This window comes from Gossypium arboreum, chromosome 6 (assembly GCF_025698485.1).
Source record: "Gossypium arboreum isolate Shixiya-1 chromosome 6, ASM2569848v2, whole genome shotgun sequence".
NCBI lineage: Eukaryota > Viridiplantae > Streptophyta > Magnoliopsida > Malvales > Malvaceae > Gossypium > Gossypium arboreum.
Window position 1 is genome coordinate 74,570,805 of NC_069075.1, and position 72,089 is coordinate 74,642,893.

The 72,089-nt window shown below is 35.8% G+C and overlaps 1 long non-coding RNA gene across 1 annotated transcript; it reads left to right on the forward strand.

Moving 5' to 3' along the window:
* Positions 1-28,775: 28,775 nt before the first annotated feature.
* LOC128293978 (uncharacterized) lies at positions 28,776-31,099 on the forward strand. The gene is made up of 2 exons (XR_008284143.1): positions 28,776-28,808; positions 30,856-31,099. It is a non-coding gene; the product is annotated as an uncharacterized LOC128293978 (long non-coding RNA).
* Positions 31,100-72,089: the final 40,990 nt, after the last annotated feature.

The window sequence follows — 72,089 nt, forward strand, 5'->3', positions numbered from 1 at the left end:
TGCGGGTATAAATGGACACGGTGACAAGATTGGCACTAAGTGTGCGGGTTTAAATTGTACAGCACTAAGTGTGCGAGTTTGATTCTATAGCACTAAGTGTGCGAGCTGAAAATATATAGCACTAAGTGTGCGGATTCACTATATGCTCTTGTATTACAATTGGCACTGAGTGTGCGACATTATCGAGTTAATCTCGGACAGCGAATCGGGTAAGTACCTTGAGCTCATGACGAATAGGCAATATGTTCATGCTCGGGGTTGAGCTTGGTAAGCTTTAAATCTATGTGATGATTGCAATTGTGTGATTGTGGTGAAAATGAGTTAGTGTGTGAAAATGCCTCAAATATCTTATCGTATAAATATGAAATGTGGATGTATGGCTTGATATGAGATTGAACCGAAAGGTCCGAGGAATTATGGTATAGTTTCGATATGGATGAAGTACCTAGCCTTGTTTCATTGTTTCACTTTGTGATGAATTTAGCTAATGGATAATTGTAAAGTGCTTATGACTTACTGAGTTATAAACTCACTCGGTGTTTTCTTGTCACCCATTTTAGGTCTCTTGGACTCGTATTGTTGCGTGCTCGGAACCGTCGTTGAAGTCATCACACCGGCTGAAATATTTTGGTATTGTCTTCGTTGTTGAAGAACATTTGGCATGTATAGGCTATTATATTTTGTTGAACTGTGGGTTGTAAACTTTAAGCCATGTGAAAATGGCCTATGTGGTCGTCGAGTGGGATGCTAGAACCTATAGCCACGAGTCTTAGAAACTTTAATTTTGATAAGGTGGCCATAATTTGTGTCATGTTTGATGGATGATTAAGGCCAAGGAAAGATTCATGAAATTGGCATAGTCTACTGCAGTAACTGTTGCGGACAGCAGCAGTGAGGTGAGATTGAAAAATCACTAAAAATAGTAGAAGTAGAATTAAATAGTGAATAAATTATGCAATTGAACCTTGATGAATCTAGTTTAATATGGATGGAACGAAACGACCATATGAGCAGTATATTGAGAGATATTAAAGTTCTCGTGAGACAGGGCCAGAACGGTTTCTGGGTCCCCTGTCGTGACTTTGAAAATTTACTATAAATTATCCAGAAAGAATTAGAAGTCATGCCTTATATTTTAAGATTCCATTTTGAGTCTAGTTTCATTAGAAATAAACGGCACCAGTATTAAATCCCTGTACAGAGAGATATTCAAGTTTTAACGTGCGAAGGTCAGTGTAGTCGACTTCTGTAACATTGGTGACTTTAACTAATAAACTGTACCAATTGGCCCAACCAAAATTCTAGAAATAAATCCATGGATAGATATATGAGTCTAAATTCAGGAAAATTTACGGAATCAGTTTCGAGTTTGAAACTCGAGATATGATTTTATAGCGACAGTGACGCAGTTTTCCAGCCTGTCTGGAAATGCCAAATTGGTTGGTACCTTGAGAAGATTTGGCCCATTAACCCCTCGTGTCCGACACCGGCGACGGTCACGGGTTCGGGGTGTTACATTTCATTGGTATCAGAGCTATGGTTTAGTCGGTTCTAGGACTATCATAGCGTGTGAGTCTAGCTATACATGCCAAATTGTTAGTGCTTAATAATGTGATGACTTGACGGTTGAAATTTTTGTTTTGATTAGCAATGGAACCCGGTAGAGAGACCCTTGGCGGATGACGTTGAAAGTGTAGCGGCTGCTCCTACGCAAGGGACACCGCCCGCTGAGCCTCAGTCATCCGCGAATAATCAAAATGAAGGCGAAACAAGCCTTCTTCACCATGATGAATGAGTGGGTCGCATAATATGCCCGAACCAACCCTACTGTCCAACCATTCCCGAATTTAAATACTCCACCCCAAGAGCCCGCAATGCCTCCGATTCATCGATCCCGTGAGGCTGAGTAAACCACCGTGGACTTGATTAGGAAGCGTGGGGCGAGGAGTTCAAGGCCATAGTTCTTGATGATGCCGAAAAGGCCGAAGTTCGCTCGATAACACCATTAGAGTGTTAGATGAACTGTCATGCACACCGATGAATGTCTTAAGTGTGCTATATCCTTGTTGAGACTCACTTACTATTGGTGGAGGACTTTAATTTCCATAGTCCCAAATGAACGAGTTACTTGGGATTTCTTTCAATCCAATTTGAAAGAAATACATTAGTCAACGGTTCATCGATCGAAGCGTAAGGAATTCTTGGAACTCAAGCAAGGCCGGATGATCAGATTCGAATACGAACATGAGTTCGTAAGACTTAGTCGGTATGCTCGGAGTGTGTGGCTGATGAGGTTGCAATGTGCAAAAGATTTGAACAAGGATTGAATGAAGAGTTAAAGTTACTAGTGGGAATTTTGGAGATAAAGGAGTTCGTGACACTAGTCGAACGAGCCTGCAAGGCGGAAGAACTTGGGAAGGAGAAGAAGAAGGCTGAATTTGAAGCAAGAGATTACCGTAAAAGATCGACGAGTAAAGCTCCGTTCTCGGCTGTAAAGAGGTTCAGGGAGGACACCAGTAAGTCGAGGACGACTGCGGGAATTTCCATTAGAGCCCGACCATTGACGGACTCCCGAGCTACTTCAGTAGCTAGTGTGGGCAATAATCGTCAAGAGAGACCGAATGCCCCCAATGTGGAAGACGACACCTAGGTGAATGTTGGGGTAAGTCATTAATAGGGCTGTTATGGATGCGGTTCAAGGACCACTTCATTAGAGATTGCACGGAGCTAGATGAGAGGAATAAGACGCAAGGTGCAAGACCTAGTGGAACGACGGTGGAGGTAGGCCCCGAGAATCTCTGGAGGTAGGGGTGGTAATCGAGAGGAGCCTCTAATACGGTTGTCCGATCCGAGACCCGTGCTCTGCTAGAGCATATGCCATCCGCGCACGAGAGGAGGCATCCTCCCTAACGTTATCACCGGTACTTTTACTCTCTTTGATACTATTGTGATTGCATTGATTGACCCGGCTCTACTCACTCATATGTATGTGAAACCTTAGCATCCAAAGAAGACTCTACCGTTGAGTCTATCGAGTTCGTAATTCGAGTGTCAAACCCTTTGGGTCAATACGTGCTCGTTGATAAAGTGTGCAAGAGATGCCCCTAATAATTCGAGAATCTGTTTTCCCGCCGATCGATGCTTCTACCATTTCATGAATTGATGTTATTCTTGGTATGGATTGGTGACCGTACATGATGCAATGGTGGACGCAAAAGGAAAACTATTGATTTGAGGAGTGCAAATAATGAGGTAGTCCGAGTCGAGTCTCATCGATTTAAAAGGAGCGCCGCGATAATATCTTCTATGACCGCCGGAGGTATGTGAAAAGGTGTGAAACATACCTTGCGTATGTGTTTGGAAGTAAAGAGACGGAAAGGAAACTCGAATCGGTACCGAGTGGTTTGTGAGTATTCAGATGTTTTTCCGAGGAGTTACCGGATTGCCACCGGTTCGAGAAGTGGAATTCGCATCGGTTGTACCGGTACTACGCCGATTTCAATAGCCCGTATCGTATGGCATTAACGAATTAAAGGAATTGAAGGTTCAATTGCAAGAATTGACGGATAGAGGTTTCGCCGACCGAGTTTTTCTCCATGGGCGCTTTGTATTGTTTGTGAAGAAGAAGGACGGAACCATGAGGTTGTGCATCGACTATCGTCAACTCAATAAAGTGACGATAAAGAATAAATATCCATTGCCACGAATTGACGATTTGTTTGATCAATTAAAGGGAGCCTCGGTGTTTTCAAAGATAGATTTGAGGTCGGGTACTATCGGTTGAGGGTCCGAGAATCGGACATACCCAAAACCGCTTTTAGAACGAGGTACGGTCACTACGAATTCTTGGTGATGCCGTTTGGGCTCACTAATGCCCTACGGTGTTTATGGATTTAATGAATAGAATTTTCAGGCCATACTTGGATCGGTTCGTAGTTGTATTTATCGATGACATTTTGGTCTATTCGAGAGATGAAACCGAACATGCTAAACACCGAGGCTAGTGTTGCAAATCTTACGAGATAAGCGATTATACGCAAAGTTCAATAAATGTGAATTTTGGTTGAAAGAGGTTAGCTTTTTGGGGCACGTGGTGTCCGTGATCGGTGTCGGTGGACCCGAACAAAATTCGCCATAGTCGATTGGAAACCACCAAGGAATGTTACCGAAGTTAGGAGCTTTTGGGGCTTGCGGTTATTACCGACGATTTGTAAAAGGTTTCTCGACGATAGCCACGCCAATGACGGCTACTCCAAAAGGATGTTAAGTTCGAATGGACGGAGAAATGTCGAAAAGTTTCGATCAACCGAAAGCTTATTTGATGAAGCCCCAATTCTAGTGCAACCCGAATCGGGCAAAGAGTTTGTCATTTATAGTGACGCATCCCTACTTGGGTTGGGTTGCGTATTGATGCAAGAAGGCGAGTTGTGGCCTATGCGCCGAGACAATTAAAGCCACATGAGAAAATTATCCGACCCATGATCTCGAATTGGTCGCCATCGTATTCCCTTAAAGATATGGCGACATTACTTATTTGGTGAGAAGTGCCATGTGTATTCGGATCACAAAAGTCTCAAATATTTGATGACCCAAAGAGACTTAAATCTACGACAATCCCTACTTGGGTTGGGTTGCGTATTGATGCAAGAAGGGCGAGTTGTGGCCTATGCGTCGAGACAATTAAAGCCACATGAGAAAAATTATCCGACCCATGATCTCGAATTGGTCGCCATCGATTCGCCTTTAAAGATATGGCGACATTACTTATTTGGTGAGAAGTGCCATGTGTATTCGGATCACAAAAGTCTCAAATATTTGATGACCCAAAGAGACTTAAATCTGCGACAAAGGCGATGGCTCGAGTTGTTAAAAGATTATGAGCTCGTCATTGATTATCACCGGGAAGGGCTAATGTGGTTGCGGATGCCTTAAGCGAAAATCACTTTGTTTGCTTTATGACGATGAATGTACACTTGTCTATCCTACCACCGACAATGTGTTAGTAGCTGAATTGAAAGCCAAACCATTATTGATACGTCAAATTCGTGAAGCTCGTAAAGTCGACGATGAGTTGGTTGCAAAACGGGATGAGTGTGTTCGAACAAGGACTCGGAATTTCAAATCGATGATGACGATTGTTTGAGGTTCGAAGTCGTCTGTGTGTTCCAAAGAATTGAACTTATTCCAATAATTTTGAACGAAGCCCATTGTAGCCGAATGGCAATCCACCCGGAGTACGAAGATGTACAACGATTTGAAACGTCGGTTTTGGTGGCATGGTATGAAACGAGACATCTCGATTTTGTTTGAGATGTTTAATATGTTAACAAGTGAAAGCGGAACATCAAGTGCCTTGAGATTACTTCACCGATCACGATACCCGAGTGGAAATGGGATCGAGTCACAATGGACTTTGTATCCGGACCGCCATTGTCAATGAGTAAGAAGGATGCGATTTGGGTCGTTGTCGATAGATCGACTAAGTCACTTCGGTTTATCCCGCACGCACGGATTTTTCAATGGACAAACTAGCCGAATTGTACGTTTCTCAGATTGTGAGATTACACGGGGTGCCTATTTCCATCGTGTCGGATAGAGATCCGAGATTTACCTCGCGATTTTGGAAGAAGTTGCAAGAAGCTTTGGGTACCAAGTTGCATTTCAGCACCGCCTTTCACCCCCAAACCGATGGTCAATCCGAACGGATAATTCAAATACTCGAGGATATGTTGAGATGTTGTATCCTTGAGTTTAGTGGTTCATGGGAGCAGTATCGCCTTTGATTGAATTCGCACAACAATAGCTTTCAATCAAGTATTAAGATGGCGCTTACGAGGATTTATACGGTCGTAAATGCCGTACCCCATTATTCGGTGAACTTAGTGAAGGTAAATTCTTGAGGTTGATTTGGTTAAGGATGCCGAGCAAAGAGTTCGAGTAATTCGTGAAAGTTTGAAAGTCGCCGGATCGCCAAAAGTCGTATGCGGATTTGAAAAGAAAAGATATTGAATATCGGGTTGGAGACAAGGTCTTTCTCAAAGTTTCACCTTGGAAGAAGGTGCTTAGATTTGGTCGTAAGGGCAAATTGAGTCCGAGGTTCATCGGGCCATATGAAGTATCCGAACGAGTTGGGCCAGTCGCATATCGATTAATTTTGCCCCCGAGCTCGAAAGGATTCACAACGCTTTTCATGTCTCGATGCTTCGATGATATAGGTCGATCCATCGCACGTAATTGCTCCATCCGAGATTGAGATTCACCTAATTTGAGCTATGAAGAGGAACAGGTTCGCATTATGAGGCGTGAAGTAAAAGAGTTGCTAATAGGAAAATCCCGTTAGTGAAGGTGTTGTGGCATAAACACGGAATGGAAGAAGCCACTTGGGAACTTGAGGACTCTATGAAAGAGCGATACCGAGCCTATTTACGGTAAGATTTTCGGGACGAAAATTTCTTAAGTGGGGAGAGTTGTGACATCCCTAAATTGACCCTAGTCGGAAAGTGGTTTCGGGACCACTAAACCGAGTCATAATAATAATTAACCATCATAATTGATGCTCATTATATGTATATATGCATGTGTGAAAATTTCATGTTTGGATTTTGTTAATTGTAAGTTAATTTTTATCAAATAGGACTTATGTGAGAAAATTTAGAAATGTGCTAGGCAAATGTATGGTGGCCTATTAATACATGTGGGAAAGTGTTGTCCTTGCATGTCAAATTAGCCAAAATGAAGCATGATGGCCGGCCATACTATGGGTGGAAACATGTCTCCAACATGTTAGACTAGTGATGCATGTAGGAAACAATAAATTAAGAAAGTTAGCATTAAAGAAATGGAAAAAGAAAATGATGATAACAAAAAAAAAAAAGAGTGTGGATGCTTTTCCCCCCCTGCCGTACATGAGAAAAAAAAAAAAAGAAAGAAAGAAAAAAAATGTTCATTCTCTCATTTTCTCCTTGCTTGGCCGAATGTACTAAGAAGAAAGGGGAAGCTTGAGAAAATCAGCCATGGGAGTTTGCTAGACTAAGGTATGTTGATGTTATCCATGAGATTTATGCATGTTTTAGTTGATAGTTTGAGTTCCACCTAACCCATGGTCTAAACCTTTACCATGAAATGGGGATGATATTCGCCATGGGTGTTGTCTTCTTGGTATCATTGATGTTTGATGTTTGATGTTGTGGTGGTGAGGCATGAAGATGAGTTAAGGTTCAACTAAGGTGGATTTGTGGATGTTATTTGCATGCTAAAGGTAAAGCTTGTAATGATGCATGGTATGGTGTTGTATGGCATTTGGCCATGGTAGGAAATAAAAGGAAACTATGTTCGTTGTTCATGTCATTTGAATGAGAAGTGCTAGTAAGGTGAAGTACAAATGTTAGTGTTTGATTTACTAGTGTATATATGCATACTAGCCTAGTTGTGAACTTGAATCAAATTGGTGTTAAGTCGATACAAGCGACCTTACTTGTTGAATGTATCAAGTGTGGAAATCGGCCTTAACATGAATGTGTATGTTCGGCCACATGAACGAATACATATGTTGATGTGTATATTCGGCCTTAGGTAGCCTATTGAGGGCCTTAGCTTTTCCTTGATGCTTGAATGAATTGTATTGAATTGCTTGATGTAATATAAAATGTGCATGACCAATGTGTATCCAAGCAAAAGGGTGGCCATATGACCATTTAAACTCCTTGTCATATTCGCCATAAGCTAGCATAATGAGGTTTTAATAAGTTAAATTTGTGTGAACTAGCTCAAGAACTCAAAGGATCAAAGTTGGACAAGGGAAAGACAAAGTAATTGAATAGCCATTGAAAACGTATGCGACAACATCCGAGGTAAGTCATTAAGCATATATTTGGTATTGATTTAAATGATCATAATATATATGCAATTGTGTTTAATGAATTGATGTGTAAATGAAAATGTATGTGTATGGAATGATGCCATTGTTGAATGTATAAAGGCAGCAAAATGCATAAGGTATTGGTCACGGCACTAAGTGTGCGGGTATAAATGGACACGGTGACAAGATTGGCACTAAGTGTGCGGGTTTAAAATTGTACAGCACTAAGTGTGCGAGTTTGATTCTATAGCACTAAGTGTGCGAGCTGAAAATATATAGCACTAAGTGTGCGGATTCACTATATGCTCTTGTATTACAATTGGCACTGAGTGTGCGACATTATCGAGTTAATCTCGGACAGCGAATCGGGTAAGTACCTTGAGCTCATGACGAATAGGCAATATGTTCATGCTCGGGGTTGAGCTTGGTAAGCTTTAAATCTATGTGATGATTGCAATTGTGTGATTGTGGTGAAAATGAGTTAGTGTGTGAAAATGCCTCAAATATCTTATCGTATAAATATGAAATGTGGATGTATGGCTTGATATGAGATTGAACCGAAAGGTCCGAGGAATTATGGTATAGTTTCGATATGGATGAAGTACCTAGCCTTGTTTCATTGTTTCACTTTGTGATGAATTTAGCTAATGGATAATTGTAAAGTGCTTATGACTTACTGAGTTATAAACTCACTCGGTGTTTTCTTGTCACCCATTTTAGGTCTCTTGGACTCGTATTGTTGCGTGCTCGGAACCGTCGTTGAAGTCATCACACCGGCTGAAATATTTTGGTATTGTCTTCGTTGTTGAAGAACATTTGGCATGTATAGGCTATTATATTTTGTTGAACTGTGGGTTGTAAACTTTAAGCCATGTGAAAATGGCCTATGTGGTCGTCGAGTGGGATGCTAGAACCTATAGCCACGAGTCTTAGAAACTTTAATTTTGATAAGGTGGCCATAATTTGTGTCATGTTTGATGGATGATTAAGGCCAAGGAAAGATTCATGAAATTGGCATAGTCTACTGCAGTAACTGTTGCGGACAGCAGCAGTGAGGTGAGATTGAAAAATCACTAAAAATAGTAGAAGTAGAATTAAATAGTGAATAAATTATGCAATTGAACCTTGATGAATCTAGTTTAATATGGATGGAACGAAACGACCATATGAGCAGTATATTGAGAGATATTAAAGTTCTCGTGAGACAGGGCCAGAACGGTTTCTGGGTCCCCTGTCGTGACTTTGAAAATTTACTATAAATTATCCAGAAAGAATTAGAAGTCATGCCTTATATTTTAAGATTCCATTTTGAGTCTAGTTTCATTAGAAATAAACGGCACCAGTATTAAATCCCTGTACAGAGAGATATTCAAGTTTTAACGTGCGAAGGTCAGTGTAGTCGACTTCTGTAACATTGGTGACTTTAACTAATAAACTGTACCAATTGGCCCAACCAAAAATTCTAGAAATAAATCCATGGATAGATATATGAGTCTAAATTCAGGGAAAATTTACGGAATCAGTTTCCGAGTTTCGAAACTCGAGATATGATTTTTATAGCGACAGTGACGCAGTTTTCCAGCCTGTCTGGAAATGCCAAATTGGTTGGTACCTTGAGAAGATTTGGCCCATTAACCCCTCGTGTCCGACACCGGCGACGGTCACGGGTTCGGGGTGTTACATAGACTTTTACACACACTATATTAGTCCGAGAACCGACTAAACCATAGCTCTGATACCACTAAATGTAACACCCCTTACCCGTATCCGATGCCGAAATAGGGTACGAGGTATTACCAAAACATAACACATACCATTATATACAACTGACACAAAAATATGGCATCTAATTAGATCATGAATCATTATAACATATGCCTTTAACAATATTAGCCAACTTCAATGGCTTTGTACAAAATAATCGGTCAAATACTATAACCAATATTTTAAACCTAGGCAATTATGACACGTAACAAAATAACTAAGCCTACTATACATGCTATAATTCAAACTGTTTAGTTCTAATACCAAAAGTACTGATAGTGCGGGCAGATCTTCAACGATCTCTAACTCCTGTGCTTGCTGGATGACACTATAAGACAGAAGAGAGAAAAGAAAGTAAGCTTATAGCTTAGTAAGTAAGTATATAAATAATAAATAAGGAATCTAATATGTTTACAAAATAAATCAAGTATATCTATTTTTAATTTTACTATTTACTCCAATTTGGTCAAGCTATCTCTCCTGCATTATGTTCACTGAATAAATCATAACTCAAGTTACGAAACTCGAAATTCAAATCCGTAAAATTTTCCTAAAACTAGACTCATATTACTTCTTACTAAAAGTTTTCTAGAATTTTTGGTCCTGCCAATTAGTATAGTTATTAGTTAAAGTTTCCCTTATTATACAGCTTGACTGATCTGACCTCTGTTCACTACAAATTGATTTTTTCCCAGTACAAAAGTCACATAGCCATACAATTTGTTTCTTTTAAAACTAGTCTCAATAAAGAATCTAGGCATATAAATTATATTTATTAATTTTTTTTGTAAAATTTTTAATTATTTTTCAAAGTCAAAATAGGGGATCACGTAGTCATTTTGAACAAATCTCACAAAAATATAAATATCTCAAAATATAGAATTCCTTTACTTGCTCTGTTTCTTTTACATGAAAATAGACTCATTAAGATTTAATTTCATATCTCATTCAGCCTCTAATTAAATTTCTAATAGTTTTGATGATTTTTCAAATTTATGTCATTGCAACTGTCTAAAACAGTTTTACTGCTAATTCACTCTTTCACACTTTCTTTGCATTAATCTCATTTTAACATGCATATCATACATCACAAGTATAGGTCCATGATTACAATGTCACCATAAAATTATCCCATTGAACACTTGGGACCAATCCTCGATACTTGGTGGTTTCAGCGCATAGCTCCACCCATCATATTTCATATAGTTCGACTCTCTTGTACACATGGTGAACACTTAGTATGACCCATGTGACCTAGCCAGTTTATCTCATCGCTCTCTTGTCTACATGGTGTCCCTCACTTGGAATCACACATGCGACCTAGCTACATTTATCCTATCCCGTAGCTTTCTTGTCTACATGGTATACATCCCGTATCACACATGTGACCTAGCTACCACATAGTACCTCGTAGCTCTCTTGTACACATGATGTGCACTCAGCACCATACATGTGACCTAGCTACGTACCATCTGTATTATCCAATTTTTCTGAAGGTTCAACAGGATTTCTCTCTCTATTACTTATTTCCATTCTTCCAATAGTCGATTATGATACAAAATCAGCTAAAATATATAAAATATGCTGAAATATATAAGCATAAATAAAGATAATGTATTATTTACATACAAACTTACCTCGGTGCAAAATATAAAAATTTTGCAATTTAGTCCAAAATCTTTTCCTTCCCTCGTTCGAGGTCGATTCCACGCCTTTCTTGATCGACAAAAACACATTTAACTCATTTAACACTCATACTATCTATTTCAATCCAAAAATCATATTATGGAAAAATTACATTTTTGCCCCCTAACTTTTACAAAATTATGATTTTGTCCCTAGGCTCGGGAATTTAATTTCAGCCCTTATTCTTATGTTTTATGACATGCTAAAAATTTTTCTCTTCTATGACAACATCAAATTCTCACTCTAACATGCACTTATGAACATTAGGTATTTTTACCGATTATACCGTTTTGCTCATTTTCGCTAAAAATCGCTTAGAAATGATCGTTGTCCTAACTTCAAACATTCATATTCTACCACCAAATATCAAAATACATGCATATCAATTATGGGTAAATTTTTAAACATAAACCCTAACTCGAAATAATGGTAGAAATAGGTAAACCGAGCTACGAGGATTTCAAAAATGTAAAGAACATTAAGAACAGGGCTTGAATGCACTTACTATTGAGCTTGAAAGCTTGGAAAAAACCCTAGCTATGGTGTTTATGAGAGTTTAGGCCAAGCTTGGTGAAGATGATACCAATTTTGGCTTTGTCTTCCCATTTTATTATTTTATTTACTAAATGACTAAATTGCCCTTCATTAAAAACTATGGTGTTTTATCTTCCTTTAGGTATTTTTGTCCAAAATAGTATAATGGTATAATTACTATCCAAGGACCTCCACTTTAAAAACCCATTACTCACAAGTACTTAGTACCTTTGTGAACTAGAACACACATTTTACAACTTTTGCAATTTAGTCCTAAATATCAAATTGGACCCTCTATCGATAAAATTTCCAAATAAAATTTTCACACAATCATGAAATCATGCCATAGACCTTAAAATGATAATAAAATAATTATTTCTATCTTAGATTTGTGGTTTCAAAACCACTGTTCCGTTTTGGCCCTAAATCGGGTTGTTACAAATAAGACGATGATGATTGAACATGAACGCTTAATGTTTAAATAAGGTCACTTGACAAGGTCAATGAATATGGATTATTGTGTCTAGAATAGATATTATATGAATATGTGAAACTTGTGAATGATAGCATGTTAAAGTTAAGAATACAACTTAGTGAAGTATGCTAAATCATTAAAATGATGCCATGATGTATAATTTTGATGTGTGTGAAGATGTGAGGGATTAATAGTAACAAAAGGCTTGGAAAATAGCCTAAGTGTTAGCCACATGGGTAGAGACACGGCCATGTGTCTCAGCCGTGTGAATGACACGACTCAGCACACGGTTGTATGGCTTGGCCATGTGCTTAAATTTTGTTTGCTGACGTCATAGTTAGAGAGTTACACGGCCTGAGGACATGGGCGTGTCCTGGGCACACGGGCGTGTCCCTATGCCCACACGGGCATGTGACTCTATTTCTTGAAAAATTTTCCTAATTTTTCCTGAATCCTTCTAAAGTATCTATTCTAGTTCCTATCCACTCTCAAAGTATGTTTTGGGCCTCATAGGCCCGTTTAGGGGACATCTTGCATATGTATGAACGTTTTTAAAACGAATAAAATTTTATGCTCGGATTTACATATTTGTTTACAGTTATGTCCGTAATGCCTCGTACCCAATTCTGACCTTGGATACGGGTAAGAGGTGTTACAGAATAATTGATTCATTGTGCCGTTTTCATACTCGAGGTAAATTCGTATGTGATAATTTCATTCTATACGGTTGAGTAAATATACTCGGGAGTATGTTTCTACCGAAGAGATTATGTGTAAGCGGTTTGTTGACGGGTTGAATGAAGATATTAAACTTCTGGTCGAGATTCTAGATTTGAAAGAATTTGTTGTTTTGGTTGACAGGGGTTGCAAAGCTGAAGATTTTAGCCAAGAAAAGAAGAAAGCTGATTCAGAGGCTAGAGATTCGAGAAAAAGACCGATGAATGAACCTTATCATTCTTCATCAAAGAAATTTTGAGATTTATATAGTCGACGAAATACATCAGTGGGATATCAGAATAGAGATCATGGAAATCAACATGTGAGTTCTAAAGCTCAAGCAACTTCCGTCTCAAGCGTTGGCAGTGTAAGGAACAACAAACCTGAGTGTCAACAGTGTGGGAGATGTCATTTTGGAGAGTGCTGGAATAAGAGTGTTAAAGCTTGTTTCAAATGTGGCATGTCAGATCACTTTATTCGAGATTGCCCAGAGTTATCCTATAAAGATAAATTTTAGAATGCAAAACCGAGTAATACGACTGCGAGAGGGAAATCATTGAGAAATACGAGGAATATGTCTAGTGGTAGAAGTGTGACTAGGGATTCACCTATGAGATCTGAAGCTAGAGCACCAGCCAGAGCTTACGCTATTTGTGCTCGAGAAGAAGCTCATCGCCAGATGTTATCACCGGTACATTTTCTCTTTATGACACTAATGCGATTGCTTTAATTGATCTTAGATCGACACATTCGTATGTTTGTGAGAATTTAGTGTCTAGTAAGAAATTGCTTGTTGAGTCTAAAGAATTTGTAATTAAAGTATCGAACCCCTTAAGCAAGTATGTTCTAGTTGAAAAAGTATGCAAGAATTGTCCTTTAATGACTCGGGGTTACTGTTTTCTGGCTGATTTGAGGATTTTACCATTTGATAAGTTTAATGTGATTCGTGGTATGGATTGGTTGACTCTGCATGATGCCATTGTAAATTGTAAAAGAAAGACTATCAAATTGAGATGTCAGAATAATGAAATTCTTTGGATTGAATTTGATGAGTTGGGTGTATTGTCTATAGTGATTTCATTGATGTCTGCTCAGAGATATGTGAAAAAAGGTTATGGCGTGTACCTAGCATATGTTTTAGATACCAAAGTGACTAAAAAAAAGATTGAATCAGTGCTTGTAGTTTGTGAGTATCAGAATGTATTTCCAGAAGATTTTCCTGGGTTACCACCGGTCAGATAGGTTGAGTTTGCTGTTGAATTGGTACTGGGAGCATCTTTGATATCTATATCTCCGTACAAAATGGCTCCGATAGAGTTGAAAGCTCAATTGCAAGAGTTAACAGATAGAGGTTTTGCACGACCGAGTTTTTTGCTCTAGGGTAAGCTAGTATTGTTTGTAAAGAAGAAAGACAGGTCAATGAGAATGTGTATCGACTATCGACAGTTCAACAAGGTTACAATAAAGAACAAGTATATGTTACCGAGAATAGATGATTTGTTTGATCAGTTGAAAGGAGCAACAGTGTTTTCAAAGATTAATTTGAGATCGGGTTATTATCAGTTGAGAGTTAAGGACTTAGATGCATCAAAAATTGCATTTAGAATGAGGTACGGAGATTATGAATTTCTTTTTATGCCTTTTGGATTAACTAATGCTCCTGCCATTTTTATGGCTTTGATGAATCGGATCTTTAGACCGTATTTAATAGATTTGTTGTTGCGCTCATCAATGACATTCTGATCTATTCACGAGATGAGTCTGAGCACGCCGAGCACTTGAGGATTGTGTTGCAAACCTTGAGAGATAAGCAATTGTATGCTAAGTTAAGTAAGTGTAAGTTTTGGCTCCGGAAAGTTAGATTTTTGGGACATATTGTTTCTGCGATGACATTCGAGTTGATCCGAGCAAGATTTCTGCAGCTATTGACTGGAAACCACCTAGAAATGTATCCGAGGTTAGAAGCTTTCTGGGATTAGCTAGTTATTATCGACGTTTCGTTAAAGGGTTCTCGATGATTGTGACACCGATTGTAACACCCTAAACCCGGACATATTGTAGGAATGGGTTATAAGGTATTACCTAACATAACACAACATCTAGACATTCGTGGATATACATATGAAATAATTATTAGAACTTTAATATATCAAAAGACAAATTATATTTTATGGAATTCGCATATAACAATTATGATTCCTTATAACTTGAATCACTATTCAAGTAGTCAATTCCAATTTCCAATGCCAAATTTTAAACATGCTAATTATATTTATATACGTTTTAACAAATACCTACTTTCATTTTTATTCTTCTTATTATACATCAAACACCATTAAGCATAATTCATTTCTATTTATAATTCATAGCCTAACCATCAAACCACATACAAATACATCATACAACATCACTTAATCAAGACGTAAAATCTAACACAACTGAATAGTAAGCCATTATCGCATGGCCCAATTATACAAACTGAATTACCACAATTCATGACACACTCTAGCCTATACATGCCATAGGTTCAAAACGTAACTTTTATAAATACCAAAGGTGGTCGATAGTGTGTTAAGCTCCTCTGACGACTTTGAAACTCGCAAGTTGGGTTCAATATCTACAAAGAAAAAGACAATTATACACACAGTAAGCTAACTTAGGTTAGTAAGCCTTAAGCAAAACAATACTCTATATACTAACATAACTTTGAATATCTATCAACTCAAATATCCAACTTAATTCCATGCGTTCGTAATATTATACAAATACAATTTAATAACTTCCATTCATGTATATATATATATATAAAATACATATCATGCTTTTATATTAAACACTTTCATTTCGCCGAATATATTCATGTACATTATCAATAAACTTTTAATTTCAAAGTTAGAAACTCTTGCATCAGAAGTTATTTAATTATATTCCTACCATCACCGAATTTACATGTATAAAATATAACCATAATTCAATTAATCACATGCTCATAAACATTTAAGACTTAATACTTAATTACGTAAATGTTACAATTTTTCTTTTCATCTCATGAAATTTGCACTATAATCTTAATAACTAATTTACATTATAACACAAACATAAACTTGCTAAAACATACATGTTCCCTTTAGCTTATTGTTCATATCCATAAAACACTTCAGCATCAAAACTCGTAAACGTCAATTCTTTATAACTCACCGGCTTTAAGCCTGTTAAGTATCAATTTGAATTCATAACAACACATAGCCTACTGGCCTGTAGTTTGAATTAATAATTTTAACATTTCAAAATAAACAAATTTTATCAATGACGTTATACTTTTACTCAATCATATACTATTATAGAATGTTCAATACCCAACTTTACATCACATAAATGTTTACCTATGTAATCATTTATACCATCTCATTTATATCATCACATAAATGTTTACCTATGGGCGAATACAAAGAAATAGTAAATGTTCAATGTCATCTTTAGTTTAATTTTAATATAACATCCCATTAACTAAATTTGCACATATATAACTAAGACCGCATGTTCATGTGGCCAAAATTAACATATTATATTTTAACTTCTAAAGCCAAGTAGTTATTAAATCTAGTTCACATACATTCAAATATATAAATTCATGTAATACCATATATTTTCACATACATAAATTAGCTACATAACCAAATACACATTATCACATATGCATACAATTAAGACTCATTCAATACTATTCACAAGGCCGAATATACTTAACTAGTTCACATAATAATCTTTATATTGAGTAAATATCAAACTGGTTCATACCTGCCATTCAGCTATATACATGCTAACTATATTACTTTCAATTTATACTTACCATTTGGCCATACAAACATATCTCTATCTTACTTTCATTTCATAGTAGCCGAATTAAACATTAACGACGTACATTAATCCAATTGAGTTAACTTTATCGAGTACTCAAAGTCAATTATACCATCACATAATTACTTACATATGTGGCCAAATATATACAATTCACCATATATATACATATATTTATACGGATATCCTTACATGAAATTCAATCCTTTAAGTAAACGAAACACTTCATATGACCGAATATGCAATTTCTATTCAATTCCCCACATAAACAAATATATCAACTCAATATAGGCTTATATGTTTCACCAATTCAATATAACTTACCTTCAATTGGATATACCAAATCAATATCATTTAAATCATAGCCATCATTCAATCATAAATTACATACAAAAATTCTCATAACTATTCACATGCGTACCTTATTACGAATTAATAACAATTTAACTCATACTTGGCTTTACACTCATTTTTAACTTGTTCAATAACATATCAATTCTTAGTCACGAAAAATCATACCAGCATGTAGCCTGCTAGAATTATAACCTGGATCATATCACCGACAATATGCCTGCTAGGCTTTTAGCCCGATGTTACAATCATTCACTACTTAGCTCATTGCTAAGATTACACATAGTATGAGTCATAACACAACTACTTTGATACACATCAATTTCATCAATCCTTTCATTTAAAAATACCTTCGCACCTTGTCTCAATGTCTATTTCAATTCAAAAAGTATAGCCATATTCGGCTCAATTTATTTATTCAAACACACATGTAGCACATTATATTTCTATGTCTATTTCGGATTAATAATTTAGCCACATTCGGCTCTAATCATTTCTCCAAACATATATCCATCACATTATATTTATACATCTATATAATCAAGCATTTTACCTTACTATGTTTATTTAAATTCTAAGCATACCGAATTGAATTTAAATTACTTAAGAACTTACCTCGACAACTTCGTACAATAGTGTCGACTACTCGGCTAACTTCACCTTTCCCGATCCAAATCTTGGTTCTTTGGGTCTTGAGCTTGACTTAAAGTAAAGCAACTATTTAATCGATCAATTGATCCACTTAACATTACCCCATAGATTATATTATATATATATATATAAAATAACACAACTTAAAATTAATTTGCATAACAGCCCCCTTTATAGAATTCGGACATTAACAATTAAGCCTTAACATCCTTAACATGTAATTACTCAACATTCTATCTATTTCACTTCATCCGAATATTCCTTAGTATTTTCAAGTCCTTACAAATTAATCTAAGTTCATGCAAAATAACAAGAACCAAATTTGTCAAAGATGCTCTTAACCGAATGCCATCTCTTCACATACAAGTCCCTCCAACTCATTATTTTACCATTTAGTCACTTATAATTATAGATTCATAAATTTCTCCCCTTAATTAAGACAAACAACTAAATTTAATTCAATTTCCTCTATGACTGAATGGACATACCTCAACCGAAATCAAAATTTCAACATGGGCTTTAACACTAATTAAACAAGGATCACACATCTATTAAAAATTAACAAAAACTACATGAAATTTACCTTAAATTTTTAGCTTGCTACATTGCCTAAATCCTCGAAGCATATTTCTTCTTTCTTTCTCAATCATTCGGCATGAACAAGGCAAGGATGTATGGCTTTCTTTTCTTTTATTAATTTCTTATGTTTATTATATTATAAACTAGCTTTTAACATGTTTTACATCTTTAACCTTGAAATAAAAATAATATAACCCTATACAATAAGGGTACATTCGGCCAACCCTCAATAGTGGACTAATTCCAACATAACTGCTCCATATAAAAAAAAAAGAAAATAACCACAATTCAGCCATTACACATTTAACCCTCAAATTTCCATCTTATGCTATTAAGCCCTTTTTATTAAATCGGGCACTCAGACAATAAAATTTTTATACGGAATTTTCACACATACAAATTCACATATGATAAACATGAAATAAATAAAAAATATATTTTTATTTTTATTTTTAATTTTTTTATTTTTTTACTCGGATTTGGGGTCCCAGAACCACCATTCCGATTAAGGTCGAATTTGGGTTGTTACACTGATGACCAGACTGTTACAAAAAACGTAAAGTTTGAATGGTCTGAGAAATGTCAACAAAGTTTTGATCAGTTGAAAGCGTTGTTAATTGAGGCACCAGTGTAGCTTTAACCTGAATCAGGTAAAGAATTTGTGATTTACAGCGATGAGTCATTGAACGGTATGGGTTACGTGTTGATGCAAGAGGAAAAAGTGATAGCCTATGCTTCCAAACAATTGAAGTCACATGAAAGGAATTATCCGACACACCATTAAGAATTGGCCACTATTGTTTTTGCATTAAAAATTTGGCGTCATCATTTGTGCATTGAAAAATGTCACATCTTTATTGACCATAAAAACTTAAAGTATATTATGATTCAGAAATATTTGAATTTACGACAACGGAGATGGCTTGAGCTACTAAAAAATTATGACTTAATAATCGATTATCATCCAGGGAAAGCGAATGTAGTCACAGACGCTTTGAGTAGAAAATCATTGTTTGCTTTGAGAGAAATGAATACACAATTGATATTATTTGATAATGGCTCAATTTTAGCTGAGATAAAAGCTAAACCAGTATTTTTATAGAAAATTTGTGAAGTTCAGATAGGTGATAGTGAATTGCAAGCTAAAAGAGTGCAATGAGAGTCGACTAGTGATTCAGAGTACCAAATCAGATCCAATGATTGTTTGATGTTTCAAAACAAAATTTGCGTACCGAAAAATCCAGAGTTGATTCAAAACATTTTGCATGAAGCACACAATGGATGCCTATCTGTTCACCCTGGAATTACTAAATTGTACAATGATTTGAAACAATGGTATTGGTGGTCAGGTATGAAACGAGACATTTCTGAGTTTGTATGAAGTGTTGATTTGTCAGCAAGTGATAGCCGAACATCAAGTGCCTTTAAGATTGTTTCAGCCTGTGATAATATCGGGGTGGAAATGGGATGGAGTGACTATAGATTTTGTATTGGGATTACCCCTATCTCCGAAGAAGAAAGATGCAATTTGGGTTGTCGTTGATCGACTGACAAAATCTACACATTTCATCCCGGTATGTATTAATTATTCACTTGATAAATTGGCTGAGTTATACATTTCTCAAATCGTTAGATTGCATGGGGTACCAGTTTTGATTATTTCAGATGGAGATCTGAGATTTACATCATGATTTTGGAAGAAATTGAAAGAAGCTTTGGGTACAAAGTTTAATTTTAGTAAAACTTTTCATCCGCAAATCAACGGTCAATCTAAAAGAGTAATTCAGGTTCTTGAAGATATGCTTCGATGTTGTGTTTTAGAGTTCGAAGGTAATTGGGAGAAATTTGCCATTGTTTGAATTTGCATATAATAACAGTTTTCAATTGAGTATAAAAATGGCACCGTATGAAGCTTCATATTTTCGTAAATGTCGAACTCCATTGTACTGGACCAAGCTTAGCGATAAATAGATTCACAGGGTTGATTTGGTTAGAGAAACCGAAGAGAAAGTGAAAGTAATTCGCGACTGTTTGAAAGTAGCTTCAGATCGTCAAATAACGTATGCGAATTTGAAACAAAAAGATATTGAATTTTAGATCAGTGATAACGTGTTTTTGAAAGTATCTCCATGGAAGAATATACTTTGTTTCGGTCGCAAAGGCAAATTGAGTCCGCGATTCATCAGACCGTATGAGCTCATTGAACGAATAAGGTCAGTGACATATCAGCTAGCGTTACCTATTGAGTTAGAAAAGATTCACAACGTGTTTCATGTATCGATGTCACGCCGATATAGATCTGATCCATCCCATTTGATTTCTCTGTCGGAGATCGAAATTCAACCTGATATGATGTACAACGAAGAACCGATCAGAATTCTAACACGTGAGGTTAAAGAGTTGAGAAATAAACGCATAGCTTTGGTGAAAGTTTTGTGGCAACGACACAATGTCGAAGAGGCTACGTTAGAGCCCGAGGAAGCTATGAGAAAACAGTATCCTAACCTTTTCAATGGTAAGATTTTTGGGGACAAAAATCCTTAATGGGGGAGAGTTGTAACAGCTTATTTTTAGTCAAATAGGAACAGTGGTTTCAAGACCACAAATATGAAATCAAAATTATTATTTTGTTATTATTTTAATGTTTACAACATGAAAATATGTTTGTATGAAAATTTCATTAAGAAATTTTATCGCTTGGTTAGTTAATATGATAAAAAGGACTAAATCGTAAAGTGTAAAAATAGAGTTCTATTAGCTAAAAGTATCTAATAGCTATAGAATCTTAAAGTTAAGGTTCTTATGTTGTAATTAGACCATTAATGTAATGAATGGACATATATGGACATGTATTAAAGTATTTTGAAGGTTATTATTAAGGTTAAAAAGGTAATTAGGTTAATTAAGTTAAAATAAATAACACAAAATGAAACCATTATCTAATATCATCATCTTCAACCATTCATAGCAAAGAAGAAAAGCCATTTCTTTGGGGTTCATTTGGCCAAGCTTTCATTCTCTATAAAGGTACGTTTTTGTTTCGTTTTTAATGATTTTGAATGATGCCATTGATGAATACATATGTATTTTGAAGTTTCTTAATAGATTATGAATGCTTGTTGATAGATATACAAGTTTAGTTAAGTGGTTTTTAGTGAAAATGAAAAATAGGGATTAAATTGAGAAATGTGTAAAGTTAGTGGTTAAAATGTGAAATAAATGAGAAATATGGGTTGTTAGGGGTATAATAGTAATTCGACCAGCATGGGTATATTTTGAATTTCAATCATTTGTGATTTTATGAAATAAGGACTAAATTGTGAAAATGTGAAATATTAGGGGCAAAAGTGTAAATGTGTTTTAAAGTGTGTTTGGGTCTAAATTGAATGAGTAGATGATTAAATGAGTTAATTTTGAATATATTTAGATAAATAAAGGAGAAATACGGACTTGGATCGGGGAAAAGGTAAAGTATTTAATTAATCGATAATTTCGTTGTTTATACATCCGAGGTAAGTTCGTATGTTATAATTTTATTTCAAATATATTCTATATGCTTTGATACATCAAAAATTGCTATTATGTGACTACGGATAAGTTTGGAAATGATTCGACAATTGGAATCTTGGTTGAACCTTAGAAATAGTTTAGGATACTAGTGACATGTCATTAGGGGATACAGTGAGTTGGTTTAGGGCAATGATATAGCATTTTGGGTGCGAGTTATATCGATTGGCTTCGGATCATGCATATCGGCTGATTTTTCTTCGGGCCATGATATCAGGACTTTGGAGGTAAGTTACCTTGATTTGGCTTTGGGCCATGGTATAGGTACTTATCGTGTGAAAACCTTGAGTATCCGACTTCTATTCCAAATGGTTCTACAGATAAATGAAAGATGAGAATGTGTATGAGATTAGTACGAGATGGTACATGTATGTGCATAAACCATATTAGCTTTGAATCGAAGAAATGGTGAAGAAAGTATATAGTTTTGTGAATGAGTTATTGAAAGGTTTGTTAGTTGATTCACAATGGTTGAATTATGTGTTATGATTATATCAAATTTATGTCATACGAGCTTACAAAGCTTTATAGCTTACTTTGTTTATTTTTCTATGTTTTATAGTGAACTCAAAGCTAGCTCAGATTCGGGTATTGTCAGACACATCGTCACACTATCCACCTATCTTTTGGTATCTATGAACTTTGGTATTTAAGCATATGACATGTATAGGGACTTTGAGTCATTTTGGTTATGTTATGGTAATGATTTTGGCCATTTGAATTGGCTTGTAAATGTATATGTTTTGGATTGTATATATATAGTCATGTGAGTTGGCTTAGGATGGTGAATTTGATGATTTATATAAGTGTGCAACAGGCTTTTGTTTTGTGTTGGTAATTGACCTATGTTGTGTGATTGAGGTGGATTCATGATACTCATTGATATTAGGAAATTTTGAATGTCAATAGGTGATGATTTGTGAATTGGTATGTTTGTGGAATTGAGCATAATAATGCAAATTTGTAAATGGTCATTTTGATGTTTTTAGAAAACAAAGATTGGATGAAATTAGTTGGCAATATGTGGTATAAATCATGCTTGTTTGGAATTGAAATATATGTCTGTTAATGCAATATTGTGTGCTATTTTGAGAAGTGTAGGCGTACCTAAATTTTAGTGGCAAAATGGCTTGGTAAATAGCCTATTTTTGTCCACACAGGCAGAGACAGGGGCATGTGTCTCAGCCGTGTGACACACGGTCAAGTACACAGTTGTGTGTCCCCTGGTGTTGATTTTGAAATTAAGTCAGTATGCTTCACACAGCCTTACAACACGGGCATGTGACTTGGCCGTGTGGCATAAGTCAGTATACCTTACAAATTTGGCATAGCCTAGCACACGACTTGGAACGTGGGCATGTATGGCTATTATTAGGGAACACGAGCTAGCCACACGGGCGTGTGTGTTGGCCGTTTACCCAAGTCAGAGAGTTACATGGGGTCAGACATGGGTTGGGACATGACCATATGCTCCCATTTCGAATGTCCACATGGCCTGTGACATGGGTGTGTCTGGTGGCCGAGTGAGACACACAGCAGGGCCACACGAGCGTGTGTCCCCTGTGTTGAGAAAAATTTTCAAATTTTCGTGAAAGTTTCTTAATTTATTGGTTTAGTCCCAAACCACTTTCAAAGCATGTTTGAGGCCTCATAGGCTCGTATTATGTACAAAATGGTTGATATTGAATGATGATTGTATGTATTGATTAAATGTATGGAAAAAGGATGTTTAAATGTGTTATAAGTACGGTAATGCTTCGTAACCCTGTTCCGGTGTTGAATATGGGTAAGGGGTGTTACACTATCCTATTATCAGTTTGGTACTTTTGAAATTAAGTATTTTGAGTATATGGCATGTATAGGGATATTGGTTAATTTGGTACATGAGTTGATGATAAATGTAGCCATTTAAATTGGCTTGTAAATCTCCTAATTGTATATTGCCATATGAGTTGACTTATTTTGGTATGTTTGAATCATGTATATATTTGTGTATGGTTTGTGAGATATGTTGGTTAATAGATATGTGATGATGGTTGATAATAGATGTTATGGATAGTAAATGGTTGAGTTATGAATATTGGTATGCTAGTGAATCTAGACATTAATGCATATTTGAGATTGGTCATTGTTGATGAACTATGAAAGTAAGTTTTAGTATGACTTTGAATGGCATAATTTGGTATTGTGTGTCTTGTATATTGTTGATTTTGAAATGGTATAAATGATGCTTGGTTGAGGTTGCTTTAATGCCTATATGTGCTATGTTTTGTGACAATTATGTTAATGTAGGTATATGAAGATTTGGGTGGCAAAATGGCTTGGTAAATAGCCTATTTTTGTCCACACAGGCAGAGACACGGGCATGTGTCTCAGCCATGTGTGATACACAGTCATGTACACAGCCGTGTGTCCCTTGGTGTTGAAGTAGAAACCAAGTCAGTATGCTCCACACTGCCTCACACACACGCGTGTGACTTGGCCGTGTGGCATAAGTCAGTATACCCTATAGGTTTGCCACGGCCTAGCACATGGGCGTGCATGGCCATTTTTAGGGCACACGGGCTAGCGACACGGGCGTGTGTGTTGGCCGTGTGACCCAAGTCAGAGCGTTACACGAGGTTAGACACGGATTGGGACACGGACATGTGCTTTTATTTCAAATGTCCACACGGACGGGCTACACGGGCGTGTGTCCCTTGTTTTTGAGAAAAATTTTCTAAGTGTTCTATAAGTTTCCAAAGTTGTTGGTTTAGTCCCGAACCACTCCCAATGCATGTTTAGGGTCTAGTAGGCTCGTATTAGGGACAATATGATTGGTTGTGATTGAATTGTATTTGAATTAATTAATTTGTATGTGAAATGTATGTTTAAATGTATGATAAGTTCGGTAATGCTTCGTAACCCTATTTCGACATTGAATATCGGTGAGGGGTGTTACAGAAACGTAGCTACATGGTGCTGCTTCACAAGCTGTTGAGTATCTACAACAAATGCTAGAACTCAGCCACCGGTAGGACATTCAAGACCAACACCTGAAACATGGTAAACCATAATGACATGTCATTTGCATCCTACGAATTCTTAAGGTTCAAACTAGGCTCGATAATCGCCGTATGTCATTGGATTTACATTGTTTCATGACATGATAAATTGTATAATAACATTTATATATATTGATTTTCAATAGAATCATATATTAACATTCAATTTTACATACGAAGTTGGCTAAATTGCAGAAATATCAAAGTACAGGGGCATTTTGATAATTCTCCATTCTCCTCGATTTTCCACTCGATCCTGGTCTAAATTAATAATTTGATTCAATTTATGCAATTTAGTATTTTTGACATTTTTACATAATTTCCCCTAACATATTACTTTTATTCAATTTAGCCCCTGAGCCTAAAACATGCAAATTAAACATTTTTAATCTGAACTCATATTAATCGAATATTCATAGAACACATAACAGCCGAAATTTGTAAGAATTTCACATCGAATCCTTGTATTTTTACTATTTCAACAAGTCCCTAATCAGTAAATTCATCAAAAATCACTTAACAAAATACTTTTCAATACCAACTAACACTTAAATTCTTCTTTCAACATCTAAAATCACAAGGTTCATCAATTGAAATATTCAATATCGTTAACAGTATCAAAGGTACAAGCTAACTGGACCTAGTTGCAACGATCTCAAAAACATACAAATTATTAAAAACATGGCTAAAATGGACTTACATGCATCTTCCAAAGCAAGGCCAAAGCTTAAAGCTTCTCCATTTCTTTTTCCATGGCCATTCGGTGTGTTAAAGAAGAAGATGGCTTTTGTTTTAAATTATTAACCATTTTATTCTTTATTTTATCATTATCATATAATAATAACATGATAATATATAAATCACATATAAAATTAAAAGAACATAAAGCTTTAACTGTCCAACAACCTAAGAATGGGTAATTTACCCATTAAGTCCCTCAAATTATAATTCTTTAATAAATTAACACATTTAAACTAATAGCGATTGACTTTTTCAACTTTTACGGTTTACTCCTTTTCACTAAATTAACTATTGAAACGTTAAAATTTTCCAACGAAACTTTAATACCACCTTAATGACATTCTGTAAGTATTTATAAAATTATTTATGCCTCGATTTATAGAAATGAAGTCCCGATACCTCATTTGCTAAAACTACTTGACCTTAAGGTCTTACCATTTGAACTTTATAAATTGGTTATATAACATAAATTATCAAATTGAAACTATATTTGACTTGTAAATATTAAATAAAAATATTTATGAACTTACTCGTCAGATTTGGTAGTCTCAATACCACTACTTTTGACACCATTGAAAAATGGGTTGTTACAACTCTCCCCCTTATGAAAATTTCATCCTCGAAATTTCTCACCTGATAAAAGTCATCACATCAGAACTCGCATCTCGATTCTAAACTCGCATCATAACTCATATTAACAGTTAATACTATATCTGAACTTAATTGAGCAGCTATGATGTTCTTCTGCCATTACCTTATCATTAGTAGTATAACTACTAAGAAATTCCCAGTAATCATCTGTAACACCCCTAACCTGTATCCGTCGCCAAAATAAGGTTATGGAGCATTACTGAACTTATTACTTAACCGAACATACATTTCTCATACAATTATCAATTTCAAATACAAGTCATTCATAATCAATCACATTGTCCCTAATATGAGCCTACTAGGCTTAAATCATGCATTCGAAGTGGTTCGGGACTAAACTAAAAACTCAGTAAATATTTAGAAAACTTAAAATTTTTTTCAAAATACAAGGGACACATGCCCAACCACACGCCCTTGTGACCAGCCCGTGTGCCCTTCGAAATGGCCTCACACGCCGATGTGCCAGGCTGTTTGCTAGGCCATGCCAAAATTGTAGGGTATACTGACTTATGCCACATGGCCAAGTCACACGCCCGTGTGCTGGGCCTTGTGGAGCATACTGACTTGGTTTCTAAATAGACACCAGGGGACACATGGCCGTGTCACCTAACTGTGTGTCACACACAGCTGAGACACACGCCCGTGTGGACAAAAATAGGCTATTTTCCAAGCCATCTTTCTCACCCAAACTTTCAATCACCTACACAAACCAAATGGCATATAACATGGCATAAATAGTCATTCCAACCAATCTCAACCAAGCCTAATTTATGTTATTTCCATACCAAGAACTGTAAAACTTATGACATCATATTTTGCCAATTCAAATCATACTAAATTTACATTCACAAATCAATTAACTAGTTAACTTCATATATGCACTTCCTTACCTCAAATCACATACATACCAAAACTCCAAATTTCAACCATATGGTACTCAAATTACCAATTCATAATAAATATCGCATAGCCATTATACTCAACATCTGACACCCCCAACTTGACCCTGGTCGGAAAGTGGTTTCGGGACCACAAAATCGAGTCACAAAAGTATATAAATTTTCTTTTCTATGTTTATTATATGTAAAGTTTCATGTGTGAAAGTCTCGTGTTTTAATTTTGTCATTTGAATGTGGAATTATTAAAAAGGACTTATGTGAGAAACTTGAAAATGTGATAGGTTGATTTGTAGTGGCCAAATATTGTATGGTTTAAAGTATGAGGACTTGCATGTCAAATATCCCTCCCTCAAGTTAGTGGACGGTAAGGCTAGTGGATGATTGCCATTTTATGCCTTTTATATTAATAAATTAAATGTTAAATGAATAAATAATATGAAGTATGGACTTATATTAAAAGAAATGGGTGATAAAAACAAAGTTGGTTCATCTTTCTCTTCTCCATTGCCGTACCTAAAGAGAAAAAGGAGAAATTGAAGTTAAGGCATTTGGTCACCTTTAAGGGATTAAGGTATGTTAATTCTCTTTCATTGAAAATCTTTGTATATTTGGAGTGGTCATCAAGTATAGAAGCTAGCTCATGGCAAATGTTTTTGTAAATTTATGAAGATGACATTCGGTCATGGATGTTTGTATTTTTTTTTGATGTTGTTTTTATGCTTTAGTGTATTGAAGGTTGATTATAGATGAGTTGAGCTTGGTAAAATTGAATAGTTGTGGCTTAATTGCTTAATGACAATCGGCTATGTTGAAGTGCTAAATGAGTGCTAAATTGAGCTTATGATAGTAATTAGAATTTGGGAAATTTATGCATTTTGTGGTCCAAGTGTGATAAGAACCATACGGTTATGGCATGTAAGCATGAAGATTTGTGGAAGTTTTAGAATTGGCCTAAGTGTTTTCGTCATTAACATATATATATATATTGCGAATGTATGCTTGAAGGATTGGTTAAGTACATTGTTGTTAAATGCTTGTTGATTTGTATAATTGTTGCCTAGCTACTAAATGAACTTAGGATATTATGGATAAGTTCAAGAGTGGCAAAATTGAAATGAAGTTTGCTTGTGCGAATGTGCATATAAGTAAGTGGAGTTATGTTATAATAGAACTAAGTGTGGCTAGTAAAGCCTATTTAGTTTTCTTGCTATGTTTGACCATAAATATGATACATATTGAAATCTATTGTTTTAGATATAGATTAAATGATATGTGATTGCCAAATGTGATTGTTAAGTGAATAATATTAGTTAAGTACTTAAGCAAATCTATTGTTTTACTTAAGCTTAAGAGCAAAGAGGATCAAAGTCGGATAGGGGAAAAGAGGAAGTAAACGAATTGCCGTGGATATCTAGTCGTCGACCACTTTCGAGGTAAGTTTTAAGTGATTAAACGTTGAGTAAATTCAATCATAATAGAACATAATGAGTTGATTTAATAAGATATGATGTGGCCATGATATGTTTTAAACTCAAATGGTAAGTTCATAAGTGTTTGGACTTGGAAATTTAAGAGCAAATTGTAATAATTTGCTTAGGACAGCAGCAGTAACGTGATTTTAGAAAATCACCATAAATTGTTGGTGTGGAATTATAGGCTGAATAAAATATGTAATCAAAGCTTAATTAGTCTAGTTCCTTATAAAAGAGGCCGTGTGAGCAAAGAAATTTCCTATAAAGAGATATTTAAAGTTGTGTGAGATGGTGTCAGAATGACTCCGAAATCCCCTGTTCTGTTTTTAGAAAATTGTTATAATTTGCACAAAAATGGTTATAAGGTAAAATTTATATGCTTAGACTCCTTAATGAGTCTAGTTTCAAATGAAATTGAATATAACACATTTTGAATTCTGTACAATGAGAAATCTGATTCGTAGTGAGGAGTGGTCAGATTAGTCAAACAGTGAAACAGGGGAAAATTTTAAGAAAAATCTGGTATTGATTGCCCACACCTAAAATTCTGAAAATTTTATGGATGAAAGATACATGAGTCTACATTCGGGGAAAATTAACGAAAATTGATTTTGAGTTTTGTAGCTCCAGTTATAAACAATTTAGTGACTGTTGCTCAGGAAAACTGCTTGTAGTGAATATGTGATTTTGTTGTAAACTTTGATGAAACTATTTGAGTTGCTTATAAGCTATTGCTGAAATTGATGTACAAGAAAAATATGAAATATGTATGAGATATATAATGTGATAAGGCCCAATGGCCGATGTGATGAATGTGAAAGTGCATATATGTGATAAGGCCTAATGGCCGATGTGATGAATGTGAAAGTGCATATATGTGATAAGGCCTAATGGCCGATGTGATGAATGTGAAAGTGTATATAAGTGACAAGGCCTAATGGCCGATGTGATGAATGTGAAAGTGTATATATGTGAGAAGGCCTAATGGCCGATGTGATGAATGTGAAAGTGTATATATGTGAGAAGGCCTAATGGCCGATGTGATGAATGTGAAAGTGTATATATGTGACAAGGCCTAATGGCCGATGTGATGAATGTGAAAGTGTATATATGTGATAAGGCCGAATGGCCAATGTGATGAATGTGAAAGTGCATATATGAGATAAGGCCTAATGGCCGATGTGATGAATGTGAAAGTGTATATATGTGACAAGGCCTAATGGCCCATGTGATGAATGTGAAAGTGCATATATGTGATAAGGCCGAATGGCCAATGTGATGAATGTGAAAGTGTATATATGTGATAAGGCCGAGTGGCCAATGTGATGGATGTGAAAGTGTATAAATGTGATAAGTCCCGAAGGGCATTTGTGTCAAGATTATATCCGGGTTAAAACCCCGCAGCTTTATGCGAGAATATTATCCGATTAATGTCCGTAAGCTCGTGCTCGTACTATATCCGAGCTCTAAAGACCTGATGACTACGTGTGGAGATTATGTCCGGTAAGACCCGATGACCACGGTGAAGATTTTGTCCGGTAAGCCCGAACTAAAGGTTTCATTGAAGATTCGAGTAAAGCGTAAGATTATACGACTTCACAAGAACAATTGGTAATAAATACATTCAATGCGTTAAGTTGGTCGTATGTATTTTGAGATTATATTTAAGCTTGATTTGGACTAAATCACAAGGTCGTTATATGATGCATATGTGAGTAAAGTAATAAGACTATTCTATGATTATTGTGCATTTGGTCGATGTGGAAAGTTAGGTGAAAATATGTAATGTACCTATGTTTACAAGAGATCACTATCAAGTGAGAATTTATCTGCCTATTATATATGATGAGATGTGCATATTAGGTAAAGGGATGGTATGCTCGAAGGAAGAGTGAAATAAAAATACGAACAACTATGTTATAATTTGGTTGTTATCTGTTGACACTGCTTAAAACTTACTAAGCATTGTAATGCTTACTCCGTTTACTTTGTTTCCTTTGTTTTATAGATCTCATTTGGAAGCTACAGGCTCGGGGATCGTCAGCAACTAGTCACACTATCACTATCCACTGTTTGGTACTGCTATGTTTTGGATTATCTTATGGCATGTATAGAATAGACTAGTAGTGGGAGGATATTTTGGTTAATGTATATAAGCCATGCGAAAATGGCTTTAAGTATACTTTGATCATAGCATTATAATCATTTTGTATGTCGTCCGTCGAGAGGTATGGAAATGTTGGTAACGGTTAGTCATGGGAATGGTTATTCATGATCACTTTTGGTATATGTATGACAAACTCTAGTTGATCCATGGAGGATCATGAGATAGGTAAAGTTTACCTTAAAAAAAATTGATGCCGGCAGCAGCAGTGATGTGAATGTGAAAAATCTCTAAAAATAGTAGGAATGGAATTAAATAGAAAATAAATTATGTAAACGAACCTTGACGAGTCTATTTTCATAGGAAAGTAACGAAACGATCATATAGATAGTATGTTAAGAGATATTTAAGTCTTTGTGAGACAGGACCAGAATGGGTTCTGGATTCCCTGTTCCGACTTTGGAAATTCATTGTAAATTAACCAGAGATAATTAGAAGTCATGCCATATATGCATAGATTCCTTTTTGAGTCTAGTTTCTATAGAGACAAACGACACCAGTATTGAAGCCCTGTACAGGGAGATATCCAGGTCGTAATGCATGAAGGTCAGTGTAGTCACACCCTGTAACAGGGGAGACTTTAACTAATAAACTGTACTAATTGGCCTGACCAAAAATTCTAGAAAAAAATCTGTAGATGGAAACATGAGTCTAGTTTCAGGGAAAAATTACGAAACTGATTTTTGAGTTTTGGAACTCAAGATATGATTTTTAAGGTAAGAGTGATGCAGTTAGCCAACTGCCTGGAAATTTTTAAAGTGGTCTGTAAAAATGAGCGGTTTAAGCCGGTTAACCCCTCGTGTCCGACTCCGGCAACGGTCTCGGGTATGGGGTGTTACAATTTTATTGGTATCAGAGCTACGGTTTAGTCAATTCTAGGACTAACGTAGCACACGTGAGTCTATTTATACATGCCATAAAGTGATAAAATGATAGTGTGATGATTTTGACTATTAAAATGTGTTTGTTGTATTGTGATGAATTTTGATCCCGACCGAGCTGTAGCAAGCTTCCAACTATGAGAATTTGCGATATAACTTCACTTGGATATGCTTAAATTATTAAGTTAATCGGGTACGTGTCATGTACTCGTGTTTGAATTTTGATTTGGATTAAATTATAAGGGTATAAGTGATGCAATTTTGAAAGAATGTACGACTATAAATGTGATCTTTGTATGTGGCTATGGAACTGAAAATTAAATAGTCGATAAGCATGTTGTGTTTGTATTCAAGTAATGTGAATGATATACTAATGTGTATTGTTATATATGTATATGTACATGAGAATTGAGAGTGATATATCCGGACTAAGTTCCGAAGAGCATTCGTGCTAGTGATATATCCGGACTAACTTCCGAAGAGCATTCGTGCTAGTGATATATCCAGACTAAGTTCCGAAGAGCATTCGTGCTAGTGATATATCTGGGCTAAGTTCCGAAGAGCATTCGTGCTAGTGATATATTCGGGCGAAACCTCGAAGAGCATTCGTGCTAGAATTATGAGGCACTGTGTGTGCAAGTTCTTCAACCGAGCACTATGTGTGCGGATCGAGTTGAAGCACTATGTGTGCGAGTTCTTTAATCGAGCGCTATGTGTGCGAAATCAGTCAGTGGGCACTGTGTATGCGAAGTGTGTTTCATGTATGACCTCGTATGGAACGAAGGCATTGATTTAAGATGGTTGATATGTTGTTAAGAAATGAATTCATGTTATAAATGCATTACAGATTTACTTTATGGGATGCTTGGTATATGAAGTCATATGTGCTATTGCTAAATGACCCCTATTTTTGTTAGTCATGTTCAAGAAATTATTTCGATTAAGTTCGACATTTGGAAGTCTGTAAAAATTTTTGATGAATGCTGATGATTTTGGATATATGAGTTATGTGCTAAAATAAATCCCATGCCGGTATACTATATGAGGCTTTATGCCTAATCGATTGTATACGGGTATCGTTAACGGTGATTGAAAGTGCTAAATGAATTCAATGTTCAGGCATGTGGAAGTTGATTTTCCGTTGGAAATAGGTTAAGTTGAATAGTGAGATATGATGGAGTTAAAGGATAATTATTGGGATGTTTGAGTATGTGTGTACTTTCGGTCAGGTTACAGCTTATTTATAAATAAATAAAAAATGTGGGGTACAAATATGTGGGTTGATGATGTGAATTATACATGTTAATATGTGCTTAATATGTGTGTTTGAAATGCATTTGTGAATTAAATTAAGTGATTATTGCTTATGAAATCAAGAAAATGAGATATATGTGCATACTTGTAAAAATGTTTATGTATTTGTTTTAAGATAAGAAAATGATTTTATAGATCGATGCGAAATCAGTAATGAATTACAATTGCTATCGATGAGCTAATGTTAATATGGATATAATTCAATAAGAGGACTTTATCCTAAACTATGCATCGGTAGAAATTTTCGGGGACGAAAATCCCTGAAGGGGGGGAGAGTTGTCACACCCCTAACTTGACCCTGGTCGGAAAGTGGTTTCGGGACAACAAAATCGAGTCACAAAAGTATATAAATTTTCTTTTCTATGTTTATTATATGTAAAGTTTCATGTGTGAAAGTATCGTGTTTTAATTTTGTCATTTGAATGTGGAATTATTAAAAGGACTTATGTGAGAAACTTGAAAATGTGATAGGTTGATTTGTAGTGGCCAAATATTGTATGGTTTAAAGTATGAGGACTTGCATGTCAAATATCCCTCCCTCAAGTTAGTGGACAGCAAGGCTAGTGGATGATTGCCATTTTATGCCTTTTATATTAATAAATTAAATGTTAAATGAATAAATAATATGAAGTATGGACTTATATTAAAAGAAATGGGTGATAAAAACAAAGTTGGTTCATCTTTCTCTTCTCCATTGCCGTACCTAAAGAGAAAAAGGAGAAATTGAAGTTAAGGCATTTGGTCACCTTTAAGGGATTAAGGTATGTTAATGCTCTTTCATTGAAAATCTTTGTATATTTGGAGTGGTCATCAAGTATAGAAGCTAGCTCATGGCAAATGTTTTTGTAAATTTATGAATATGACATTCGGTCATGGATGTTTGTATTTTTTTTTTTGATGTTGTTTTGATGCTTTAGTGTATTGAAGGTTGATTATAGATGAGTTGAGCTTGGTAAAATTGAATAGTTGTGGCTTAATTGCTTAATGACAATCGGCTATGTTGAAGTGCTAAATGAGTGCTAAATTGAGCTTATGATAGTAATTAGAATTTGGGAAATTTATGCATTTTGTGGTCCAAGTGTGATAAGAACCATACGGTTATGGCATGTAAGCATGAAGATTTGTGGAAGTTTTAGAATTGGCCTAAGTGTTTTCGTCATTAACATATATATATTGCGAATGTATGCTTGAAGGATTGGTTAACTACATTGTTGTTAAATGCTTGTTGATTTGTATAATTGTTGCCTAGCTACTAAATGAACTTAGGATATTATGGATAAGTTCAAGAGTGGCAAAATTGAAATGAAGTTTGCTTGTGCCGAATGTGCATATAAGTAAGGAGTTATGTTATAATAGAACTAAGTGTGGCTAGTAAAGCCTATTTAGTTTTCTTGCTATGTTTGACCATAAATATGATACATTTTGAAATCTATTGTTTTAGATATAGATTAAATGATATGTGATTGCCAAATGTGATTGTTAAGTGAATAATATTAGTTAAGTACTTAAGCAAATCTATTGTTTTACTTAAGCTTAAGAGCAAAGAGGATCAAAGTCGAATAGGGGAAAAGAGGAAGTAAACGAATAGCCGTGGATATCTAGTCGTCGACCACTTTCGAGGTAAGTTTTAAGTGATTAAACGTTGAGTAAATTCAATCATAATAGAACATAATGAGTTGATTTAATAAGATATGATGTGGCCATGATATGTTTTAAACTCAAATGGTAAGTTCATAAGTGTTTGGACTTGAAATTTAAGAGCAAATTGTAATAATTTGCTTAGGACAGCAGCAGTAACGTGATTTTAGAAAATCACCATAAATTGTTGGTGTGGAATTATAGGCTGAATAAAATATGTAATCAAAGCTTAATTAGTCTAGTTCCTTATAAAAGAGGCCTTGTGAGCAAAGAAATTTCCTATAAAGAGATATTTAAAGTTGTGTGAGACGGTGTCAGAATGACTCCGAAATCCCCTGTTCTGTTTTTAGAAAATCGTTATAATTTGCAAAAAAATGGTTATAAGGTAAAATTTATATGCTTAGACTCCTTAATGAGTCTAGTTTCAAATGAAATTGAATATAACACATTTTGAATTCTGTACAATGAGAAATCTGATTTGTAGTGAGGAGTGGTCAGATTAGTCGAACAGTGAAACAGGGGAAAAATTTAAGAAAACTCTGGTATTGATTGGCAACACCTAAAATTCTGAAAATTTTATGGATGAAAGATACATGAGTCTACATTCGGGGAAAATTAACGGCAATCGATTTTGAGTTTTGTAGCTCCAGTTATAAACAATTTAGTGACTGTTGCTCAGGAAAACTGCTTGTAGTGAATATGTGATTTTGTTGTAAACTTTGATGAAACTATTTGAGTTGCTTATAAGCTATTGCTGAAATTGATGTACAAGAAAAATATGAAATATGTATGAGATATATATATGTGATAAGGCCCAATGGCCGATGTGATGAATGTGAAAGTGCATATATGTGATAAGGCCTAATGGCCGATGTGATGAATGTGAAAGTGCATATATGTGACAAGGCCTAATGGCCGAGGTGATGAATGTGAAAGTGCATATAAGTGAGAAGGCCTAATGGCCGATGTGATGAATGTGAAAGTGTATATATGTGAGAAGGCCTAATGGCCGATGTGATGAATGTGAAAGTGTATATATGTGATAAGGCCTAATGGCCGATGTGATGAATGTGAAAGTGTATATATGTGACAAGGCCTAATGGCCGATGTGATGAATGTGAAAGTGTATATATGTGATAAGGCTGAATGGCCAATGTTATGAATGTGAAAGTGCATATATGAGATAAGGCCTAATGGCCGATGTGATGAATGTGAAAGTGTATATATGTGACAAGGCCTAATGGCCCATGTGATGAATGTGAAAGTGCATATATGTGATAAGGCCGAATGGCCAATGTGATGAATGTGAAAGTGTATATATGTGATAAGGCCGAGTCGCCAATGTGATGGATGTGAAAGTGTATAAATGTGATAAGTCTCGAAAGGCATTTGTGTCAGTACTATATCCGGGTTAAAACCCTGCAGGCTTTATGCGAGAATATTATCCTGATTAATGTCCGTAAGCTCCGTGCTCGTACTATATCCGAGCTCTAAAGACCCGATGACTACGTGTGGAGATTATGTCCGGGTAAGACCCGATGACCACGGGTGGAGATTTTGTCTGGGTAAGCCCCGAACTAAAGGTTTCGCTGAAGATTCGAGTAAAGCGTAAGATTATACGACTTCACAGTAACAATTGGTAATAAATATATTCAATGCGTTAAGTTGGTCGCACGTATTTTGAGATTATATTTAAGCTTGATTTGGACTAAATCACAAGGTCGTTATATGATGCATATGTGAGTAAAGTAATAAGACCGTTTCTATGATTATTGTGCATTTGGTCGATGTGGAAAGTTAGGTGAAAATATGTAATGTACCTATGTTTACAAGAGATCACTATCAAGTGAGAATTTATCCGCCTATTATATATGATGAGATGTGCATATTCGGTAAAGGGATGGTATGCTGAAGGAAGAGTGAAATAAAAATATGAACAACTATGTTATAATTTGGTTGTTATCTGTTGACACCGCTTAAAACTTACTAAGCATTGTAATGCGTACTCGCTTACTTTGTTTCCTCTGTTTTATAGATCTCATTTGGAAGCTACAGGCTCGGGATTGTCGACAACTAGTCACACTATCACTATCCTTTGTTTGGTACTTGCTATGTTTTGGATTATCTTATGGCATGTATAGAATAGACTAGTAGTGGGAGGATATTTTGGTTAATGTATATATGCCATGCGAAAATGGCTTTAAGTATACTTTGATCATAGCATTATAATCATTTTGTATGTCGTCCGTCGAGAGGTATGGAAATGTTGGTAACGGTTAGTCATGGGAATGGTTATTCATGATCACTTTTGGTATATGTATGACAAACTCTAGTTGATCCATGGAGGATCATGAGATAGGTAAAGTTTACCTTAAAAAATTGATGCTTGCAAAGAGAAGTGATGTGAATGTGAAAAATCTCTAAAAATAGTAGGAATGGAATTAAATAGAAAATAAATTATGTAAACGAACCTTGACGAGTCTATTTTCATAGGAAAGTAACAAAACAATCATATGGACAGTATGATAAGATATATTTAAGTCTTCGTGAGACAGGGCTAGAACGGGTTCTGGATTCCCTGTTCCGAATTTGGAAATTCATTGTAAATTAACCAGAGATAATTAGAAGTCATACCATATATGCATATATTCCTTTTTGAGTCTAGTTTCTATAGAGACAAACGACACCAGTATTGAAGCCCTGTACAGGGAGATATTCAGGTTGTAATGTATGAAGGTCAGTGTAGTCACACCCTGTAACAGGGGAGACTTTAACTAATAAACTGTACTAATTGGCCCAACCAAAAATTATAGAAAAAATATTTAGATGGAAACATGAGTCTAGTTTCAGGGAAAAATTACGAAACTGATTTTCGAGTTTTGGAACTCAAGATATGATTTTTAAGGTATGATGTGCAGATTAGCCAACCGCTGGAAATTTTAAAGTGGTTTGTAAAATGAGCGGTTTAAGCCGTTAACCTCTCATGTCCGACTCAAACAACGGTGTTTGTGGGTGTTACACAACATATCAAAAGGCCATTTTCACACACACATATATATATATATATACATCACCAAGCATGACAAAATAAACTAAGTTACATGGCTATACACATAACCAAGCATTCATTATTTACAGGCCAAGTCAAATGGCTAAATTCATTACCAACATAAAGATCATGACCACAACTCCTATACATGCCATATAACCAAATACATAAGGTCAAAAGTACCAAAGTGATAGCTTGATAGTGTGATGAGATCTCCGACGATTCCCAAATCTGAGCAAGCTTTGATAAACACTACAAAACACAGAAAAGTAAACAGAGTAAGCTATAAAGCTTAGTAAGCTCATATGAATTAATAAGAAAAACTCACCATTTATTCACCATTCATGTAATATGAACATAAGGTATTACACAACCATGTAATCATCAGATCCGATCTTAAAGTTTGAATCACTATTCAACTCACATTGCACTCTTTTAGCTTGCAATTTACTATCACATTTCTGAGCCTAACAAATTTACTGAAGAAATACTGATTTAACTTTCAATTCAGCCAATATCGAACTATCATCAGATAATGAAAAGCATATAATGATTTTCTACTTAGTGCATCTGCAACTACATTTGCTTTCCCTGGATGATAGTCAATGACTAACTTGTAATCTTTCAATAGCTTGAGCCATCTCCATTGTCGTAAGTTCAGATCTTTCTGAGTCACTATCTATTTCAAACTCCTATGATAAGTAAGGATGTGACATTTTTCACCATAGAGAATGTCACCAATTTTTTAATGCAAAAACAATATCGGCCAACTCTAAATCGTGTGTTGGATAATTCTTTTATGTGGCTTCAACTATCTCGAGGCATAAGCTATCACTTTTCCCTCTTGCATCAACATGCAACCCAAACCGTTCAATGACGCATCGTTGGAAATCACAATTTTTTTCCCGACTTAGGTTGAACCAAAACTGGTGCTTCAGTTAACAATGCTTTTAACTGATCGAAACTGTATTGACATTTCTCAGACCACTCAAACTTCACATCTTTCTGTAGCAATCTAGTCATCGTGTAGCAATTATAAGAAAACCCTTTTACAAAGCATCGATAATAACCAGCTACCCCTAGAAAACTTCTAACTTCGGATACATTCCTCGGTGGTTTCCAATCAACAACTGCAGAAATCTTACTCGAATCAACTCTTATACCTACCGCTGAAACAATGTGCCCTAAAAATATGATTTCTTGAAGCCGAAATTCACATTTGCTGAATTTAGCGAACAATTGCTTATCTCTTAAAGTTTGTAGCACAATTCTCAAATGCTCAGCATGCTAGGACTCATCACAAGAATAGATCAGAATGTCGTCAATAAACACAACAATGAATCTGTCTAAATACGATCTAAAAATTTGGTTCATCAAGTCCATAAAGACTACAAGGCATGACAAGGAATTCATAATGTTCGTACCTCATTCTAAAAGCAGCTTTCAACATATCTGAATCTTTAAATCACAAATGACAATAACCAGACCACAAATCAATCTTTGAAAACACTGTTGCGCTTTTCAACTGATTAAATAAATCATCTATTCTCGGCAACGGGTACTTTTCTTTATTGTAACCTTGTTGAGTTTTCGATAGTCAATACACATTCTCATTGACCCGTCTTTCTTCTTTAGAAATAATACTGGCGCACCCCAGGGCGAAAAACTAGGTCGTGCAAAACCTTTATCTGTAACATCCCAAATTAGGGCCTAATCGAAATAGTGGTTTCGGGACCAAAAATCCAAGATAGAAATAATTATTTTATTATCATTTTAAGGTCTATGGCATGATTTCATGATTGTGTGGAAATTTCATTTAGAAATTTTATCGATAGAGGGTCCAATTTGATATTTAGGACTAAATTGCAAAAGTTGTAAAATGTGTGTTCTAGTTTACAAAAGGTACTAAGTACTTGTGAGTAATGGGTTTTTAAAGTGGAGGTCCTTGGATAGCAATTAGACCATTATACTAGTTTGGACAAAAATACCTAAAGGAAGATAAAACACCATAGTTTTTAATTAAGGGCATTTTGGTCATTTAGTTATTAAAATGAATTAAAAACAAAATTAAAAGCCAATTTTTGTCCATCTTCAACCCCTTCGCCGAATATCACATGAGGAAGACATAGATAAGGTTTTTCAAGCTTCCAAGCTCGATTGTAAGTCCATTTTATCCCTGTTTTTAATGTTCTTTACGTTTTGAGTCCCCGTAACTTAATTAAGCTTATTCTAGCAATAATTTAACCTAGGGTTTATATTTGGAAAAATACCCATAGGTAAAATGTGTTTATTTTGATATTTTATGGTAGAATATGAAGCTTGAAATTGTGTTAAACAACTTTTACTAAGCGATTTTACGTGAAAACAAGTAAAACGACATAATCGGTAAAAATACATAATGTTCATAAGTACATGTTAGAGTGAGAATTTTATGTTTTCATAGAAGGGAAAAATGATCAGAATGTCATAAAACATAAGAAAATAGGATGAAATTTAATTTCTGAGCCTTGGGGAAAAAGTGAAAATATGTAAAAGTTTAGGGGCAAAAATGTAAATTTGCCAAAGTTTAAGTCAAGGACTGTTTTAATAAATGTGAGTATTAAATAACATAAATTTTTTATTTTAGATCAAGAGAAACAAAATTCGCGTCGTGATCGAGGGAAAAATAAAGTTTACGAAGAATAGGCTTAATTTCTAACATTTTGTGCCGGGGTAAGTTCATGTGTAAATGTAGTAACATAATTGTCATTTTAAGTAATTTAATGTTATTTATATGATATGATGATTATTATCATGAAATATTATGCTTTGTGGATTATTATTTAGTAATATGCGAATTATGTAAGTTACTTGATAAATATGAAATGCAACCAAGTATTGGTTCCGACATTCCGTGGAAGACGGTAAAGATGTGCGATTAAGGAAAATCATGTTTGAACCTTGGGAATAGATTAGGATACAAGTGACATGTCACTAGGATAATTGAGTTCCGAGCTCATTGAGTTGAGACCGAGTTCGTGAGATGTAACTATGCATCCGAACTCGTTGAGTTGAGTCTGAGTTCACTTTTGGATGCGAACGCCCGAGCTCATTTAGTTAAGTCTGAGTTCGCTTATGGGGGGGTTACATGGTAGCTTGGCTACATAATTTCCACAGGCTATTAAGTTTGTCTAGCTGCGGGTATGGCACTTATGTGCATGCAATCCGTGTATCCAAATTATATTCCAATGTGTTCAACAGGTGAATCTTAAGTGAAAAGGAGAATACTTAAGACGAAGGTGACATGTTGGTAAGTGTGGTGAATGAGAAAATATGGACAGGTATGCGCTTAAACCCTCGGATTGAGAACTTGGTATGATGATGTAACAGTCTGATTTTGACCCTAGTCGGAATAGTAGTTTTGGGACCACAAATCTGAGTTTGAAAAATATTTTAATATTATTTTCTGTGTTTATGATACGTAAATTGATATGTGTGAAAGTTTTGTGCGAAAATTTAACTGTTTATGTGCTTAATTTGCAAGAAGGACCTAATCGCATAAAATATAAAAGCTGTGTGCTAGATGTTTAAGTGCTTATTTGAGTTGTCTTTTAGAGTAAAGGTCCTTATGTGGTTATTTGACCATTGGAAGTTTGAATGGATATAAAAGGATATGTGTTAGGTGAAATTATAATGGTTTAAACAAGGTTATAATGCTCAAATGTTTAATAAAGTAATATATGTTATAACAAAACATGAAAATAGGCATTATATGCCTTGTTTGTACCAAAAATTGAAGAAAAAAATAAAAGATCAAGAGTTCTAGGGTTCGGCTAGTTGGAAGCTCAAATCGGATATGTTTTTGCTTCGATTTTTGATAATTTCTATGTTTTTTGTGATCGTTGTTAAGTGTACTATAAAACCCATGTCTCAATTTCTGATTTTTTTTTATGATTTAAAACTGTGTCATGGATGAATTCATGAGTTTTGTGTTGTTAAATGGTGAAATATGAAAGATTGATGTTGAGTTTACATGTTTTGTCTTTGGATTTTAGTTGGATTTGAGCAAATTTGCTAAATTGTAAAAATGTTATTTTGAGGGACTAAAATGTGAAATAAATGAAATGTGTGAATTAGTATGAGTACAAGGAGAAGTTGGCTAAGTTTGTGTATTTGCAAATTATGTGTATTTTGTGATTTTGTGAAATAGGGACTAAAGTGTCGAAATGTGAAAATGTGAGGGCTAGTTTGCAAAATGCCCTAAATATGTGTTTATGGATTGAATTGAATTATTTGGTGCATAAAAGGGTTAATTTTGAATACATTTAGATCAAGAAAGGAGGAATTCGGACTTAGATCGAGGAAAGTCGAAGGTTATTGAGTAGATAGTCCGAGTCGACAAATTTCGAGTAGGAGGTAAGTTCGTACTTAAAATGTGATGTTAAGTAAGTTTTGATGCCTTTATTCTACATGGGTTGTATATAATTGAATTGCATAATATGGTGATGAATCGAAAGCTTTGGCACTAAGTGTGCGATACTGACTTAGTCTCGGTTATTTGAGATGGCACTAAGTGTACGGAAATATTTAGCCTCAGCTAACCTTATAGCACTAAGTGTGCTGATGTGTAAAATTTGAATAACTGATGGAAAGCCTTATAACATTCAACATGAGGTAAGTACAAAAGTGAATAAGTACGAGAAGTTTCAGGTATGTATAATGCCTAAGTGGTAGATGATGTTATGTATATGAATCTCATTAAGTTGATATATTTATATGGATTGAAATTGTGCAAATACTCATAGGTTATCATTTTATGTTCATACACTATGAATGTTTCGAGTACGAGCTTACTAAGCTTTTCAAAGCTTACTCTGTATGATTACTGTCTGTTTTACAGTTGTCATAGCTATGAAGGCTCAGGAATAGTCGAGGATCGTCACCACACTATCGATCTTATTTTGGTACTTTTAAAAATGTAAATATTTGAAGTATGGCATGTATAGGCTAGTCATTGTGAAGTATGTTTTGTGATGTATATAGTTAGCCATGAGATTTGGCTAATTTGTGTTTGAACTCATATTTGATAATGGCTTATGATATGTGATGTAATTTGCAACTATGGCATGTCTTAATTAGATAGGGAAGAAGGTAAGTTTGGTGAGTTCATGGTATGAGAATGAATGATGTATGTTTTAGCATAAAGAATGGTTAATTAGGTTGCATATATATGATTGTTCCTTTGTTGTAGGTTGACCCATAATGGGTGGCAAGTTGGCTTAAACCAAGCTTGCATTGTGCCACACGGTCAGGGGACACGGGCGTGCCTTGTGGCCGTGTAAGAAAAGCAGTGTTCTCTTAAAAATTACACGGCTTTGACACACAGGAGTGTCATATGGCCGTGGGCATAAGTCAGTAGCTAGCTAAGTATCACACGGCCATAGCACACGGGCGTGTCTATTGGCCATGGTTGAAAGTCAGTATGCCTGCTCTGTTTTGGCACGGCTGGTTCATATGGGTGTGTTTGATGCCCGTGTAAGGTACATGGCCTGGTCAAACAGGCATGTAACCTTAACAGAATAGAAAAATTTCCTAAGTGTTGAAAGTTGTGAACATGTTCGGTTTAGTCCCGACCTCTTCCTAATGCATGTTTATGGTCTCATTGACCTAAGAAAGGGACTTATGTTGATGTTTGACTATGATGCTATGATGTTTGTGAAATCAATGTGAAGTGTTTTGATATGTTTGGTAATGCTGCTTAACCCTAGTCCGACGATGGATACGGGTTAGGGGTGTTACAAATGAAATCGTGGTAAGATAGTAAATGCAAATGTAACATGAATGTGTTGGTGATATTTATACAAATGATGTTTTATGTTGGATTGCATGATTATGTTACTTGCTATTTACATGTGAACGTACTAAGCATTTATGCTTACTCCCTCCTTTCCATTCTTTGTAGTTTTGACAAGCCAGCTCAGAAATTGGGAACGGTCGGAGGCTCGCTCACACTATCCGTGGACTATTTTGGTATAGTGGCTTGTATATTTTGAGCATGACATGTATAGCATTATAATCATTTTGTGTATATGATCTTATGATATGGCTATTGGGTGGTAAGGAAATGTTTGGTAATGATTAGCCATTGGAATGGCTAATCAAGATCATATTTGGTGTTATGTATACTTAATGTGCTATCTAATCCATGGAAATTCATAAAAAGGTGAAATTTGCTATAAAACAGTATCATACAACAACAATTATGTGAGTTTGAAAAATCACTAAAAATAGTAGAGATAGAATTAGATGATGAATAAAATATGAAATTGAAGCTTATTGAGTCTATTTTCATATGGAAGAAACAAAAAAGGTAAATAAGTTATATTTTATGAGAAATATGAGTTTTGGTGGAATAGGGTCAGAGCAATTTTTGAATCCCCTATTTTGAATTTAGAAATTCACTAAAAACTATAACAAAATAATTAGGAGTCATAATTTATATGTATAGATTCCTTATTGAGTCTAATTTTGAGAGAAACAAACTTCATAGTCATCTGAATTCTTTACAGAGAGAAAAGTATTCGTAGTGAATAGAGGTCAGAGTAATCGAACACTGAAACAGGGGAAACATTAACTAATAAACTGTACTAATTGGCAAAATAAAAAATTATGGAAAAAATTAGTAAATATATATATGAGTCTGATTTCTGGGAAAATTTACGGATTTTAATTTTGAGTTTTGTAACTTGAGATATGATTTTTTTTAGCGACTATGACGCAGATGGGTAGTTTATTACGAAAGGTGAAATATATTGTTTGAAATTGTTTAAGTGATAATTTAAGTCTGTTAACACCTCGTGCTCGACTTCGGTGACGGTCTCGGGTAAAGGGGTGTTACATTATTTGTTAATTCTTGCAACTGATATTTCAATTCTTTCAATTCTATCGGAGTCATTCTGTACGGAGCTATCGATATCGGTGAAGTTCTCGATACTAACTCAATAGCAAATTCAACTTCTTTGATCGGTGGTAATCCAGGCAACTCTTCTGGAAACATATTTAGAAACTCACATACTATTGGCACTAATTCAATCTTCGATTCAGATACTTTTGTATCCAGTATATAAGCAAGATAAGCTTCACAACCTTTTCTCATACATCTCTAAGCTAACATAGACGAAATCACTACATATAATCCATTCGACTCATCTGATTCAATTTGAAGGATTTCACCATTCGGACATTTCAGTTCATTAATCTTTCGTCTACAATTTACAACGGCAACATGTAGAGTCAACCAATCCATGGCAAGAGTTACATCAAATTCATCAAATGACAATAACATTAAATTAGCCAAAAAATAGTAACCTTGAGTTATTAAAGGACATTTCTCGCAAACTTTATCAACTAGAACATACTTGCCTAAGGGATTCGATACTTAATCATAAACTCAGTAAATTCAACAGGCAATTTCTTACTAGACACTAAATTCTCACAAACATACGAATGTGTCAATCAAGGATCAATTAAAGCAATCTCATTAGTGTCATAAAGAGAAAAAGTTATCGGTTATAACGTCAGGTGATGACGCCTCTTCGCGAGCATGAATAGCATAAGTTCTAGAAGGTTCTCTGGCCTCATATCTCATAGCAGAGTCTTTTGTCGTACGTCTACTACTGGTCACATTTCATGCATTTCTCAGTGGCCTCCCTCTTATGGCTGTATTACTGGGTCTTGCATTTTGGAATTGATCTTTCTCAGATAACTCAGGACAATCCTGAATAAAATGATCTCGTGCACCACATTTGTAACAAACTCCATTATTATATTTCGCCCAACATTTCCTAACATGTCATCTTCCACACTGTTGACACTCGAGTTTATTATTTCTCGCATTGCCAACGCTCGAGATTGAAGTAACTTTAGCTTTGGAACTCATGTATTAATTTCCACGATCTTTATTTTAATATCCCACTAAGCATTGGATCGACTATACGAATCTCGTGATTTCTTTGATGAAGACTGATATGGCTTATTCATCGGTCTTTTTCTCGAGTGTCTCGCCTCTGAATCTACTGTTATCTTTTCTTTACTAAGCTCCTCGGCTTTGCAAGCTCTATCAATTAGAACAACAAACTTTTTCAATTCTAGGATTCCAACTACAAGTTTAATATCCTTGTTCAACCCATCAACAAACCGTTTACGCATGATTTCTTCAGTAGAAACATACTCTTGAGCATACTTGCTCAACCGTATGAATTCTCTTTCATATTCAGTCACAGTCATACGACCCTATTTTAGTTCTAAAAATTCTTTGTGCTTTTGATCGAGGAATCTCTGACGAATGTAACTCTTTCTCTTAGCACCATGGATGTGAAATTATTCCACTATTAATACGCAGTGTCCCTTAGAAGTGATACAACACATTTTAAACACTCGGCTGGTGTACACGACAATTCATCAAGTACTCAAATAGTATTTTCAAGCCAAAATTCAGCTCGTTCGGGATCATCATCAATGGTAGCTCTGAACTCTTCAACCCCGTGTTTTTGGATTTGATCTACTGGCAGCTTATTCAGTCATTGAAGTTCCACAACTTAAGGAACTATGGGAATTGGTTGGGAATTAGGTGGGGGTAGAGGTTGTTGAGCAGCCGAATTGGTTCTAACAAATTTCGTGAACCATTCGTTCATTATTTGGAAAAAGGCTTCTTTAGCCTCTCCTCCGTGACTACTCGATACATTTCTACATTCAGATGGCGTTGTCCCTTGAGCTGGAGCTGCCTCATTACTTTCAACATCATCAGCTATAGCTCGATTGGGATCCATTTGCTATACGAAAACATAGTTTAAATTGTCAAGAGTCATCACACTATCACAGGTTATATATGGCATGTATAACTAGACTCTCACACACGCTACTTTAATCCCAAAATTGACTAAAACATACCAATTTGTATATAGTTCATGCTATTTTATCATCAACCATTTCAATACTCAATTCATAACCAAAACATATCATATTAATGTGTTATAATCAACAATTTTCACCTAACTTCCACATGTATAATGTTACCATCTTTTCATCTATTTCATACTTTAAAGCATATCATTTCATCATCAACAAACCAGTCCACAACATGCCATTTTCCAAACAATGATACACCAATTGAAAATTAGCTAATTGAGCAAACTTATATCCATCACAACAACCATACAAAACATGCCAAAACTCAAATCCATAAATTTATCATACAATACATACCAAACTCATAAATTAAGCCAACTTAAATGGCCAAAAGCACACAAAATTTACATCAAAAGCAAGCTAAATCTTATCTCAAAACATATCATCAACTCACTAGCCTATACATGCCATATACCATATTTACAAAGCATCCAAAAATACAAACAAGTTGATCGATAGTGTGACGATGTTCCCGAAGATTCCCGAGTTTGAGCTAGCTTCAATTATCTATAAAACAGGAAAAGAACACACAAAGTAAGCTTTAAAAGCTTAGTAAGCCATACACAAATAAATTACCACATGAATCAACATTATTTCCATCAATAGGAAACTATAAGTAAACACATATAAGTTCACAAACCTTTCTCATTGTACACATATTCAATCATAATTGAATTCATCATATACTTTCCTTTTTAATACTTGTATGAATCTCGTACATACCTAAGTCACCTAACTCATTCACACATTTTTTTTTACTTGACCTTGCCCATTGAACTGTTCAGAATCGTTAAGGATACCCGGAAATCACACTAAGCTCGTACAATGCCATATCCCAGATATGGTTTTACATGTTATCACACGTCGATGCTACTATCCCAAACAGGGTCTTATACGAATTCATATAACGATGCCTATGTACCTACATGGTCTTACATGTAGTCACAATACAATGCTAATGTCCCAGACACGGTTTTACATGTAATCACATCTCAGTAATCCTAATGTCATGATATTTGTATCCTATACTATTCCTAAGGTTTGTACGGGAATTTCATATATCAAAACTTTGTCGATTCTTGCTCATATTTTCTCGTTCAACATTCATAGCAATTCAATGACAATTAAACATATAATTCAATTTAAAGACATTTATTTGCATATGAAGTTACCTCGTATATACAATGAACGGATTGAATCGACTACTCGACAATTTTCGATTTCCCCTGATCTAAATCCGATTTCTTTCTTTCTTGATCTATAAACATTCAAAATTAACTCATTTATTCATCAAACCATTCAATTCCATCCAAAAATACCTATTTGGGCATTTTTACACTTTAGCCCCTAAAGTTTCACATTTATTCAATTTGGTCCTTATTTCAATAAACACAAAATTACACCAATTCAATTCAAACCCATGTGTGCTGAATTACTATAGTACTCCTAGCAGCCCAAAACTTTCATTTATTTCACATTTCAACCCCTCAATTTACACATTTCTCAATTTAATCCCTAATATGCATTTTTACCAAAAATCACTTTACAAAACATGATAATCTATCAACAAATATCCATTTTTTATAATATCCTGATTTTGGGCCTAGTCGGAATAGTGGTTTCGTGACCACAAAATCCGAGATAGAAATAATTATTTTATGATTATTTTGAGGCCTATGATATGATTGCATGATTGTGTGAAAAATTCGTGAAGAAATTTTATGCATAAAGTGCTTAAATTGAAATTAGAGACTAAATCAAATAATTTGTAAAACTTGCATTCTAGAAATTTCTAGTATGAAATTGTTTTGAAATATTAATTAAGAGGTCTTAAATATAAATTTTACCAATTTCTAAGTCTATGGACAAAAATTGGACATGGATGGCATTTTTGGAAAGTTTAGTAGTAAGGGCATTTTGGTCATTTAGGGGCAAAATGAATTAAAATACAAAATTAAAAGCCAATTTTGCTCATCTTCAACCCCATGGCCGAATATAGCAAGGAGAAACCATGGCTAGGGTTTTTCAAGCTTCCAAGCTCGATTGTAAGTCCGTTCTAGCCTCGTTCTTAATGATTTTTACGTTTTTGGAGTCCCGGTAGCTCGATTAAACTTATGTTAGCAATAATTTAACCTAGGGTTTATATTTGGAAAAATACCCATAGGTGAAATTTGTGTATTTTGGTGTTTTATGATAGAATATGAGGTTTTAAATTATGTTAGACAACTTGTGCTACTCGGTTTTAAGTGAAAACGAGCAAAAGGGCTTAATCGGTAAAAATACCTAATAGTCATAAGTACATGTTAGAGTGAGAATTTGATGTTGCCATAGAAGGGAAAAATGATCAGCATGTCATAAAACATAAGAAAATAGGCTGAATTTAATTTACGAGCTTTGGGGTAAAAGTGTAAATATGTGAAAGTTTAGGGACAAAACTGTAATTTTGCCAAAATATGATTTTTGGGTCAATTTGAATAATGTGAGTCCTAATTAGACTATATTTTAAATGATAGAGCAAGGAAAACTGAAATTCAGACTAAAATGGGGAAAATACCAAGTTGTGGACAAAATGGTAAAAGTAGCCATTTTTGCATACGAGGTAAGTTCATATGTAAATGTTGGTAACATAGTTATTATTTTAAATATTTTAATGTTATTTAAATGATATGATAATTATTATGAAATATTATACTGTGATAATTGTTTGTTAATATGTCAAATTATGTGATATACTTGGAAAATGTGAAATACTACCAAGTATCGAGAATGACATTCCGTAGAAGATGGTTGAGACACATGATTGGGAAAAGGTCCGTTGAACCTTAGGAATGGATTAGGATACAAGTGATATGTCACTAGGATATTTTGGCATCCGAACTCGTTGAGTTGAGTCCGAGTTCACTTATGGATGCGAATGTCCGAACTCGTTGAGTTGAGTCCGAGTTCGAGAGATGTAACTAGGCATCCGAGCTCGTTGAGTTGAGTCCAAGTTCACTTATGGATGCGAACGTCCAAGCTCGTTGAGTTGAGTCTGAGTTCGCTTATGGGCGGGTTACATGGTAGCTTGGCTACATATGTGGCACTTGTGTGCAAACTTTCCATGTATCCGAATTATATTCCGATGTGTTCAACGGGTAAAATTCTACTCAAATGGAGGAATACTCGAGATGAAAGAGACGTATTGGTAAGTGTTGTGAAATGAATACTTTGAACAGGTATGTACTTAACCCTTGGGTTGAAAACTCGATATAACAACAATATGGTAAGATGATAAATGAAAATGTGATATGAATGTCTCGGTGATGATTATGCAAATGATGTTTTATGTTTGCATATATAGTTGTGTTACTTGTTATTTGCATGTGAGCTTACTAAGCATTTATGCTTACTCCCTCCTTTTCATTCCTTGTAGTGTTGACAAGCCAGCTCAGAAATCGGGAACGGTCGGAGGCACACTCACACTATCTGTATACCATCTTGGCATAATGGCTTGTATATTTTGAGTATGGCATGTATAGCATTATAATCATTTTGTATATATGGTCTTATGATATGGTTATTGAGTGGTATGGAAATGCTTGGTAATGATTAGCCATTGGAATGGCTAATCATGATCATATTTGGTGTTATGTATGCTAAATTGCTAGCTAATCCATGGAAACCATGAAATAGGTAAAATTTACCATAAAATAGATTCAGACAGAAACAGTGATGTGAGTTTGAAAAATCATTAAAAATAGTAGAGATACAATTAGATAATGAATAAAACATGGAATTGAAGAATTATGAGTTTATTTTCATATGGATGGAACAAAATAGGTATATGAGTTATATTTTATGAGATGTTTAAATTTTTGTGAAACAGGGTCAGAGCGATTTCTAGATCCCCTGTTCTGACTTTGGAAATTCACCATAAATTTTTGAAAGACAATTATAAGTCATGATTTATATTTACAAATTCCTTATTGAGTCTAGTTTTAGTAGAAACAAACGGCATAGTCATTGAAACTCTGTACAGGGAGATATATGATTCGTAATACACAGAGGTCAGAGCAGTCAAACTCTGAAATAGGGGAGACTTTAACTAATAAACTGTACTAATTTTCTTGACCAAAAATTCTATAAAAATATTAGTAAATAGATATATGAGTCTAGTTTTAGGGAAAATTGACAGAATTGAATTTTGAGTTTTGGAACTCGAGATATGAATTTTTAAACGACTGTGATGCAGATTGCTAGCTTGACTAAAAATTTTAAAAATAAATTGTTTGAGCTGTTTAAGTAATGAATTAAGTCTATTAACACCTCGTGTTCGACTCCGGTGATGGTCTCGGGTATGGGGCGTTACATTTGGTGGTATCAGAGCAGGTTTAGTCGGTTCTCGAACTAACCTAGCTTGTGTAAAAGTTTAGCTATACATGCCACTGATCTGTGATAGTGTGATGTCTTTCGACGCGTATGAGTACCGTCTTATTTAGACAGGTACTCTCCAACCGAAGCTGCTGCCGACCATGTTCCTTTGTTATGTGAAGGTATTTGAGTAAAATTATGATTATGATAAGTCTCGGTTCAGAAAAGTATGAATAAAAGTTTATGATACAAATGTGATAAATATCCATATTTGCTTCATGCTCATATGATGTAGTGTATATGGCTTACTTGATAAGATGAATGGAATAAATAGAAAGTAGTAGAGGTATGAATAAAAGTCATAATATTATGATATGAATGAAAATGTCCTTGTCTTGATTTGGACGTCGAATGTTGATGAATGCTAATGATATATAATTTTTATGAGATAAAGGATTATAATGAAATGAACTTATCTATGTTAAATTTTTGGACTGAATTATATGATTGTAATGATATGTACATGATGATGCACGAAATGAAAGTTGTGATTGTGATGCAAATATCTATGTTTGTTTGGTCTTATATGATGTCTTGAGCATGACTTAATTTAATTAAATGAATGGATAAGTAAAGCTATCTAGAAAACATAGAATGTATGCATAAGTATATTGTCTAAATGGACAATAGGAAAATTTGTGTAAGCCAACATGAATGTTCCATTGCCTGAATGAATGACATGATTTTGATGATGTTGCTATGATGATGGGAGTTATGTCATATGTGTATGTATAAGAAAGTCAAGTCAGAGGTCCTACAACCCTCCCCTTATCAAGTGGTACTTATAATGGAATTTCATGAGATTTGTATTGAATAAGTTTCGGTTGAGAACCCAAAGAGTTTAGTGATAGAATAATTATAAGTATGATCGAGATTGAAAATGAGCTGATAAGTAAAGTCGAGCCGAGAAAGTATCGGATTGACGTAAAGATTATTGGAGTTATGCACTATCCCAATTAGAGAAGGAATTCTCTTTGGTAAATCGAATTACTCGGTGCAAGGTCGAGAAAAGTGTAAATCGAAATTTATTCAGAACTGGCCTTCTTTAGTGAATGGTTTAATATGAAATTTGTGACGGCAGAACTAGTTGGGGAAATGATATTTGAAATGTGAACTATCTGAGTGTGACAGTTATATTTGGACAGATTTAGCGATCTCTTTTGAGATGTTCTATGTATTTACCCATTCTCGAAATATTTCTATGGCTATTGATCTTGAAGAAATTATTGTTATATGGGAATGTCTTCTAATTCGGTGTTGGATGAAAGCATTGGTAGTGTGACTGGTTTATAATTTATATTGCTCTATTTCATCGGTATTCTATTTCATTAAATCGATAAGAATTGATGAGAGAATACATATGATATTATGATTCTTTCTTCTACTTGATGCTTCATCGATATATATGTATGGGAAGATATATTGTTCTTGTTATATTTGATTTGATGGGATTAAATGATGTTTTCTTCGGACTTTCTTTCTTTGAAGAATTATCGGGGTATTCGTATTTTCTCAATGAGTTTGGTTTTCGATTCTCGGCATAGTATCGTATCTTGGGTTTCTTTATCCTGGATCTCTTTATTCTGGATTTCTTTATTCTGGGTTTCTCTATCTTGGATTTCTTTATTCGGTTTTCTTGTTATCTTTGTTCCATAATTTGCCAATTATGACTCATGTTCGAAGTACATTCTTCAGCTCGTGATAATCATGTCAAATATGACTATACTTCTAATTTGATCTTGGTAATGTGGTGATTTTAGTATTGGGGTTTTTTTCTAATTTTTGTGTAAGGATTTGACATCAGTAAAGGCATAAGTGATAAAAGCGCGAGTTTGATCGGTATGGTGAATTATCTATTTGAAAGATTTCATGTGACAATTATTTCGGATTATTTTCCCAAGTCGATAATAGAATTTCATTTTGTCCGGATAAAAGAGTAAATAGTCTGAACGAGAAGTGTATATTTATTAGAAAGAGTTGGATATTAGTTAAAGTCACTACGAATGATAAGGTTTTCGTCTTGTGAAAGCTGAAAAGTTTATTACATGTTGACAAAGTTTGGATAGATGAGAATATTGGTAACCGAAGCGTCTGAACTAGACTAGTCTACATTGAGTAAAGACTTTCTGACTTTCAGTAATGTACTGTTGTATGAATTGTGATGTGTTTCAAGACAGTGAGGTAATGTGATAGTTTAGAGCATTCGATGTTACATAAAATCAGAGTTGTTAAAGGGGTTAAAGCCGAACATTGCGATCTATCAAAATTATCCTTTTCAGTGTTGATATTGGGATGGAAATGAGAAGGATTATTCTTGAGGCCATGTCAGAAATATTTCCATGGCGGAAAGAGGAAAATGTGAAATATCCTATTGTTAAATGTTTAGCGAGATCTATAAATCATATATGTATTGAATGAATTCCTACTCATCAGATTCATGGAATTTCAGGTCTCTTTGATTGTTGGATTTCTTGGAATTCCGGTCTCCATTAAATTAAGTTGAGATCTGGGTTTTATGTCATGATATCATGGGAAACTGAGAAGGGATGAAAATTTAAGAACAGTTGAGAGTTGAGACTGTAAGCTTTCAGATCGTATGAGAAATTAAAGATATGTATTGGAAGTACATCCTAAGTGAAAGTTCTTCGGCACTGAATATGAGATTAAAAGTGAAGACCACTTTTCTGGTAAGATTTTCGGGGACGAAAATCCCTAAAGGGGGGAGAGTTGTAATATCCTGATTTTGGGCCTAGTCGGAATAGTGACTTTGTGACCACAAAATCCGAGATAGAAATAATTATTTTATGATTATTTTGAGGCCCATGATATGATTTCATGATTGTGTGAAAATTTCGTGAAGAAATTTTATGCATAAAGTGCTTAAATTGAAATTAGGGACTAAATCGAATAATTTGTAAAACTTGCATTCTAGAAGTTTCTAGTATGAAATTGTTTTGAAATATTAATTAAGAGGTCTTAAATAGAAATTTTACCAATTTCTAAGTCTATGGACAAAAATTGGACATGGATGGAATTTTTGGAAAGTTTAGTAGTAAGGGCATTTTGGTCATTTAGGGGCAAAATGAATTAAAATACAAAATTAAAAGCCAATTTTGCTCATCTTCAACCCCATGGCCGAATATAGCAAGGAGAAACCATGGCTAGGGTTTTTCAAGCTTCCAAGCTCAATTGTAAGTCCATTCTAGCCTCGTTTTTAATGATTTTTACGTTTTTGGAGTCCCGGTAGCTCGATTAAGCTTATGTTAGCAATAATTTAACCTAGGGTTTATATTTGGAAAAATACCCATAGGTGAAATTTGTGTATTTTGGTGTTTTATGATAGAATATGAGGTTTTAAATTATGTTAGAAAACTTGTGCTACTCGGTTTTAAGTGAAAACGAGCAAAAGGGCTTAATCGGTAAAAATACCTAATAGTCATTAATACATGTTAGAGTGAGAATTTGATGTTACCATAGAAGGGAAAAATGATCAGCATGTCATAAAACATAAGAAAATAGGCTGAATTTAATTTACGAGCTTTGGGGCAAAGGTGTAAATATGTGAAAGTTTAGGGGAAAAACTGTAATTTTTCCAAAAATGATTTTTGGGTTAATTTGAATAATGTGAGTCCTAATTAGACTATATTTTAAATGATAGAGTAAGGAAAACTGAAATTCGGACTAAAATGGGGAAAATACCAAGTTGTGGACGAAATGGTAAAAGTAGCCATTTTCGCATACGAGGTAAGTTCATATGTAAATGTTGGTAACATAGTTATTATTTTAAATATTTTAATGTTATTTAAATGATATGATAATTATTATGAAATATTATACTGTGATAATTGTTTGTTAATATGTCAAATTATGTGACATACTTGGAAAATGTGAAATACTGTCGAGTATCGGTAACGGCATTCCGTAGAAGATGGTTGAGACACATGATTGGGAAAAAGGTCCCGTTGAACCTTAGGAATGGATTAGGATACAAGTGATATGTCACTAGGATATTTGGGCATTCGAACTCGTTGAGTTGAGTCCGAGTTCACTTATGGATGCGAATGTCCGAACTCGTTGAGTTGAGTCCGAGTTCGAGAGATGTAACTAGGCATCCGAGCTCGTTGAGTTGAGTCCGAGTTCATTTATGGATACGAACGCCTGAGCTCGTTGAGTTGAGTCCGAGTTCGCTTATGGGCGGGTTACATGGTAGCTTGGCTACATATGTGGCACTTGTGTGCAAACTTTCCATGTATCCGAATTATATTCCGATGTGTTCAACGGGTAAAATTCTACTCAAATGGAGGAACACTCAAGATGAAAGGGACATATTGGTAAGTGTTGTGAAATGAATACTTTGAACAGGTATGTACTTAACCGTCGGGTTGAAAACTCGATATAACAACAATATGGTAAGATGATAAATGAAAATGTGATATGAATTTCTCGGTGATGATTATGCAAATGATGTTTTATGTTTGCGTATATAGTTGTGTTACTTGTTATTTGCATGTGAGCTTACTAAGCATTTATGCTTACTCCCTCCTTTTCATTCCTTGTAGTGTTGACAAGCCAGCTCGGAAATCGGGAACGGTCGGAGGCACACTCACACTATCCGTATACCATCTTGGCATAATGGCTTGTATATTTTGAGTATGGCATGTATAGCATTATAATCATTTTGTATATATGGTCTTATGATATGGTTATTGAGTGGTATGGAAATGCTTGGTAATGATTAGCCATTGGAATGGCTAATCATGATCATATTGGTGTTATGTATGCTAAATTGCTAGCTAATCCATGGAAACCATGAAATAGGTAAAATTTACCATAAAATAGATTCAGACAGCAACAATGATGTGAGTTTGAAAAATCATTACAAATAGTATAGATACAATTAGATAATGAATAAAATATGGAATTGAAGAATTATGAGTCTATTTTCATATGGATGGAACAAAACAGGTATATGAGTTATATTTTATGAGATGTTTAAATTTTTGTGAAACAGGGCTAGAGCGATTTCTGGATCCCCTATTCTGACTTTGGAAATTCACCATAAATTGTTCAAAGATAATTATAAGTCATGATTTATATTTACAGATTCCTTATTGAGTCTAGTTTTATTAGCAACAAATGACATAGTCATTGAAACTCTGTACAGGGAGATATCTGATTCGTAATACACAGAGGTCAGAGCAGTCAAACTCTGAAACAGGGGAGATTTTAACTAATAAACTGTACTAATTTGCTTTACCAAAAATTCTATTAAAAAATTAGTAAATAGATATATGAGTCTATTTTTAGGGAAAATTTATAGAATTGAATTTCGAGTTTTGGAACTCAAGATATGAATTTTTAAGCAACTGTGACGCAGATTGCTAGCTTGACTGAAAATTTTAAAAATAAATTGTTTGAGCTGTTTAAGTAATGAATTAAGGCTATTAACACCTCGTGTTCGACTCCGGCGACGGTCTTGGGTACGGGGCGTTACATTTTTCATCATCAACTATCACAAAACTCATGAATTCATCAATGGAATTTTTCAAAATCTCAAAAATTAAGGCACGGTCTAGCTAGTACTCAAAGAAAGTATCACAAAAACATAGAAATTATCAAAAACTGAGCTCAAATTGTACCTTAATCAAGCTTAATATGTGCCGGAACCTAAAACACCATTAATGGCTTTCTTCTCCCTTAATATTCGGCGAAGATGAAAATAAGATGGACAAAAATTCAATTTTTTTTATTATCATTAATAACCATTTTACAAATTAAACCTTAATTAAACCATTTAAAAACAACTTAATGGATGCCCATTTATGACAAATGTTGTAACAGCACGATTTTAGGCCTAGTCGGAACAGTGGTTTCAGAACCACTATTTTGGGGCCATAGAAATTATTTTTATTGTTATTTTATGTGTTATAGCATGATTATATAGGTGCATGAAAATTTTGGTAAATTAATTTTAACGTTTGTGAGCTTAATTGCGAAAAAAGGACTAAATCGCATAAAGGGCAAAAGTTATGTTTTACTACCCAAATGTGTTCAATAGCTAGAGAACCATAATTGGAGGTATTTAAAGTGAAAATAGACCCTTAAATATAGGTTGGCCGGCCATAAAGACAAAGATAAGACAATTTTCAAAGTTAGGTGGAATTTGGTGGCTTATTTGACTAAAAAGAAAATAAAATAAAGAGGGAATGATATCATCTTCTTCTCATCTCTTTCTCCACCAAAAATACCAGAAAAGAGGTGATTTTTGAAGCTTTAAAATTTCAGCTAGGTTATCGTCTTGCAAGTAAGTGATTTTGATGACTTTTCTTGATGATTTTTAAATCTTTTGGACCCGTAATGCTTAATCTAGCTATTGAGGAGACTATTTTGCAAAATGGTTGAGAATTTAGGGTTTTTCCCTGAAAGCATGTGTGTTTTTAACTAAGATTTTATGGAATAATATGAGTTTTGGTTGTGTAATAAACAACTTTTGTGAAAGGATTTTCATGGAAAACACCTAAAAGGGTTATTTTGTAAAAGTTATAAAATAGGTTGTAATTGTGTGAAATAGTGGAAATTTGGGGTTTTCATAAGAGTAATAATTGGTCGGTTAGGCTTGGCTAATAAGGAAATTAGATAAAAATCGATTTTCAGGCCTAAGGGTAAAATGGTCATTTTGTGAAAGTCTAGGGGAAAAATGGTCATTTTGCCAAAAATGTGAATTTTGATTGTCCAAATTTATTTAGTGATTAAATAAGTGAATTTCATCATGTTAGATCAAGAAAATCGAGATTTTGGCTTAAATCGAGAAAGTGCGTAGTTAAGGACAAAAACAGAATAATTAGCCGAAATTGTGTTTGAGGTAAATACGTGTGATTAAATGAGCATGATATTTATGCCATTGTTATTATACTTGAAAATCTATCTTGCCATGATTGTATTAAAGTTTTATGTTGATGATATTGTATATGAGAAATTTATGTCAAATGTAAATAACATTTATGTGTTGATTGAATGCTTGGAGATTTGATGGAATATGATATTCCATTGAAATGAGTAAGTTGTATGTAAATAATAGAACTACATTGTTATTATATGTGTTTAAATTGATATAGCATGAATTGCTTGGTTGTGGAAATGATTATGTATGATGAATATTGACATAGTAGAATTCCCGTATGAACCTTAAGAAACAATTTGGATATTCATGCCATGGCATTCAGGTTATTTGTGTGCTAGTGTAAGACATGCATTGGCCACATGTCTGGGACATGCATTGGCCACATTATGAGAGCCAATGTAAGACCATGTTTGGGACATTGCATCGGTATTGAGACGAGAGCTAGTGTAAGACATGTCTAAGACATGCATCGGCCTTGAGATGTAAGCCAGTGTAAGACATGTCTGAGACAGAAGTTCCATAGCTTTGGGTCCGCTATCCCGATCATGATTTTCCTACCCCAGAGGGAAAGGTCCTTCCCTTTTGGGTCGGTTGTGGGTGAAGAGGGATTCGAACCCCCAACACCGTGGTTCGAGAACGAATCAAATCAGATGGTTCTATTTCTCAATCTTTCTGACTTGCTCCTACGGAACCAAGGTCGAAAAGATTGAGAAAATCAGTCATTCACAACCACTGATGAAGGATTCCTTGAAAAGTTAAGGATTAGTAATCCGTTTTAGAGATGTGTCAGTGTAAGACCATGTCTGGGACATGGCATTGGCACGGATATGTGAGAGCTAGTGTAAGACCATGTCTGGAACATGGCGTTAGCCTCGATTTCGATAGTTAGTGTAAGACCATATCTGGGACATGGCATCGGCATTATACCCTATGTTTGAGTCTTAGTGAATATCTGATAGCTTTCCGAATGGTTCAACGGTTAGAGTTAAGGTTTAATCTAAATGAGAAAGGTTATGACCATATTGTGAGTGGTACAGGTACTTACATGAAATTTGTGACAGCCCAAAATTGACCCTAGTCGGAATGTGGTTTCGGGACCACAAAACCGAGGCATAAAAATAATTTAAAATTTATTTTGATGCCTATAATATGTGTATGCTCATGTATGACATTTTTTGATGATTGATTTAGTGTTATAAAGGTGAATTTCACTAGAAAGGACTTAGTAGTGAACTTTGAAAGTACGATAGGGAAATGTGTGATGACTAATTAAAGCATGCATGCAAAACAATGGACTTGCATGTCAAATTCCCCTTTTTATAGGTGGTGGCGGCCATGACCAAGAAATATGGGCTAAACATGTCATGAAACATGTTTTGTTGGGCATTAGGAGAAATAATAAACAAATAAGCATGGGTAAGAAAAGAATGAAAAAAAAATGTGTGTGTGAGTGTGGTATCTCTCCCATTGCCGTGAGTTGTAAAGGAAGAAAGAAAAAAATTTGTTCATCCTTTCTTTGAGCCAAAACTAAGGGGGAAGAAGAGATTTTTGCTTCATTTTATTTGTTTAGAAGAGATCTAGAAGGAGATTTGGCTAAACTTGCACCAAGATTAAGGTATGTATGAGGTTGTGTCATGAGATTCATGCATGTTTTAGTTGCCAACTTGATGCTCATGTTAGCCATGGTTCAAATCCTTGTTATGCCATGGAAGTGGTATTTGGTCAAAGTTGATATTGTGATAAAGCCATTGCATGCTAAGTGTGAAGCTTGATGATGATGCATGCAATGATGGATTGTCTACTCTTGAAATTTCTTTGTAGCCATCTTGAGTAAGACATTGAGTTTTCTTTTTGTTTAACCATGATTGAAGTTGAAAGGGGCATGATTGTGATGTATTCGGACATGATGCATTCATGAGCTTGGTTCATGCTTCTTGCATGTTAGTTAAAATTTGTGTTTTGGATGGCTAGGGACACCTTGAAATTCGGCCATGCACATATATGTATATATATGTTTGCACATGATGTTTTGGTTATGAAGTAAGTGATGAATATGTTTGTTTAAAGAAGAAGATGTTGAAGAATGTTTGTGAAATTGCAAGTACATTCGGCCTAGTACACATATGAGTGCTTGATGCTATATTATAAGTTTTGAGCTACAATATGCAAAGCATTAACTAGTAAAATGCATGCTGTTTTTGTGTGGTGTTAAGTGTATAATTGGCCTCAAATTGGACATGTATGTTCGGCCTTAGGTAGCCGATTGATGGCCTTAACTTTTCCTTGATGCTTGAATGAATTGTATTGAATTGCTTGATGTAGTATAAAATGTGCATGACCATTGTGTACTCAAGCTAAAGGGTGGCCATATGACCATTTAAACTCCTTGTCATATTCGGCCATAAGCTAGAATAATGAGGTATTGATAAATTAAATTTGTTTGAATTAGCTCAAGAGCTTAGAGGGCCACAATTGGACAAGGGGAAGGAAAAAGTGATCGAATAGCCGTAAAAGCCGTTCGACAACATCCGAGGTAAGTCCTCAAGAAGTGACCCTACTTGAATTATGTGAAATGAAATATGGATGTGTAATGATTATCGATTTATGTGTGTATGAGTATTTGAATGATACCGGGCTAAGTCCGAAGGCGATTATGCTAGTGATTATATTTGCGTTTGAGCCTTAGTAACGAAAATGAAATATGAGTGTCTAATGATTATTGATGTATGTGTGCATGAGCAATTGAATGATATCCGGGCTAAGACCCGAAGACGTTATTGCTGGAAATTATATCCGGGTTAAGACCCGAAGGCCATTGTGCTAGCGGCTACATCCGGGCTAAGACCCGAAGGCATTCGTGCACGTGGTTATATCCGGTTGTATTCCGAAGAAGCTTGGGCTGGAGGTGAGTGTTGGTTGCTGTAATGAATTCAATCGATGCGCTCGAAAAGCCCAAAGAATAAGGTATGTTTATACGTGCATTGGAAAGTCGACATGTTTGAGCAACATTCGCTCGATCGACTAACAATTTCAGCTATTGAATTGGTTGATACCTTGTGAAAGTATATAATGATGAAGTGTGAAGTAAGAATGATTATGTGAATGTGTATTAATGAAATGATGCATTTGGCCATGTGAATGTATTGCTTTAATTAAAGCTGATTTTATTCCTTGAGACTTACTAAGCATAAAATGCTTACCCGTTGCTTTGGCTCTCTGTTTTATAGATTTTGCTCGATAGCAATCGGATTCGGGATCATTAAAGTCGAAGTCATCTACACTATCAAAGCCTCCATTTTGGTATAATTTTGGTTGAGCTTTGAAATGGCATGTATAGGACTACCCTTGTTGGTTTAAATATGTTGTGATGTATATGTGTACGGCCATGCGAAAATGGCTCGTAAAAGTGAAGTACGAACTTAGACTATTTGCGGTTTGTATATATATATATGGTGTCATGATGTGATTATGGATTGGAAATGGGAGTGTTGGTCACATGATCAGCCATTGGTATGGTTAAAATGATCATATATGAACCTATGTATGGCAAGACTAGTTGGTTCATGGAGACTACAAAATAGGTAAGACCTACCTTAAAAACAGATGCTGCCAGCTGCAGTGACGTGAATGTGAAAAATCACCAAAATTTGTAGGAATGGTATTAAATAGTGAATAAGCTATGTAAATGAACCTTGATGAGTCTACTTTCATATGGAAGAAACGAAACTGTCATAGGAGTCACATGTTAAGAGATATTAAAGCTTTCGTGAGACAGGGCCAGAACGGTTTCTGGGTCCCCTGTCGCAACTTTAAAAATTTACTATAAATTATCCAGAAAGATTTAGGAGTCATGCCTTATACGTACAGATTCCATTTTGAGTCTAGTTTCATTAGAAACAAACGGCACCAGTATTAAAGCCCTGTACAGAGAGATATTCAAGTTGTAACGCGCGGAGGTCAGAGCAGTCGATCCCTGTAACATGGGTGACTTTAACTACTAAACTGTACCAATTGGCCCGACCAAAAATTCTAAAAATAAATCCATGGATGGATATGTGAGTCTAAATTCAGGGAAAATTTACGAAACCAGTTTCTGAGTTTTGAAACTCGAGATATGGTTTTTAAGGTGACGGTGACGCAGTTTTCCAGCCTGACTGGAAATGTCAATTGGTGGGCGAAATATGTGGATTTGGCTTGTTAACCCCTCGTGTCCGACACCGGCGATGGTCTCGGGTTCGGGGTGTTACAATTTTATTGGTATCATACCGTGATGTGTTTGGGGTCTAGCTATACATGCCATTAAATGATGAATCGATAGTGTGGTGATTTACGACAATTTGACTTTGTGTTGTTTATAGTAATGGATCCGATCCCAACCGAAAGCGATAGGCGATGATGTGGAGAGTGTGGCGCTGCTCCCGCGCAAGGGACAGCGCCGGCGGACTCTCAACCTATGGCCAGCAATCCGAATGATGAGGCTAGGCAAGCCTTTTATAGTGTGATGAATGAATGGTTTAACCAATACATTCGAACTAACACACTGTTCCACAACCTCCATTCCCGAAAAATGCAACCCCGCACCTACAATATCTCCGATGAATCGACCAAATAAGGTCAAGTAAGCCCCAGATCATAGGATTCAAAAACATGGGGCCACTTGAATTCAAAGCTACGGATGATGATGATGCCGAAGCGAGCTGAATTTTGGTTGGACAACACTATCCGGTGCTCGATGAGCTATCTTGTACACCGATGAGTGCCTAAAGTGTACCATCTCCTTGCTACGCGATTCCGCCTACTATTGGTGGAGTACTCGACTTCGTGGTGCCTAGAGAGCAAGTGACTTGGGAATTCTTTCAAATCGAGTTCGAAAAAGTATATCGATCGAGATTCATCGACCAAAAGCGAAGGAATTTCTTGATCTTAAGCAAGGTTCTATGTCGATTCATCGACTATGAGCGAAAATTTGTGAGGCTTAGCCGATGCAGCGAGAATGCATTTCTTCGAAGCTATTATGTGTAAACGCAGCGAGGAAGGGCTGAATGATGATATAAGGATGTTCGTTGGCATTCTCGAAATACGAGAGTTCGTAGTACTTGTTGAGCGAGCTTGTAAAGCGAAGAGCTTAGAAAGGAGAAACAAAAAGCGATGTGGGAGCTGGAGAATTCGAAAGAGGTCCTCGGAAAGTCTCTTCAACAGCATCGAAGAGATTTCGAGATGATGTGAGCGGTCTAGAGGCGCCGGGCTTTTCTAGACGAGGACGCGATCGACCCCTGTGACCACACGAGTCACTTCGATCATGATGGTGGAAATGATTGCCGAGAGAGGGCGGAGTGTCTACATTGTGGCAAATGGCATTCGGGAGCTGTTGGTTCCATGATCGCTCTGCTATAAGTGTGGATCGGCCGACCACTTTATGAAGGATTGCCCGAGGATGCTTGAACAAAATGTAAGTCGAGTGGAAACACAGGTGCTACCATCGCCGAGGTAGGCCACCTAGAAATGTGGGCAATGTTAGTGGCGGTCGAGAGGATCTAGAGATGCTACCATCGATCCGAGGCTCGGGCTCCTGCTAGGACTTATGCCATCGCGCGCGCCGAGGATCTGCCTCTCCGGATGTCATTACGGTACTTTCACTCTTTTCAATACTAATGTGATTGCTTTGATTGACCCTGGTTCTACTCATTCTTATATATGTGAAACCTTAGCATCCAAGAAGACTTTGCCTATTGAGTCTCATGAGTTTGTAATTCGGTGTCAAACCCTTGGGTCATTACGTGCTTGTCAACAAAGTGTGCAAGAAAAGTCCCTAGTGTTCGAGGTTCTTGTTTTCCGGCGGACTTGATGCTTTTGCCGTCCGATGAATTCGACGTTATTCTTGGTTTGGATTGGTTGACCATGCACGATGCGGTTGTAAATTGCAAAAGCAAGACTATCGATTTGAGGTCTTGCGAATAACGAGATAATTCAGGTTGAGTCTACGGACTTAAAGGGGTTGCCGGTGTAATATCGCAATGTTGGCCCGGAAATATGTAAGAAAAGGGTGCGAAGCGTACCTTGCGACGTGCTTTCGATGACAAGGAATCGAAAAGAAACCCGAATCTGTGCCCGTGGTTTGTGAATACCGGATGTTTTCCTGAAGAATTGCCGGGTTTACCACTGTTCGAGAAATAGAATTTGGCATCGAATTGGTACCGGTACCACTCAATTTCGATAGCTCCGTATCGTATGGCGCCAACGGAATTAAAGGAGTTGAAAGCTCGGTTGCAAGAATTGGTGGATAGAGGTTTTGCTCGCCGAGTTTTTCGCCTTAGGGTGCGCCGGTGTTGTTTGTGAAAAGAAGGATGGAACCATGCGGTTGTGCATCGACTATCGTCGACTTAATAAAGCGGCGATAAAGAACAAATATCCGTTACCACGTATCGATGAATTGTTCGATCAAGCTGAAGGAAGCCTCGGTGTTCTCGAAAATAGATTTGAGATCGGGCTATTATCAATTGCGAATCCGAGATTCGGACGTGCCCAAGGCGCCTTGAGCGAGATATGGTCACTATGAGTTCCTAGTGATGCCGTTTGGGCTTACTAATGCCCGCAAAGTATTTATGGATTTAATGAATCGGATCTTCGACCATATTTGGATCGATTCGTAGTCGTGTTCATTGATGACATCTTGGTCTATTCAAGAAATGAGACCGAACATCTTTGAACACCTAAGGTTAGTCTTTGCAAATTTTACGGGATAAGCAATTATATGCTAAGTTCAGCAAGTGTGAGTTCTAGTTAAGAGAGGTTAGCTTCTTGGGTCATGTGGTATCGCCGGGTATTCGAGTCGACCGAATAAAATTTCAGCCATACTTAATTGGAAGCCTCAGAAATATTCTTGAGGTTCGGAGCTTTTTGGGGCTTCTTAGGTTATTACCGACGATTTGTAAAGGTTTCTCAACGATAGCCACTGATGACGGCTACTCCAAAAGGATGTTAAGTTCGAATGGACGGAGAAATGTCGAAAAGTTTCAATCAACGAAAACTTATTTGACGGGAGCCCCAATTCTAGTGCAACCCGAATCGGCAAAGAGTTTGTCATCTATAGTGACGCCTCCCTCCTTGGGTTAGGTTGCATATTGATGCAAGAAGGTCGATTTGTGGCCTATCGTCGAGGCAATTAAAGCCACACGAGAAAAATTATCCGACCCATGATCTCGAATTAGCGCCATCGTATTCGCCTTAAAGATTTGGCGACATTACTTATTTGGTGAGAAGTGCCATGTGTACTCGGATCACAAAAGTCTCAAATATTTGATGACCCAAAGAGACTTAAATCTGCGACAAAGACGTTGGCTCGAGTGTTAAAGGATTATGAGCTGGTCATTGACTATCACCCGGAAACGCGAATGTGGTTGCGGATGCCTTGAGTCGTAAATCATTATTCACTTTACGAGCGATGAATGTGCACTTGTCATTCGATCCGACGGTGTGTTAGTAGCTGAATTGAAAGCCAAACCACTATTGATGCATCAAATTCGAGAAGCTCGTAAAGTCGACGACGAGTTGGCGCAAAAGCGGGCTGAGTGTGTTCGAACAAGGACTCGGAGTTTCAAATCGATGATGACGATTGTTTGAGGTTCAAAAGTCGTCGTGTGTTCCAAAGAATTGAACTCATTTCGATAATTCTGAATGAAGCCCATTGTAGCCGAATGGCAATCCACCCGGGAGTACGAAGATGTACAACGATTTGAAACATCGGTTTTGGTGGCATGGTATGAAATGAGACATCTCCGACTTTGTTTGAGATGTTTAATATGTCAACAAGTGAAAGCGGAACATCAAGTGCCTTGAGATTACTTGACCAATCACGATATACGAGTAGAAATGGGATCGAGTCACAATGGACTTTGTATCCGGACCGCCATTGTCGTGAGTAAGAAGGATGCGGTTTGGGTCGTGGTAGATAGATTGACTAAGTCGGCTCACTTTGTCCCCGTCGACACGGATTTTTCAATGGACAAATTAGCCGAATTGTACGTTCTCAGTTGTGAGATTGCACGGGTGCCTATTTCCATCGTGTCGGATAGAGATCCGAGATTTACCTCGCGATTTTGGAAAAAGTTGCAAGAAGCTTTGGGTACCAAGTTGCATTTTAGCACCGCCTTTCACCCCCAAACCGATGGTCAATCCGGCGGATAATTCAGATACTTGAGGATATGTTGAGATGTTGCGTCCTCGAGTTTAGTGGTTCATGGGAGCGGTATTTGCGGTTGATTGAATTAACACAACAACAGCTTTCAATCAAGTATTAAGATGGCACCCTACGAGGCTTTGTACGATTCGTAAATGCCGTACACCATTGTTTTGGACCGAGCTCGGTGAAGGTAAGATTTTCGGTGGATTTGATTAGAGATGCTGAAGAAAGTGAAAGTAATCCGTGAAATTCTGAAGATAGCCTCCGATCGTCAGAAGTCGTACGCGGATCTGAAGCGTAAGGACATCGAGTATCAGGTGGGAGATAAAGTGTTTCTCAAGGTATCGCCTTGGAAAAAGATACTCAGATTTGGCCATAAGGGCAAGTTGAGCCCGAGGTTTATTGGGCCATATGAGATATCCGAGCGAGTCGGTCCAGTGGCATATCGTTTGATTTTGCCCCATGAACTCGAAAAGGTTCACGATGTCTTTCATGTTTCGATGCTTGACGCTATAGATCGATCCATCGCACGTGATTAGTCCATCGAAGTTGAAATTCAAGCCAATATGAGTTATGAGGAAGAACCGATTCGTATCCTATCACGGAAGTGAAAGAGTTGCGAAACAAGCGGGTTCCGCTAGTGAAGGTGTTATGGCTCAAGCACGGGATAGAAGAAGCTACTTGGGAAACCGAGAACTCTATGAAAGAGCGATACCCAACCCTATTTACCGGTAAGATTTTCGGGGACGAAAATTTCTTAAGTGGGGAAGAGTTGTGACACCCAAAATTGACCCTAGTGGGAATGTGGTTTGGGACCACAAAACCGAGGCATAAAAATAATTTAAAATTTATTTTGATGCCTATAATATGTATGCTCATGTATGACATTTTTGATGATTGATTTAGTGTTATAAAGGTGAATTTCACTAGAAAGGACTTAGTAGTGAACTTTGAAAGTACGATAGGAAATGTGTGATGACTAATTAAAGCATGCATGCAAAACAATGGACTTGCATGTCAAATTCCCCTTTTATAGGTGGTGGCGGCCATGACCAAGAAATATGGGCTAAACATGTCATGAAACATGTTTTGTTGGGCATTAGGGAGAAATAATAAACAAATAAGCATGGGTAAGAAAAGAATGAAAAAAAAAATGTGTGTGTGAGTGTGGTATCTCCCCATTGCCGTGAGTTGTAAAGGAAGAAAGAAAAAAAATTGTTCATCCTTTCTTTGAGCCAAAACTAAGGGGGAAGAAGAGATTTTTGCTTCATTTTATTTGTTTAGAAGAAATCTAGAAGGAGATTTGGCTAAACTTGCACCAAGATTAAGGTATGTATGAGGTTGTGTCATGAGATTCATGCATGTTTTAGTTGCCAACTTGATGTTCATGTTAGCCATGGTTCAAATCCTTGTTATGCCATGGAAGTGGTATTTGGTCAAAGTTGATATTGTGATAAAGCCATTGCATGCTAAGTGTGAAGCTTGATGATGATGCATGCAATGATGGATTGTCTACTCTTGAAATTTCTTTGTAGCCATCTTGAGTAAGACATTGAGTTTTCTTTTTGTTTAACCATGATTGAAGTTGAAAGGGGCATGATTGTGATGTATTCAGCCATGATGCATTCATGAGCATGGTTCATGCTTCTTGCATGTTAGTTAAAATTTGTGTTTTGGATGGCTAGGGACACCTTGAAATTCGGCCATGCACATATATGTATATATATGTTTGCACATGATGTTTTGGTTATGAAGTAAGTGATGAATATGTTTGTTTAAAGAAGAAGATGTTGAAGAATGTTTGTGAAATTGCAAGTACATTCGGCCTAGTACACATATGAGTGCTTGATGCTATATTATAAGTTTTGAGCTACAATATGCAAAGCATTAACTAGTAAAATGCATGCTGTTTTTGTGTGGTGTTAAGTGTATAAGCGGCCTCAAATTGGACATGTATGTTCGGCCTTAGGTAGCCGATTGATGGCCTTAGCTTTTCCTTGATGCTTGAATGAATTGTATTGAATTGCTTGATGTAGTATAAAATGTGCATGACCATTGTGTACTCAAGCTAAAGGGTAGCCATATGACCATTTAAACTCCTTGTCATATTCGCCATAAGCTAGCATAATGAGGTATGAATAAATTAAATTTGTTTGAATTAGCTCAAGAGCTTAGAGGGCCACAATTGGACAAGGGAAGGAAAAAGTGATCGAATAGCCGTAAAAGCCGTTCGACAACATCCGAGGTAAGTCCTCAAGAAGTGACCCTATTTGAATTATGTGAAATGAAATATGGATGTGTAATGATTATCGATTTATGTGTGTATGAGTATTTGAATGATACCCGGGCTAAGTCCCGGCGATTATGCTAGTGATTATATTTGCGTTTGAGCCTTAGTAACGAAAATGAAATATGAATGTCTAATGATTATTGATGTATGTGTGCATGAGCAATTGAATGATATCCGGGCTAAGACCCGAAGACGTTATTGCTTGAAATTATATCCGGGTTAAGACCCAAAGGCCATTGTGCTAGCGGCTACATCCGGGCTAAGACCCGAAGGCATTCGTGCGAGTCGTTCTATCCGGGCTAAGACCCGAAGGCATTCGTGCACGTGGTTATATCCGGTTGTATTCCGAAGAAGCTTGGGCTGGAGGTGAGTGTTGGTTGCTGTAATGAATTCAATCGGTACGCTCGAAAAGCCCAAAGAATAAGGTATGTTTATACATGCATTGGAAAGTCGACATGTTTGAGCAACATTCGCTCGATCGACTAACGAATTTCAGCTATTGAATTGGTTGATACCTTGTGAAAGTATATAATGATGAAGTGTGAAGTAAGAATGATTATGTGAATGTGTATTAATGAAATGATGCATTTGGCCATGTGAATGTATTGCTTTAATTAAAGCTGATTTTATTCCTTGAGACTTACTAAGCATAAAAATGCTTACCCCGTTGCTTTGGCTCTCTGTTTTATAGATTTTGCTCGATAGCAATCGGATTCGGGATCATTAAAGTCGAAGTCATCTACACTATCAAAGCCTCCATTTTGGTATAATTTTGGTTGAGCTTTGAAATGGCATGTATAGGACTATCCCTTGTTGGTTTAAATATGTTGTGATGTATATGTGTACGGCCATGCGAAAATGGCTCGTAAAAGTGAAGTACGAACTTAGACTATTTGCGGTTTGTATATATATATGGTGTCATGATGTGATTATGGATTGGAAATGGGAGTGTTGGTCACATGATCAGCCATTGGTATGGTTAAAATGATCATATGTGAACCTATGTATGGCAAGACTAGTTGGTTCATGGAGACTACAAAATAGGTAAGACCTACCTTAAAAACAGATGCTACCAGCTGCAGTGACGTGAATGTGAAAAATCATCAAAATTTGTAGGAATGGTATTAAATAGTGAATAAGCTATGTAAATGAACCTTGATGAGTCTACTTTCATATGGAAGAAACGAAACGGTCATAGGAGTCACATGTTAAGAGATATTAAAGCTTTCGTGAGACAGGGCCAGAACGGTTTCTGGGTCCCCTGTCGCAACTTTAAAAATTTACTATAAATTATCCAGAAATAATTAGGAGTCATGCCTTATATGTACAGATTCCATTTTGAGTCTAGTTTCATTAGAAACAAACGGCACCAGTATTAAAGCCCTGTACAGAGAGATATTTAAGTTGTAACGCGCGGAGGTCAGAGCAGTCAATCCCTGTAACATGGGTGACTTTAACTAATAAACTGTACCAATTGGCCCGACCAAAAATTCTAGAAATAAATCCATGGATGGATATATGAGTCTAAATTCACAGAAAATTTAGGAAACCAGTTTCCGAGTTTTGAAACTCGAGATATGATTTTTAAGGCGATGGTGATGCAGTTTTCCAGCCTGACTGGAAATGTCAATTGGTGGGCGAAATATGTGGATTTGGCTTGTTAACCCCTCGTGTCCGACACCGGCGATGGTCTCGGGTTCGGGGTGTTACAAAATTGATGAGATATGAATTCAATTCATGTTATATGATTAGTAAGGAATGAATATGAGCATGTTGAGTAACACAGGTATGTATGCCAAGCTCATGAGAAATGATTTTAGTTTATGATGCACATTTGGTGAAGATGTAAATAGGTAGTTCATGCCTATGAGAATGATTTTGTGATGACCTTGTGATTATAGGTCTATACTTATGATGTATGAATATGTAACCTTACCAATGTGGTGAAAATGAATTAATATGGTGTGATAAACTTAGTATCGTTAATTTACACCAAAACAGTTTTGGACAGCAACCATAGTCTAAATTTGAAAATCCACCAAAAATTGTGGAAATTGAGTTAGAGGATGAATAAAATTTGAAATTAAAGCATAATGAGTCTAGTTTCACATAGAAGAAACAGTGTAGCAAAAGAGTTTCATATTATGAAATATTTAAATTGTTGTGAGACAGAGTCAGAATGACTTCGAATTCCCCTATTCTGATTTGAGTAAATCATTGAAAATTGTAAAAAAAATATTTATGGGTTATAATTTATATGATTAAAATTATTAATGAGTCTATTTTCAATAGAAATAGAAATAAACATCATCAGAGTCCCGTATTATAGGATATTTAATTTTTAGTGAAGAGGGATCAGAACTGTCAGACAACAAAAATAGGGTAAATTTAAGGAATAAACTGTTCTAATTAGCTGAACAAAAAATTCTGAAAATTTTATGGCAAGAATATATGTGAGTCTAGTTTCAATGAAAATTATAAGAACTTAATTTTGAGTTCTGTAGCTCCAGATATAAATAATTTAGTGACTGTGACTCGAGAAAACAGCTTGGCTGGAACATGAGTAAAAATGCAAATAGGGTTGTATTACCATGAGAAGCAAGTTGATAAATTGCTTATTATTTTCATACGGTCTTACTAAGCTATAAAGATTACTCCCTTCATTTCCTTTCCATTAGTGTTTTAAGGTTAGCTCGGGGTTGGAGATCGTTGGAGGCAGCATCACACTATAAAGTCGCTACCTTTGGAATAATGAAGCATATATTAGAAATTTCAAGTGAGTGACATGGATAGGGATCTAGTTGATTGACATGTATTATTTTGCTTTGGCCAAATGTGTTGTCTTATATTGAGTTATATGTATATGGCCATGAGATGTGGCTCATATTGATTATGGCTTGTAAGCCTAGCTATTCATGTCATGTCTAATGTTTATAATGTAATTATGTTTGTTTTCCATACATGGTTAGTAATATGACATGTCTGTGGGATGTATGCTCTATAACCAACTGAGGTGGTCATAGCCATGTAGTAATTGCACGTTATAAACACAATGTGATAATGATTGAACATAAGTGCTTAATGAATAAGTTGGTAACCATAGTATAATGATAAAAGTGGTCATCAAAATGACAAGTCTTATGAATATGAAATAAGGAATCTAGATTTGGTAATGCATGAGTAGATGCATTACTTGTAAAAGGACATATTAATGTTAAGGATATGTCTTAATAAAGAGTGTTTAATCACTAAAATCATGCCATGATTTGTGATTTTGATTTGCATAATGTTGTAAGAGATTATGGGTAACATGAAGGCTTGGAAAATAGCTTAAATGTTGGCCACATGGGCTGAGACACAGCTGTGTGTCTCAACTGTGTGAGAGACACGGGCTGGAGACACGGGCGTGTGGCCTGGCCGTGTGGTTCGATATGCATGCTGATGTCATAAACAGAGAGTTATAGGGCCTG